General features: G+C 43.9%; 1 protein-coding gene and 1 long non-coding RNA gene across 2 annotated transcripts; one reads left to right on the forward strand and one right to left on the reverse strand.

Moving 5' to 3' along the window:
• Positions 1-353: 353 nt before the first annotated feature.
• Positions 354-48,257, reverse strand: ADRA1B (adrenoceptor alpha 1B). The gene is made up of 2 exons (XM_072824312.1): positions 47,186-48,257; positions 354-949 (listed from the first exon to the last, which is right to left on the reverse strand). The coding sequence occupies exons 1-2, from the start codon at positions 48,132-48,134 to the stop codon at positions 354-356; spliced, it is 1,545 nt and encodes a 514-aa protein (XP_072680413.1). The 5' UTR covers positions 48,135-48,257.
• Positions 26,127-32,722, forward strand: LOC140632372 (uncharacterized). Its single transcript, XR_012029926.1, has 2 exons — positions 26,127-26,254; positions 26,500-32,722. It is a non-coding gene; the product is annotated as an uncharacterized lncRNA (long non-coding RNA).
• Positions 48,258-72,089: the final 23,832 nt, after the last annotated feature.

The raw sequence follows: 72,089 nt of genomic DNA on the forward strand, positions 1-72,089 counted from the left end.
CGAGGTCCCGGGCCGACGGCGCCCCCGCTGCCCCCCCCCCCGGTGGCCGCACCCACGCGCGCACGCAGACCACACGGACACCGCACAGACACACGCACGTGTACCCACGGTTAAATACGTGCACACAGGGACTCGTTTGGATATGTACAGAGAGACAGACGGACATCCCGGCCGGCGTCGGGGCCCCAGGCTCTCGGCATGCTCGCCCAGCCCTCCGCTGTACCTGGCACCCATGCCCCTGCCAGCAAAGCAGCTGCCCCCCGCCCCCCCGCCTCCCCCGGGCGCCGCCGCCCTCCCCCCTCGCCCGCCCTCCCCCCACGGTGGTTTCGCCCCCCTCCCCCCCGCAGGCCCCCCTAAAACTGCCCGGGCGCCAGGGGCATGTTGGTCTTGAAGCCTGGCTGCCCGTTGGCCGCGTCGGGCTCGGGCCGGCAGGCGCCGTCTCCGGCCGCGGGGCTCCCGCGCTCCGCCAGGAGCCTGAAGGTGAAGAGCGGGCCCGAGTCCCGGCGGCCGCGGCGGCCGGGGGGCTGGGGCGCGGGCAGGCTCAGCAGCGCGCCCGGCGCCTTCCACTCGGGGACGGCGCACAGCTCGACGGGCGGCGGCGCGGCGCGGCCCAGGTAGCCGGGGCTCGGCGAGGCCGACGGGAGGGTCCGCTGGCTGCCGCTCAGGCAGCTGCCGCTGTCGTCCAGCGAGTCCTTGCGCGACTGCGAGCGCTCCAGCGAGCCGCCGCGCGTCCACGGCCGGTAGGTGTAGGCGCAGCCGCCCAGGCGACGGCGGCGGCGGCGGCGGCGGCGGCCGCGACACTGGCAGCCGAGGATGCGCACGAAGGCGCGCTTGAACTCCTTGCTGGAGCACGGGTAGATGATGGGGTTGAGGCAGCTGTTGAAGTAGCCCAGCCAGAACACCACCTTGAACACGGCGTCGGGGGGCTTCAGGGTGGAGAACAGGGAGCCTGCAGGGGGGGGGGCACGGGCAGAAAGAGACAGCAGGTGGTGAGTAGTGAGGCCCGCCCCGCCCCGCCGCGCCCCGCCGGGCGCCTTCTCCGCCGCGCGGCCGCCTCTCCGTCTCCCCGGGAGCGAATCCGACGTTCGTCTCCGGGGCCAGCCTCCGCAACGCCCCCGTCACCCCTATAAGACCGTTCCTGGTCTGGCTCACCGGCCTCCGAGCTCAGCCGTAGCTATCACCACCTGCATTTGCACAGCCCGTGGGTCGCGGGCATTGTGCCAGGTAGGCGCTGTAGCTGCGTCATTTTGTCCTACAAAAGGCCTCGGAGCGGACGCCGGCTTTATTCCCGCAGCAAATAGGAGAGGTCTTAAGGACCTAGATGTGAAACGGGACACTTGAAAAGTTAGAGAAGGCAAGGTAAAGGACGATGTTTTTGATCTAGGGGGTGAAAGAAAAACGACTCAACACTTCAGACACATGAACTATGAGGCAAGGATGAGAGAAGGTATTTCCAATGTTTAAGCTGGTCGAGGGATGGGTACTTAAGAATATGTAAGGAACTCCTGCAAGTCGACAAGAAAAAGGAGCATTCCCGATGTGGGCAAAGAAAATGAATAGGCAATTTACAAAACAGGAAACCTTAGGGCCAAGATGCTCGAAATATTAGGGAGTCAAATAAATTACAACGAAAACCACACAGAGATACAACGTGTCTGTTGGGCTGGCAAAAATCAGGAAGTTGGAGAGCGCTAAGTGTAGGCAGGGTTGTGGGGACATGGGGAGCCTTCTTAAGGGCTAGTGGAGGCACAGGCTGTGAAGCAGTGCTGAAGACTCTGGCCCCACTTGGTCTCATTAAGTATATTTACAGACCTCTTGACCCAAAAGTTCTGCACTAAGGCATAGATCTCAAAGAATTTTCACACAGGTCCATAAGGGGACATGCATGAGTATGCTCAGAGCAGTGTTGCTTATGATGATGGAGAGTTAGAGAGAACCTAGGTGTCCCTCACTGGGAATTATGGAAAGGGTGAGTGGGCTAGATGCCTAGTGCAGCGATTGTGCCACACTTGGAGCCCTGGATGGCATGTCCATGTAGCAATATGGAAAGATCCTAAAAACATCATTCTTTATGAACAAATAGGAAACAGAATGGAGATTTACAACATAATACTATTTAAGTAACACACCAAACAACCACACACATTTTGCAAAAAACACTTTCAAATAATGTCAAACACAAAACGGTTGCCTGAGGGGGTAGGCAGAGGGAAATGGGAATACAAGGAAATAAATCAATAAAGTAAGAGAGAGGCCTTCCAGTGAGATGCTATGATGGAAAAACATGATTAACTCATCCCTCTAATTTCAGAGCCAGAAACATTTTATGGCAATATTAAATTAAAAACAATTTTCATTTTAAATGCAAGGCAACTAAGACTTGGAGAGGGTAAATGACTTGCCCCAGGTTACACAGCCTGTTGGCAGTATAGCTGGGATTTAAACTAAGTTCTGTTTGAATACAAAATATGGTTTTCAAATGGTATTTATAAGACCCTTTGTGGAAAAATCAGAAAATACAAAAAAGCAAACAAAAATTATTTTGAATGCACACATAACCCTGCAAAGCAGAGTAATCACATTTGGTGTACATACCTTCAGATTTTTTCCCCCTGTTGTATAACGCGTTTTTAAATGATTTGATAAATGCGATCATACGTTATAGGACCTTCCTTCCTCCCTCAGTCCCTCCTTTCCTTTCTTTCTTTTTTGTTATTTCAAACCATGTCTCTGGGCTCCTGGTGAAGGGCTAAGCCCTGCAAGAGTTTAAACTTAGAAAGAGGGTTTATCCAGGGGCACCTGAGTGGCTCAGTCAGTTAAGCATCCAGCTTTTGATTTCAGCTCAGGTCATGATCTTAGGGTCGTGAGATCAAGTGCCGTGTTGGGCTTATTGCTCAGCATGGAGTCTGCTCCAAATTCTCTCTCCCTCTATCTCTCCCCCCTCTAAATAAATGAATAAAGTCTTAAAAAAAGGAAGGGGGCTACCCATACCTGGATATAAGTGCCAATTATAAATGTACTTTTTTTTAAAAGTTTGTTTAAGTAATCTCTACACCCAACGTGGGGCTCAAACTCACGACTCTGAGATCAAGAAGCTCATGCTGTAGCAACTGAGCCAGCCAGGCAACTCACTACACTGATTCTTATCCCAACTCAGGGGGAAATGTGGGAGTGGGCTATACATTCTTGGTTTGCTTTAGAGGAGACAGATAAGGGCACCACTTTGTGGTCTGATTTGTGACAAGGTCAGCACCATTATGTTTTCATCCCACCATCCCAGATCCTTCGCTGTATGGAAGGCCCCCACTGAAATACACACATGGCATGTGAACACCTAATATCCATGACTGGATGAGTTGTCTCTGACCATGGGGATGTCCTTGTTTCTGTCACTGAGTCTGAAGGGCATAGGCACTGGTCTTGACAAATGCAAAGCTGGAGAATACATTTTGGGAGAAGTGGAGAGAGGGCAGAAACGTCGGAAGCCTTGTACATTACCCTGGAGGGTAAGTGCTGATGAGCGTGTGTACAGGTAGGCACACTGTCTTAATGAGGACCCTCAGGCCCCAGGTGTGGGGATGCATAGGCAGTAGTGGCAAAAGCAAGGACATTAAGATTAGGAGAGCATGCTTGCTGAAAACAGACTCGTAGCTTTGCTTGCCAACCCCATTGAAGATGATAGTAAAATGTGAATGGCTTGATGGGGATACATCCTTAGGGATTGGCTCTTTTAAAGGATACACAACCATAATGCTAACTGCTAATATTCATCAGAACCACTGTTTATATTGTATGTGTGCTCTGTACAGGTCCTGTGCTAAACCCTTTATACCATTAGCCGATTTAATTGTTGAAATAATCCTTTGATGAAGGTATTATTGTTGGTCTCGTTTTACAGATCAGGGCACCAACATATGATAGTAATAGCTCTTTACATTTTTATACATTTATTCATTCGCTCATTCATTCATTCCACAAATACTGAGTTCCTGCTAAGTGCCAGGCATGAAGCCAAGCTACGGGGATACAGAGATGACTTGGGGTGTGGTCTCTGCCCCATGGCGGCCCACAGGCAAGTGGGGAGACAGACATAGTAACAGGTCATTGCAACAGAGCACACATGGCATTATGAGAGTGGCATAAATGTTACTGTGTCCCCCCCTATGCCCAGGTGGCATTTCTTTCTGGTTCTTCATTGCCATCATATTGGAAGCCCCTTGTAAGGACAAAGATGGGCTGGATCTTTGCCTTGATTTTCTTACAAAGTATTTTCAAGGACTATGGCTCTGAGAAGTATTCAGCTAAAAGTAAGGGAATTATGCTGACTTTTTTTTCATAGCATTTATTTATAGCCACATTGTGAGTTTGGACTCCCTGAGCTACTTGTTCCTCTGAGAAGAAGGTCATTCTTTGCCTTCCATTCTTTGCCTGCCTTTGTCACCCTTCCGCCAATTTAGGCAGTGTGATCCTGTGGCTTGAACACAGGGTGTGGGATCTCAGACCTACTTTTGAATCCCTTTTTTTGTGTACTAATGGTTTGGCTTTAGAAAAGTTAATTGGCCCTCTCAGACTCAATTTTCTCATCCATAAATCGGGGACAGTATCTGTTCCATAGGGTTATTTTGAACACATGAAAATATCCATGTAAAATATTTGACATAGGTATAATAAATAATAAATAGAGGCTGTTTTTCCAAAAATACTTTATATCCTGGCCCAATCAGGAGCCTTCTCCAGGAACTCTGCTCTGATGGACCCCACCCAACTCACACTGACTTCTTTATTCTGTACCCCGCAGAAGGTATACAGTCACATCTTATTCTATTATTTTACTGTTTGCCTGTTTATGTTGTTAAGCCATCCCAGGGATGGTTGAGTCCTTCTCACCACCCAGACTTTAAATTCCTTCTGGGCAAGAACTACCTCTTCATTTCTATTCTTTTCCTCTCCAGATTTGTATATTTTTATTACAAAAATAACAGATGGAGGGATGAATAGAGGGAGACCAGAGGATTTTTAGGGCACTGGAACTACTTTGTATGATGTTATAATGGTGGATACATGTCATTATACATTTGTCTAAATCCACAGAATATACAACGCCAAGAGTGAACCCTAATGTAAACTGTGGACTTTGGGTGAAAATGCCATGCCAGTGAGGTTCATCCACTATAACAGGTGTACCACTCTGGTAGGGGATGTTGATAATGGCAGAGGCTGTGCATATGTGGGGGCAGCAGGAGTATGGGAAATCTCAGAACCTCCCTGACAATTTGGGTGTGAGTCTAAAACTGCTTTGAAAAATAGTCTGTTAAAAAAACCTCACTTGGGACACCCGGCTGGCTCAGTTGGTACAGCATGTGGTTGTAAGTTTGAGCCCCACATTGCATTAGAGATTACTTAAAAATAAAATCTTAAATAAAAAACAGCAACCACTTCACTTACTTAAAAAAAGTGATCCCCAAATTTCTTTCTTCACTTAGAATATATCTAAGACAGGTGTCGGTACCAGTAGTTAAGCATCTGACTATTGGTTTCAGCTCACGTCATGATCTCAGGGTTGTGAGATCAAGTCCCACATTGGACTGTGCATTCAGTTCAGAGTCTGCTTGGGATTGTCTCTCCCTCTCCCTCTGCCCTTCCTTCCCATATGCTTATGCACACACTCTCTCTAAAGTAAATAAATAAATCTTAAAAAATATATATATTTATATCTATAAAACCTTTCCCCATATCAGGACATTACATCCTACTGTCTGGATATACACTAGTTTAACTTTCTCCAAACTTAACTCTTTTCTAATGATAGTCAAGTAGTGATTTCCAATTTTGACTGTTACAAACTATAGTAATAAAAAGCCTTATGCATTTTGCTTTTTGCATGTTTGAGTGTTTCTGTAGGATAAATTCCTACTTGAAGAATCACTGAGTCAGTGCCACATTTAAGTGCTGACAGCTAGCCAGATTGCCTTCTGAATTAGTTATATCAATTTACCTTCTGTTGGGTGTGTATGATTGTGATATTTTCTCTACAACTCTGGGTTTGGTCAGTTTTTAATCCTTACTTGTCTAAAAGCTAAGTAATGACTTTGCCCTCTTGTTCCCCTTGCATTTTGTTTTATTTTGTCCTCCGGAAGACCCTACTATTGCATACCCACCCTGAGCAAACTTTTAGTGACTTCTGATAAAAAGTCTCTTTCCTTATTAGAATTGGACTCCTTAATGGAAGGGGAGGTGGGTGGGGGGATGGGATGACTGGGTGACAGGCACTGAGGGGGGCATGTGACGGGATGAGCACTGGGTGTTATACTGTATGTTGGCAAATCAAACTCCAATAAAAAAAATACACACACACACACACACACACACACACACAAAGAACTAGACTCCTTAAGATAGAATACAAGCTCTCTCACCAGCAGCCAAGTGACCTTGAACAGGTTTCACACTGTGCCTAAACCTCAGTTTTCTCATCAGCAAAATGGGCCTACTACTGATACCATGCCTCTAGGTTATTTTGAGAATTAAGAAGATAACGGGCACTGAGGGGGGCACTTGACGGAATGAGCACTGGGTGTTATACTATGTTGGCAAATCAAACTCCAATAAAAAATATACAAAAAAATGAAAAGAGAATTAAGAAGATAAAACATGTAAAGTCCTTATTAGCACTCAGGGTATCTGGAGCCTGATACCCAATCAACTTTGCATTAATGCTATTAACCAAATAATTATTTTTTTTAGAAAAATTATTTATTTATTAGAGAGAGAGAGAGAGAGAGAGCATGCACAAGCAGGAGTGGCAGAGGGAGAGGGAGAGAGAATCTGATGGGGACTCTGTACTTAGGACAGACCTGGACTGAGGGCTTGATCTCATGAGCCTGAAATCATGACCTGAACCAAAACCAAGAGTTAGAATGCTTAGCGGACTGTGCCACCCAAGTGCCCCAACCAAATAATTTTTATTCTTGTCAATCACTCATTGGGCTAGAAATCTAATTACAGGAAATCTATATGCAGGACCTATGTTTGATAACTTGATGTGTCATTCAGAGTAAGTTGCTTTCCCTTTCTGGGCTTCACTTTCCTTCCTTTAGTTGACTGGTTTTATCTGGGTTCTCTCCAGCATTTAAATACAGTCTCCACGAAGCTGAAGATGCAAGCCCTGCCCATCCTTGCTGGGAAGTGCCCTCTTCTCTAGACCTACCGCAGAGGGGCAGTGTGTGTCAAGGGCTGGACCAGCGGCTTCTCGATTGCCAGCATAGTTTTGCTTCTCTCTTCCCCTCCCCTCAGCCTCACAAAGCTACTGGGCTGAGGTGTCTTGTGTGCTACACCGGCTGGCCCTGATGCAGCCAGGAAGCCTTGATGAATTAGGGGAGGTGCTGGGCCTCTTGAGCATGAAAGAGGATCAGTGAAAAGAATCTTTTCTCCTGGGCATCCAAACAGACCTTTGGCAGGGGGGAAAAAGGCTGTGTGGAGAGGGAAGCAAATATCAAGAGAAAATGTGGGTTCCTGGAAGCCTGCTGTCTCTGCTTTAGGTCAGGGCTGAGGCAGCCTTTTTGACACAGGCACCAACTCATGGTGCATGTCCTGAGCCTGGCCCTACTTCTCTTGCTCATGAAATGCTGTGATGCTCCTTGCCCCTGTATCTTAGAATCCTGGCTTGACAGAGCTGGGAAACTTTCCTTAATGGAAGTTCAGTGAGAGTGAGTGACTTGCTCAAGGTCACCCAGCTGGTGACTAGCAGAAACTGCTAGAACATATTCAGGCATCATTCATTGGATCCAACAAACATTTATTGGTCAGTGGTTAAGGACCTGTTCAGATGTCAAAGGTAGGTAGATCTGGGTTCAGATGCTGACTCTGGCTTCCCAACTGTGTGACCTTGGAGAAGCTACTTGAGCTCAGTGAGGCTCAGTTTCCTGGCAAATGGGGACAGTGATAATTCTTTCCTGCGTGGAGGAGATGAACCTAGGCTTGATGAGTGCCGGGCATGTTGAAAGCGCCCAGTAAGTACAGCTATTCCGACTGCTTCAAACAAGCTGCTATTAGTACTACCAACACTGCTGTTAACGCCAGTATTGCTGCTACAAAGATGAGGAATGTGGCAAAAAGGACAGGATCTACTGTGGTGACCTGGTGCTGGCACTTCCACTCTATTGCTCTTTCTGACACAGGCCCAAGGATGGGCACGATATGATTCTCAAATATGCTGAAATTGTATGCAGTGTTCATGTGTCTTTCTGGGGAAGAATCCATCTCAAGTCTAGGGCTCCCTAAGCATTAGTTACTCGATTGCCTGGACCACCAGTTTCTTAATGCTTTTCTTTAGATCAACTTGCTTTGGTATCTAAACTAAACATTCTTTAGGAAGCTTTTTGGCACTATTTTTAAATTGGCTCCACTTGTTATAAATAGAATATCACAGCAGAGAAAAATTAGATGAAAAAAATGGTAGTAGTATCCCTGGATTGCTCCAGACAGTGGAAGACCTGAAGCCTGCTCTCTCTCTCTCTCTCTTTTAAAGATTTTATTTATTTATTCATAAGAGACATGCAGAGAGAGGCAGAGACAGGCAGAAGAAGCAGGCTCCGTGCAGGGAACCCGATGTGGGACTGGATCCTGGGACTCCAGGATCATGCCCTGAGCTGAAGGCAGACATTCAACTGCTCAGCCACTCAGGCATCCCAACCTGCTCCTTTTTTTTTTTTTCTTTAAAGGAGATTAGCTGGGATTGTGGGGATATTAACTACTTGCTAAACTAAGAGGAATTCCACTTTGAGGAACCTAAGGGATTGAAAGAAAAATGAACAGGGAAAAATATTCTCATAGAACCCAGCCTTGGGGTACATGCTGAATAGATATTTGCTCAATGACCAACTGATTGAATTTGAGACTCAGAGTTTCTTGTGCCATCTCTAGCTGTCATTTCCAGCTATCTTGCACACCAATTCAAATCCGTAGTGAATTTGAGCAGCCATCTAGGAGCAGCCCTGGGAAATTCTGTGGCTCTACTGTGATGCTTCCTGGTGGTCTCCTACTGAGGCCTTTTTTTTTTTTAAGATAGATTTATTTATTTATTCATAAGAGACAGAGAGAGAGAGAGAGAGAGAGAGAGAGAGAGAGAGAAAGAGAGGCAGGTAGAGACACAGGCAGAGGGAGAAGCAGGCTCCATGCAGGGAGCCTGACGTGGGATCCCGGGTCTCCAGGATCATGCCCCTGGCAGAAGGTGGCGCTAAACCGCTGAGACACCTGAGCTGCCCCTACTGAGGCCTTTTAAGCAGATCCAATGGGACAACACTTAGGAACACTTCTATCTGGGTAAGCAGTGTAGGAGGGGGAGCACAAGCTCCCCCTAGGGGTAGACAGGCTAGCAGATGGTGCATTGAGCCCACCCACGCCACTTGGGTTTTGCCTGCCTGAGGGCAAGGGTGATTTAGAGGGATTGGGAAGTGTAAGAATCAAAAGCCAAGGCTGAGCAGGATCAGCTCAGGGAGAAGCATTTCTTGGCTGGATGTGGTCCCAGTGGGTCATCCTTAAAGTGCCACTCAACAAATCAGAACAGTGAATACAAGGTCTCAAACCCCTGTGAACCTCCAGTCTTCAAAACCAGAGGGAGTGTTTGTGGAATAGCAGCTACCATTTGACAAGCTCTGACTCTGTGCCAATCACTGGGTAAATACTTAACCTTAGTTTGCTTTCAACTGCCAGCGTTTCTAAGGCAGCCCAGCACGGCTGTGCCAGGTGCAGCGCTAGGCAGTGTCATTCCACACAGTTCTCTACAGCACTTCTAGATGACTGTGGCCAACCTGCATGAGCCCCCTGAAGGCCATGACCATTACACGCAGGGGAATGGAAGGTAAGTGGTTGGATGTCACAGAGTTAGTGGGTGATCCAGTTAGAATTTGAATCCAGGCCGCCTTTGACAGAAGCTGGCAATCACTACTAGTATAGTACGCAGGGAAACAAAATATGCATGCGGATGTGGACAAAGGACTGAAGGATACACGTTGAGGAGACATCAACAGAATTTATCATCTACGTGCTTTTCTGTGTTTTCCAAAATTGGAAACATGAATTATTTTTGTAATTGGGAAAAAGTCCAATGAATATTATTTAAAAAATAAGAGGTAAACCAAAGATACTGTGTTTATTGGGTCCTTGTTATGTGCCAGCCAACTTCCTATACTGTATTTTATTTAATTCCCATATAGCCTATGAGCAAAGTGGGATGATCCCTACTTCTGGGACTTTAGGATTATAGATTTGATTTGACTTATTTCACAGCATCAGACAAGCTGATGACCTCAGGGGAACCAGTGGGTGGTAAAACTATTTTGATCAGCTTGTAAATCAAATCAAACTCCTTTTCAACATGGCTCTTAGTAGGAGCCTTTAACTACACCTACAGCCAAGCCAAGTCTCCCTAGCTGAAACAGTTTGGCTCAATAAAAACTCAAAAAATTTGAAATGGTTGCTAATTCTTTCAGCACCAGTTTTATGAAGGAGTTTCCTTGGATCTGGAAATTCCCTTTGAGGTTTTCCATTTTCATTTGCCACTTAACCCTAAAATGAGATCATAAAGTTGTCCAACAAATACAATATCTTTGGGTCCAACAGACCGCGCTAAGCTTTAAAGTAAACAAGAACAATAATACTCACCAGAGCCACCATTTGCAGTGAATGAGGAACCAGTTAGTAGGTACTACGTTTACATTCATTTGCTCATACAATCCTTCCAGCACCTCTGCTATTACTGTATCTCATTTTACAGATGAAGCAACTGAGGTTTAAGAGATTAACAAAGTCACATGTCTAAAAAGGCTGAAAATCCAACTTTGAAGTCTGGGTTCTTACTCATTGTTTAATAATAAGAAAAAGAAGCTTCTATTCACTTCCTTAAGCGCCAGGCAAATTTCTCCCTCAACTGGGAACAATCTCTCTCTTTGCTGAATTGTCAAAGCACTTTATCAGAATGCCAAAATATAGCATTCCTCACTTTCTACCTTGAATCACAGTTGCTGAGGGCTCATCTCTTCTGGTTAGACTGTGAGCTTCTACAAAGGAGGGTTCATGTCTGACTTTTCCCTTTCCCCAGGGCCTAGTACAGTGCCTGACACGTGACGGGCACTCAGCCAACATGTGTTGCAGGAATGATAATAGTAATATAAATAATAAAACTGAAATATGTTAGCCCCTGGCTACTCAAAGTAAGGTTCATAGATAAACAGCATCCATATCACCTGGGTGCGTATTAGAAATGCAGAACCTCAGTGATCCAGTGAATCAGAATATGCTTTTTAACAAGATCCTGAGGTGAAAGGCACTGCTTTAGCTCATGTTACAATTTTATTTTTAAAATTGTTTTCCTGAGTATCTCGAGATTCATGGATGAGCAGAGGCTGGGCTGAAAGCCACCTCACCAAGGGGTTGACACCCTTGCCCCAAACCCTCCAGTGGCTCCCATAGTTTATAGGATAAAGTTCAAACTGCTGAGCCTGGAATTTAAGACCTTCTCAACTTGGCTGCAATGGACTGAATCTTCACAACATGAGTTGACTTTTCTGGCTCCTTTCCCTTTATTCACACTGTCCACTGGTCTGAGATGCATTTACTTTCCCCTCCTCCTCTCCATCCTTTCCAGGCCTGACTCAGAGTCCTCGTACACACAACTACAGCCCATGCTGCATGGTTTCCTTGGAAGTGTAAAAGCAAGAGGAGGGAATGAGCAGTCCATAAAGACCTGCTAAGATCCAGGTGACTCGTACATCTTACCTAATTTCACCATTGCAATAGGCAGGAGGAGGAGGGGGTGTCTCTAATTCTCAATTCTTAATTACAGATGTGGAAATCGAGTATCTAAGGGCATGGAACTCACTCAAGGTCACACTGTCATTAAATGGCAGAGCTGGGATTCCAACCCAAATCTGCCTGGTCCTAAAGCTGGGCAGTTTCTCTAAGACAGTATTGGCTCTGAGCTCTTAGAACACTTCTGTGATGGGAGGCGTCTAGAGTTTTTTACTTGTTATTTGTAATGGTATAATGGTTTACATATATTTTCTCTGGACATGAAGATGCCAAGATCTAGAAACCAAGAGTTTTACGTCACTCTACTCCAGTGATTCTTAACCTGCCAATGCTGGTTATGCAGGTAACTTGGCACCACAAATTTGAGGGGCTCACAGACCCACTGAATCCAATCCATGGGTACTCAGGAGGTGCACAGTCACCAGATTAAGAGTCTTTGCTATTCACTCCACAGATTTCTATCATAACACTTGTTGGACTTAGGCGAAAGTCTGCATCCCTTACTTACAAGATTCTCCAGGCCAGGGTCTATCTTACTTGTCTTGGTTTCCCTAGCATTTAACACTAAGCCTGCTTTATAGTGAATGTATAAAAACAACTGTTGGGCATATAATGTCCTCTTCATGTGCCTAGGCCAGTTTCAGATTCATAGGAGGTGCTGAATAAATGGTTGTGAGCGATTCCCTTGCTTATACCTCGCTTCCTTCCTTTTCTTTCTTTAAGTGGTAACCACATGACAACAGCCAGTTCAGTTTCCCCCTCCTTCCTGGAGCCTTCCCCAATTGCTCCAGGCCTCTTCTTTTCTTTATTTCCCATCAGAATAGAGCTGCAACTCATAGGTTAATATGGGATGCCATTCTTAAAGGTTGTGCCACTTGTCTTCTTGGGCAGCATCAGCACTCCTTGAAGATGAGGTCTGTGTCCTGTACTCTAGCACTGGGCATACGGTTAGTGCCACCATTTACCGATTAACTGGTGCATTTCATCTTTCAGGAAGGAAGTTACCTCCTGGTTTAGGCCCAGAGTAGAGAGCAGATGGGATAGAGAGATTTCCACAGTACTGAAGGCTCCACTTTTGGTGCTGAACTGAATGTGTTCCATGCTTCGACCTTACTGCAAACAGCAATTTCTCCAAAGAACACTTTTAGAAACTGAGTATTAGTGGGACCTATGTGAAGGAAGCTATAAAACTTTATAAAGGGGCATAAAAGGGAGACATATTTAAATGGAGAGACATAGCTTGCTTTAGTATAGGAAATCTCTATTCAAGAGAACTTCAGTTCTCCCCAAGTGAATCTGTACATTCAAGACAACCTCATTAAAATGCCAACACAAGAGGTTTTTTGTTTGTTTTTTTTTTTTTTGGGGGGGGGGTGGACACTAAATGATCCAAATATATAGAAGAATATGGAATGTGGAAGAATAACTATGAAAGAAATAGCCAGGTCAATTGAAATAAAGCATGGTGGTGTGGGGAAGATGGGTAAACCCATTCCTACAGATATTAAAATCTATCATAAAAATCACAGTAATTAAAAAAATACCGGGGTGGCTCATTTGGTTAAGTGTCTGCCTATGGCTCAGGTCATGATCCTGGGGTCCTGGGATCGAGCCCTGAGATAGAGTCTGACACAGGTTTGGTGGGGAATCTGCTTCTCCCTTTCTCTCTCCTGCTTACGGTCTCTCTCTCTCTCTCTCTCAAATAAATAAATAAAAGCTTTTAGAAAAATACCAGAGCAGGAAGTGCAGGACAAGGCAGATAGATCAATGAAATTATATAGTTTAGAAAGAGAGCCAAATATCCATGAGAATTTTATATGCCATTTCAATGTTTATGGGAAAGAAGAGATGATTCTCTAGGCAGTGTTAGGACACTAGGCTCACTAGTTGGAAACAATAGAACCAGATCTTTACTTTATTTCCTAATCAGAATAAACCCACATGCATCCAAGATTTTAAGTATAAAAATTATTAAAGCATTAGAAGATATAAGTGAATATTTTTATAATTTTGAAATAGGAAAGAACTTTTAAAGCATGATAGAAGTTCAGGATCTGTAGAGAAAAGCACTGATGAGTTTGCCTAGACATTCTGATAAGGTTGCAAACTTTGAAAAAACACAGAGGCTTCCTCTAACTTGAGAGAAATATAATTCAAAGCAGTAGTAAAAGTAATAATATTTCCCAAACACAAAGCTATCTTTCAAATCAATCACAGAAAAAACAATTCAATAGAAAACAAAGCAAATCATTATGGATAAGCAAATAACAAGAATTAGACAGCCAGTGAATAAGTGAAAACATAGTTAAATTCCTTTACAAAATTGGGGATCCCTGGGTGGCTCAGTGGTTTAGCGCCTGCCTTCAGCCCAGGGTGTGATCCTGGAGTCCCGGGATTGGGTCCCACGTCCGGCTCCCTGCGTGGAGCCAGGCTTCACAGAGGTCTGTGTCTCTGCTTCTCTCTCTCTCTCTCTCTCTCTCTCTCTCTGTGTCTCTCATGAATAAATAAAATAAAATCTTTAAAAAAAATTCCTTTACAAAATAAATAATGCTATAAATTAATTAAATGTTATAAATAAATAGCAAAATATTTCAGGTCTATTAGTTTGGAATCTATTGAAATATTGCTTACGCTCAATTTGGCAAGGGTCTGAGAAAAAGGGACATTTTTGTATATTCTGGTTGGAAGTGTAGATTTTGAGTGGAAAATTGCCATTATCTAATAAAACTAGAATAAGCATAGCTTTTGATCTACGTACTCCATGTCCAGGAATTTATCTTATAGAAGAACTCTTAAAAGAGAGAGAAAGATAAAAGTACAAGGAACTGCAGTTATGTTACCCCACATAGGAAATTACCTAAATTTCTAACAATAGAAGATTGTGAAATGAGCCTTGTATTATCACACAATAAAAAAATCACACATTATTAAAATTGTGAGCTAAGTCTACAAGGAATGATACCCATGACAGAATTAACTAGAAAGAAGAAAGTTTCAGGAAACAATGCCTTCTGTGATCTGATTTTTATAAAGAAACACTGTGTGTATCTGTGTGTCTGTGTGCTGTGTGTATTAGCATGTTCACAGAAAAAACAATCTGGGTGAGTATATACCAAATTGTTCTGGGTGGTTATTTCTGAAGGATGAATTTACAGGAAGACTTTCACTTTGTATTTAGAATTATTTTTGCAATGAAAACACATTGATTTTGTCTTGAAAGAGAGAGCAAGAGAGAAATTGAGAGAGGAGTAGGGAAAGGGAGGGGGAGAGAGAGAGAATGGTTGAGCATACAGTAGGGGGAATAGCTGGCAGACCTTTAGGACAGATCATCATCTTTCTGGGGTCCCATTCCTTCACGTATGCAATGAGGGGGTTGCATTAGCTACCAGGCCCTCTCCTTCTCAGAGTCTAAGCTTTGTGTTCATCTGGTTTTAGAGGCAGAATGAAAATTAGGGGAAAATGTACAAACATATACCTGCAGCCAGAATGCCTCTGAGCCCAGAACAAACAGGCTGTGTGCACTTGCTCCTTCCTTCCAAGATGCATGTGAACCTGCCACTTGGCAGAGAGGCTTGGTGTGTTTGGATGAAAGGCTCCACGAGAGAACAGGGACAATTACTGGCCTTAAGGAATCAGATGGTAAAATGGCGAGATTGGGCCACTTAGGCCATTAGGCTCTGTGCAAGGCCTTTCATCCCTTCCTTCAGTAGCTGTTTACCTACTTCCCTGCCTTCCTGTCTCTGACTCATCCCTCTGTTCTGTCCTGTGGCTGGTGGTAATCAAAGTTTTTCCCTATTTCCAAACTGGTCTGCAGGCTCAGACCTGGGACCCACAGACAGCGCTGTGTCTCTTTTCCACCTGCATGGTCTGGTCTGGGACACACTTTTCCCAGCTGGGGGGCCTGCAGCCTTCAGAACTTCTCAACTACAGAGCGAGTGGCGATGCTACTCCGCTGTCTCTAGGCTGTCCTGTCTTCTCACCAGAGCCCTCTCTAGCCTTTGTGCATCATGAGAGCTTGGCACATTGCTGGCCTCCTGAATATTGTATAATAAAATGATTAGTCTTTGCTGCTGAATGCATGCCACTCTCCAGATTTTAGCAAAATGGGACTTTATCTTGCTTCTCAATCTAGGTTCACAAACATGCCACAAAATGACCCTGAAATTCCAGCCCTTTCTCAGAGTTCACAGTCTCCTCACTGTTAGGAAACTTTCCAGTTAGAAGTGCCTGAAGGACAGAGAACTGGCTGGGTTTGCTGAGGCCATATGAGAATGTTTTCTGAGCATTTCCATGAAAACAGGACTGAATGGGCTCAATATTTATGGCCTGTGCTGTTTATATATGTGTAGCCCAGATGTCCGCTGGGAGCCTTTCTGCCCCTTGAAAGCTAGGGAGGATTATCTTGAGTGTCACATTTCCTTAACCTTGGCAAGTCCAAAATCTTCCCTCAAAGTCTCTAGATTCCAAGAGTGGCATAGGGGAACTAACTTCATTCCTGCCTCTCCTGCTTCTTAGGCTCCATTTACCTTGACAGCCTGCTTTGCTTATACTACCTGGAGGCAATGATCCCACAGAGAAAAATCACCCACACCAAACATTTGAAGTACTACTTAATACTGGGCTCCCTGTGCCCCTCCTTGCCCTTCCCATCTCAGCTCCTCCCCAGATTGCTCCAAGAGGTCCAAATTCTTTTCTTTTTGTTTTCTTTTCTTTATTTCTTAAGGTGAGCAGTTCTCTTCTCTCTTCCAGTTGCTTCGTCATCAGCTTTATGGAGGGCAGCGGAGAGGGGACACTTGGGGACAGTGATTGAGGGAGATGGGTTTCACTTTCCACCCTCAGCTCTAATTATTTCCCTAAGACAGCTCCTTTCCTCACAGAAAAATCTGAATTTCCAGAAAATACAATTTTCTCCATCTCTTCCCCTGTAAATAAATGCTCCATTCCATTCGGTGTAGGTTTGTAGAATATTTCTCCTGCTTTGCTCCACTTCATAGCAAAGTCTTTACTGAGCTCTTCCTAGGTGCCTGGAACCAGCTGAGAATTTAATCCAGAAGATTAACATTGACTGAGGAAGCAAAGAGGTTTCAACGATTATTTTATTCAGTCCCCCCAAGCCACGAGGTGCCCATTCTATGGATGAAAAACTTGAGAATTTAGGAAATTGCTCAAGATTACAGAGTGGTGGAGACAGGATTCAATTATAGGCCTGACCCCAGAACAACTCATCTTTCTGCTACTTCAGTGCTGATTCTCACAGACTAGAGATTCATTCTTTCCCTGAAACATTGGGTGTGAGAATGCCTGGGAGAACACTGGGAGGGGCTGGTAATGTGTGGGCCTGGAGAGATGTATGTGGGTGATGGTTTGGGAAGGAGGTGTTATTTGATTTTGGTACTTTCAGGGAACTTTCCTGCAAAAAACAATTCCCTCCTCACACGTTTTAAGCAGCCAGAAACTGGAAGGGCAGGGAGTTGCATCCCCTTTTTGGTACGGGTTTGGTGAGGTTGCAAAGGCGATGAAGCAGGTGTGTTTTAGAGAGCTTGTAACTTAAGGTTATTTAGTCCTTGAGGGTAGGTTCGACTTCCTACACACTGTCCTGATTACAAGGAAGGTGGAGAATGCATGCTGACTCTCAAAATAGTTAGAAATGGACTCAATCTTTATGATGGTTCCAAAGAAAAGACAGAAGATGGTGGTGATCCAAATTTAAGCACAATGGTGACAACCTGCTAGCAGGTACCACCTGCTGAGAACTTATAGGTGGCAAAGGCTGTATCTAATTCTGATGTGCAGAATTTCATTTAGTACCCCAAACAATTCCATGTGGGAGGTACAGCTACTGTCCCCATTTTACAGGCAATGAAATTGAGGCTTGAAAGAGAAGTAAGTTGCTCAATCACAGAGCTATGAGATAGTAGAGTTTTATTGCAATCCACGGGTTCTTGCTCTCCCCTCATTCCACTGTTTTGACTATGAGGCAAGCCACCAAGAAACCGAGAGCTAAAAGAACATTTTAAAAAGTGGATCAGATTCCACAGGGTAGTTTGGGGTGCAGAGGGAAACAGAAGAGCCATGTTTGGGTGTGAATATACTAGTTTTCAGATGACTCATCTTCCCAGCCAAGTCCAGGAGGCACTATAATTATTCAGAATTGAAAAGTTGTCCTTTTGCCACCTCTGAGCCTTAAGTCCTAGGGGCACAAGAAGATGGGGGGAGAAGAGATGTTTAAACACAGATTCTTCCATCATCTGCAGAGGGGCAATGCCAAGAGCAAAAGCGAGAGACTAGGGCAAAGTTTTTGTAGGCTGGAAAAAAATAAATAGAGTTCAAAAGATGGAATGAAACCATAAGGGCAGAACAGCCGCTTTTCCCATCATGACTCTGACCATATTTCTGACAAGAATGGGGCTGTCTTGTGCAAAATGAGACCCCAAAACTGGCCGTGGCTGGGCGGCAAGTCCAAAGCAGCTCAGGTTCTAGCCTGAGGAGCTGCCTGCACTCTCTGTGTATGTCTCATGGTGGTCTGGCAGCCCCAACCTGTATATCCAGATGGAGCTAAATTTTCCACTAGGTCACCCAAAAGGGCAATTCACTTAAGGGTGCTAATTCCTCTGTCCACCTCCTTCCCTCCAGGCTGGGACCAGATGTTCCCTCCCAATTCTCAAGATGTCACTGAACCTCAATGGATCGTTATGAAAAATGGTCCCATTACTTCCAGAAACCTGTGCTCAGGCCAAGGAGGGCTCCCAGAAAAACCTGCCTGGCAAAGCAGCATTCATGGTGGATGGACTGGCTAGGCTCTGGCTGGCATGTTCCCTCCCGTCTTGTCCTAATCTACTGCTTGTGACAGGAACGGGTGGGTAGGGTTGGTGTAGGTTTGACTGGTTTGGGACGAGGCTTTCCAAACCATAAAGGAGCAGGATGTGGGGAGAGATCATGAAAAACACCAGCGTGTGAAGAAGCAGCATTTGGCAGTAGGATCCCGCACTTGTTCTCTGGAGGCTGGTGGAAGTGCATGGTGGAGGCAGGCCGGGGCTGGCCTGCCCATCTGCTCTGAGCTCTTGCTGCTTTGCTGGAGGACAGCATGACCTCAGGAGAGAGTCTTGACCTGGATACCTGCCTCCACCCCAACGTGGCAAATTGTCGTGCCTGGGCATCTTACTGCAGCCTCTTCCGATCTGGTTCTGTATGCTGCAGGATTGTTAAAAAGAACAATCTGGTCAACCTGCATTTGACTTGGTCCTGTTGTTAGTTTTAGTTCCAATGCTGTTGATGTATCAATCCTTTAGCAAGCACAGCAGTTCTTAGTGGTGTCCATGAATTCCTTTAAAATAAGTGGTTATTTGATGGGCACATGTGTGTTTTCTGTGTGGCTGCTTTATAGATTCCGTCAGAATCTTAAAGGGTTCCATGTACCAAAAAAAAAAAAAAAATAAAAAGGATAAGAATCATTGATTTAAAGAAAATCGATGTTTCAGTCTGGAACTGGGTTGTGTGCATGCTCTAAAGGGCACAGATTAAACTATGGGGAGTCTGGGCTTCGTGTCTCTAATGAACAGTAAAAGTTAATGGCGCCCTGTGTTGGTGACGATGCAAGTGGATGGGCATTCAGACTCTGATGGTGGGAGCATTAATTGGGATATGCCTGCTGGAGGGCAACTGGGTGATATGATGCAGAGACTTTATAATTTTATGTATTCAATTACCCTGAGATTACAATTCTAGAAATTGATCTTAATGATTAAGGGTGGTGGCTCTGGAATCATCATCTATGTCACTGTAGGCAAGGTACTGAAACTTTCTGGGCCTCAGTTTCCTCACCTATAAAATGGAGGTAATGTTACTTGTCCATCTAGATAATAATACACATAAAACATATAGTATGATGCCCAAGACACAATAAATATCAGTGATTATTATGCAGACACAAGGATTTTATTGTTACATTATTTATCATAACTGGAAATTAGAAACAACTCCAAATATCCAACATAAGTGACTGGTTTCATGATCCATACAACTCGACTAGTAAAGATTAAATTAGCATCATGGAAAAAAATGTTCATAATATACCAGAAGACAAAGCAGTTTACAAAATAGTATGTATTATACCATCCCACAGAAAAGTAGCTGAATAAAAAGCAGTAAATATTTCAATGATTACGTTGAAAGGGTGGCTTTTTATTTTCTTCTTTCCGGTTTTCTATGTCTTCGAAATTTTCTACAATGAGCATTTATAACTTCTTGCAATAAAGACAAAACTAACCTCGGTAAAAGTTACTTTTTGAAAAAAAGGATGCCGAATCGGAGTTGAGAAACCCTGTGACCTTGAGTAGTCATTCCTGTGAGGGTTCCTTTCTGCAGGTCTGAAATGAAAGTTGCACCTTCTTGAGAGAGAGACGACTCAAAGGACAGAGCGAGGGAGAGTGTGCTTTGGAAGGGTGACACCTGGCGTGGCGTGCGGGAAAGCGGGCGCTCCTAACCAGCGCAGCTCTCACCAAACAATCTGCCTTGTCATGCAGGACCCCGTAGGCCCAGCTGTCTGGGCTTGGAAAACCTGTTTCTGGCTCTGGGCTACAGTCCTGTTATGATCAACTCTGGGGAACTTGGTATGGATCGAGGATGAAAGGTACAGTGACTCTCAGCTGCGAAAATTAGTCTGCAGTCAGGATCGCAAGTTTAATCTCTGTGAAACCGATGGGCAAGTGTGGCCATGCTTACTAATTAGGTAGCAGCAATGTAAATTGATCAAATCAATTCCCTTCGTGACGCAAAGCCTAAGAACTCAGGGACAGCTTGAGCTTGGAAGAGCTTCCAGAAAGGCAGAGAACGTGAATCGCTCTCCCGAGATGTTAACATGGTTAATCGAGATTGCTTTGTTAATTGTCGGCTCCCTTTTCAATAATGGATGATATGGTGACGCAATGTGGCTCCCATGTCGTGGCCAGGCTCTGGGTTGGGCGATTTGAATTGTGCTCATTCATTTCTTTCCTGGATTTACAGCAAGCATTAAAGTTGATCAGGCTTAAAGAGCCCTTGCTTTCTGGAAAGAAGCAAAGTAATAGCCAGGGTTCCCATTTCATTTACGAATAGCTTCACTGTTAATTTGAAAGTCAATGTATTAAAAAGGAATGTAAAAAGGAAACCATTAGAAGAAATGAGGCTTATTGCAGCAACCTAATGTTGAGACCAGCATTTTCAATTTATTTAGTACAGATCAAGGAAGAAAAGCGAGAGATAGGCTGCTGGGGTGGAGTGAAATGAGTGTGGAATACAGGAACAGACAGAGGAGGCTCCAAGCTCAGCTTTTGTCACTTTTTAGCCCTGAGAACCTGGGCCAGTTATTTTACATTTCCAAGCCTTGATTTCCTTAGTTATACAATAAAGACAATGATGCCATCTTCAAAGGGTTGGGCAGGTTAAATAAGATAACATATGGAAACCCCTTGCCTGGTGCTAGAGACGTAATGAGTGCTCAGTAACTGCTGGTTCTCTGTCAGTGTTCTGTCCCCTGAACCAAGCCCTGAAATCACTTCTTCATTCTATAAGACAAACTCGTGCATCTGAGGTCTGCTGTCTGTGCTACTGGACTTCAAACTGTTCTTTTTTGACAAGGCTATTGGCAATCTTTTTGGAATTCGAACCAGGTGATTCTTAAGAGGGGGCTTGACAGAATGTGCATTGGGAATTTGTGTCAAGTTTTAAAAGAGCATATTCCATATCATACTCTAATTTTTTAACGTGAAAACCTGTTGTTTTTCATAATACACAACACAAAATACAAAGCATGAATCTTGTCTGGTGGTATATGAATCTCTAATTGCAGAGGGCATGCGACTTTTGGTTTAGGTAAAGGGGTCATGGGTTAAACAAGACTGAGAAAATTGATTCACAGAATCTCATCCTGGCAAAATGCACTTGGAATGCTAGTGAGTGACTGGAAGGGAGCATGTGGGGAGCCCCCCCTGCAGGGGGGTATAACCTTTTCTTGTTCTGGCTGCAGAAGATGTGGTCACTTTGTGAAAGCAGATAAGGTGTTATCCTTATGACTGGTGGGTTTTTCTGTGTGTACGTAAACTTTGCTAAAAAGTCTAAAGAAAAGTAAGTGGCAAGCCATTGGCACACATTCAGTACTAGATGGGGAGGGCCTAAAAATGTCTCAAGTCAGTGTATTGAGAAAGGTGGGAGATTCTCTGTAAATCCTAGATGATACTTCCTCGGTGGTTTAGGTTTTTCTTTAATTTTTTAAAATTAAAAAGGGAGAAGAAAGAGAGGGAGAGAGAGAATCCTGAAGCAGACTCCTTGCTGAGCGTGGAGCCTGATGCAGGGCTTGATCCCAGGACCCTGAAATTTTGACCTAAGCCAAAATCAAGAGTCGGCCACTTAACAGACCGTGCCACCTCAGCACTCCTGATCTGGGTATACATAAAAAAACAGAGGACAATCCCAAGCTGCCTTCGACTCTCTCTGGGACCACTGCTATGCCCTCTTGAGTGGCCTCCCTGCTTCCACTCTTGACCCTCTATAATCCACAGTAGTCTTTAAAAAACATAAACCTGGTTATATTACTTCCCTTTTGAAAGCCCTTTAGTGACTTACTATTGCATGTAGTGAAAACCCTATGCTCTTTATCATGACCTACAAGACCTTACAAAATGTCCATGCTATCCTTCTATCAGGCATCACCTGTCACCTCTTTCCTTTCTCTCTTCACCCCAGCATTCTGGCTGCCATTGTTCCTGCTCAACCATGCCAAACACATCTTTACATCAGGGCCTCTGTTTCTTATCCTTGCTGCCTACAGGGCTTCCCCCCAGATCCCTGCAGGGCTGGTTCCTTCCAGTCTCACTCAGCTTCCCATCCATGGCCTTCACCAGCCCTCCCTCCCTCCCTTCTCATGTTCTTGGGCTTTCTCATGATCTTCACCCTCCTGTCCCTCTTTAGCATACCACCTCATTTTATTCCCTCCATGGTACTTGCAATGATTTGATATCATATGGTTCATTTGTATATGTACTATTTGTCCATGTATTCCACCCCCCGCCAAAGCTGGGAGCCTCATGAAGGTGGGGACTTTGTTGTCTTGTTCACTTTGTATCTACACTGCTTACAAGTGCCTGACACAGAGTAGGTACTTAATAGAATCTGTATGATCATTATAAGCTTCTCAGTCTCTGACCTTCAATTTTCACATCTGTAACATTAGGCTACTAATAAGCCTCTCCTCCTACTCCTAGGGTTGTTGTAAAGGTGATAGGAGATAAAGTATGTGAAGCACTTAGCACCATACTTGGCACATTGTATAAATGGTGGCTGTGTTCCCTGGGTGCTAATTGCAGGGCTTTGTTAGCCTTATAACCACCAGAGGCCTCTGATTTGTTTATCATGAGAAAAGAAACCCATGTTTTTTAGGGGTACTTTGATGAAATTGTAATATGGCATGTTGATAGGCCAGCTTTCCCAACATTATTCTGATGTTTCTTTGGCTGTTAGTGATTCTCTGTGTGCTGAGCAATTATTGACTGATTAATAGAGACCTTGTGCTACTTTGCTCATCCTTTATAAGACAGGGTAGATGGGATTTGTATCTAGAAGAATGAGCAGCATTCAGGACCCTGGCTATGACCAGATACATAAGAAATGAAAACACAGGAGCAGGACACTCGGGCCAGGAGACGGCTGGCTGGTGAGAAAGCATATTGCCAGGGCTCTTGACTGGAGTAAACTGGTATCTTTAGAAGTGTTTTGTAAAAACAAACAAACAAAAAACCACCAAAAATATGTTCAAAAGTTCAGAGGGGACAGGACCTGTGTGCTTTAAGAAGTTCACAGAGGTAAGAGTGGTCACTGTGAGATGCTGATGTAAATTAATGGGCAGATCTTGGGTGAAGAATATCATTGAATGATAAAAGCTACTGATTTGCAAGCAAGAGAGAACCCAGAAAAATAAAATCGTGAAGCAAGAGTCAGAGACAGAGAGAGAGAGAGAGAGAGAGAATGAAAATGAGCCAATTGTGGTAGGATAGGAAGTCAGCCACCCAGGTAATAATATACTGATTGGAAGAAAATCATCACAAAATTTTAGCTGCAAAACGAGAAAGTGTTCATTGTGTTCTTTTTCATTTTATCTTTTCTCCCCCTTATGATCTAGTGAAGAAAAGATTGAAAAAAAAAAAAAAGGGAAAAAGTCAAATGAAAAGCAAATCTCTTCTTTTCCCCAACCCCTAGGAAAAAAAAATCCCCTAACTAGGTCACATGCAGCATCCTCAATCATCTCTGTGGGGGCCCAGGCTACAGGAAGCATGAAAGAATTTCAAGGCATTACCTAGATAGATCTGGTTCTTGAGAGATGATGACAGGTGACACAGAGAGGAAGTCATCCAACTAACAGCTTTTAATCAGTTTGGAGCTAGGGAGTCAGGGACCTTTAGGTCTGGGGCTCTTTCGTCAGGGAAACCAGAGGAAGTGGCCCTGTGTGGGTATTTTCAGAGCAAGGCAATGTTTAAAAGCCGTTTGTTCTCCCTGGGGGAATAGAAGAGTTCGATTAACAAAATATTTGATTATACTTAGGTAGAATTTCTTTGAAACTTGCTCTTTATTATATTTCTCTTTCTTCCCCACAGAGATCTAATTTATGCTTTTATTTAAATAGAGAGGGCTTTAAAACTGTTAGTTGCACACATAATGTTTTTCTTTCTAAAAATTAACAACATATCTTTTGACCACTACCTATAATTCTGAACTCTTCCTTCAGAGGAAATGCTTGTTATCTTTTTGTGCATAATCTTCCAGGTTTTTTTTCTATGCATTTTCATACATATATACTCATAGAAAATAGAATATTTGCAATTTTTGTGTTTTTTTTTTTTGTAACATTTCATACTATATGCAACACTGAAATTTTCTTCCCTCTTCCCCCAAGCAATTTGTTTGGAAGATATTTATTAATTAGTATACACATTTAATTCATTCTTTCTAACTATTGCACAAAGTCCACTGTTCAGCTATGTCGGGATTAATTTCCTCACTTGCTATACATGGCCATTTAGCTTGTTTTCCAATATGAAGAATATTTTATTTTAAATAACTTTTTTCTTTTCTATTTTTTATTTTTTTAGAGAGAGAGGGAGAGCATGAGCAGGGAAGGGGCAGAGAGACAAAGGGAGAGAGATTCTTAAGTAGGCTTTACACACAGGGCTCGATCTCATGACTCTGAGATAATGACAGGAGCCAAAATCAGGAGTCAGGTGCTTAACCAACTGCACCACTCAAGTGCCCTGTTTTCAAATAACAGTTTTATTGAGACATATCACATATCAAAGAATTCACCATCTTAAAGTGTACAATTAGTGGTTTTTAGTGTGTTTAGGAGTTGTACAAGCATCACCACTATCTATCCAGAACATTTTCATCACTCTCAAAAGAAACCCAGTGCCCATTAGCAAATCCTACCATCCCTCTTCTCCTCCGCCTCTGGCAACCACTAATTTACTTTTTTCCCCTCTGTGGATTTGCCTGTTCTGGACATTTCATATAGTGGAATCATACAACAGAGGACATTTTTGCTTGGCTTCTTTCCTTCAGGTATCCTTTTCAAGCTACATCCATGTGGTGGCATGAATCAGTGCTTTTCTTTTTTGCACTAAGTAACATTCCATTGTGTGTATATATGGAATTTGTTTATCCATTTTTCATCTGATGGACATTTGGTTTATTTCCACTTTGGGGCAATTACGAACAAACCTTCTGTAAACAGTTGTGTACAAGTTTTTGGGTGAGTATATGTTTTTGGTTCTCTTGGGTATATATCAGGAGTAGGATTGCTGGATCCTTAAGGCAGCTCTGTGTTTAACTTGTTGAGGAACTGCCAAACTGTTTCCCAACGTTGCTGCATCATTTTACATTGCCATGAATATAATATATATATATATATATATATATATATATATATATATATATATATATTTAAACAAGAAAGAATATATTCATGGGACAAATGGATGTGTTGATTAACTTGAGACATCAACCATGTGTGGAATAAGCTGAGAAACATACTAACTTAGTGCTGTTGGTAGAACTTTCTGTAACGATGAAGATGTTCCAAATCTTCGCTGTCTCATGTGGCAGCCACCAGGCACATGCAACTACTGAATTTTTGAAATGTGACTAGTCTGACTGGGGAACTGAATTTTTAATTTTATTTAATTTTAACAAATTTAAATTTGATTCGCCCCATGTGGCTAGTGGCTACTGTGTTGGTCTGCAGAGTCCTTAATCTTTCCTGTCTGTATAGTTCCCAAAATAGTTGCCTTAATTTACTGGGAGAGTGATATGCCTCTTGGTCTGTATCTCACAGCTCCAAACTAGCTCCTGTCACAGACATTACAGAGAATAGATTTGGAGACTATGATGCCTTAAATTAGAACTGCACCACATTGACATTCAGGTAACTCTCAACTTTTTCAGGGACTATTTGGGAAATTGGCACTTTGTATATCTCCTTAAGCTCACTTGGTTTAAAGAACTGGTTTTATTGTTTTGTTTCTTATTACAAGAGGAATACATATTCACTGTAGAGAAGCATGAGAAGAACATAAAAATGACCGAGGCAACTACTGTTAATATCTTGGTGTGTGTGTGTGTGTGTGTGTGTGTGTGTGTGTTTCTACACAGAATCTGTTTTTATTTCAGCTTTGGGGACAGGAATAGAAGTGCCACTGGAACCAGTCTTCCTCCTCACAGTTCCTGTGAGAAGATTTCATTCACTTACTGCGTTCTCACTGTGTGCCAGGCCCGTGCTTGGTGAGTTGAAGTCTCTTGAGGGGAGCTAGATATCAAAAATCCATTCCATCCCAGCATGATTAGGTGCTCATAGGGGGTAGGGAGGAGTGAGAGCAGAGAAAGCCCAGGAGAGGAGTAGCTTCTGCCTGGGGAGTTGTGGAAGTCTGCAAAGGGGAAGTGACATTTGAGCCAGACATTTGAATTGGAAGAATTTATGACAAAGAGAAGAAGGAGAAGGCTGTTGCAGGCAGAGGGAATAGCATGTGAAAAGGCATAAGATAACGATAAGCTGGACATGTTCAGGGAAGAGACTGCTCCTGTTAGTCGGAGGGGTTAATAGTATGGGTCACGTGTGGTTTATCTGCGTTAGTGTCATTGAGTTCTCCTATTCTCCTGATGAGATAAATAAAATGTTGTCATTCTCATTTTTTTATAGGCAGAGAGTGGGAACTAAGGGAGACTAAGTAATTTGCCCAAGGTTGCACAGCTTGTGAGGGGCAGAGCTGGAATTCTGATTTGTTGAGCACAAAGCTCAGTCTTGAGAAAGGAGGTAGGCTGAAGCCCAGTTGTGAAGAGACTTTTCTGCCGTGTGCAAGGAATTGAGAAGTTACCTCGCGGCTAGGTCAGCAGGATCCTGGCGTGATTGGGTCTGCGTTTTAGAGAGATTCTTTGTGGCTGCAATGCACAGACAGCTCTACCCATACTGTAAGCAGGTCAGCAATTTACCTGGGATTGAAACACACACACACACACACACACACACACACACACACCACAGCTTCAATGATAGGAGCCTCTGAGAATCCAGCACTTTTTGTTGCCTTCTCCCTTCTGCAGTGAAGCTCTGTACCAGCAGCCTGAGTTCTGTGTCTATTCCAGACCACAGTGGAAGAAGGCTGAGGGGCACAAGACATAGCTCCTTGCCGGGAGACCTTGAACAAATCACTTCCCAGTTTCCTCTTCTGCAAAATGAAATTGTTGGAATTTCTGTGTTCAAACACCCTTTCCATCTTTAAAATTCTCCTAAAAGCAGTGGGACCTATTAAGGGATTCCGCTGTGGCTGCACACCATGATTTTTGGAGGAACTGAGATAGTTGGAGACTGGCTGCCCCCAGATTTTAGAGCCTCTTGGCCTTTCCTGCACGAGGCCAGAGATCTGGCTTTCTAGGCATCATTGAAAATTTAACAGAATCTTCTTTTGTTTGCAGACTAGGCCAATAGAAGCAAATAACCTAATTAGGACCTCACAAGCAGCTTGCCCAGTTAAAGCTAATTTAATTAAGGTCTTATTAGCTGTTATAACTACTTTTTAATGAAGCTTTATTACATTCAACTACGCAGATCCCAAGCAATTGTATTAAATGTTGGCAAATGACCCATTAGTCTTTGATTTCACTACTTTTTTTGCATGGTTCCCCTCCCCCTCCTGATATGCAGATGCCTGTGGTTGATTTGTTTTTTTCTTCAAAGCCAGGTGCAACCTTGAAGGCATATTTCCCTTTTTAATCTAATTTCCTATTTCTCTGGGATTCCTTGTACACTGGAGTTGTATTGGAATGATATGAAGGATAGAGAAAGGCTATCCCATTGGCCTCCCATATTCCCTAATATTTTTACCTTAAATCACTCCCAAATGGCATAATTTTGAGGACTAAGGGCCCCTGGTTGAAATGCCAATGGTGTTGTGGAAATAAACACCATTATTATGAATTAACATCTTACTGAAGATTAGCTCATAATATTAGCTAATTGGCCAATAAATGAGACTCAAGAAAATAAATCCTGGGAGTGAGTAGTTTTGATAGTTGTTGGTGTGTAGAGCAGGATGGGGAAAAACCAAGAGTTAGTTTCTACTATGTATCAGGCACTGGGCTAGATACTTCCGCATTTATTATCCCCCATTTAATCCTCTTAAAACCTTGATATGCGTGCATTATTATAACTGATCTATAGATGAGAAACAGAGCACAAAGAGGCTGAGTCAGTGTCAAAGGTGCACAGCTAGCAAGAAGGAAAATGGGGATTTGAAGTCCTAGGACATCAGGGAAAAGCTCAGAGAGGGTGGAAGATACTTGGCCTCTAGGGGTCAGTATCAGGACACTGGGGGTTGAATTAAGTACTTGGGACTGGGAGGGGAGGGAATTACCTATGGGAGGTAAAACCCAGGACAAGTGATTGAGGGGCACTAAAAACAAACCTGACTGGGCTCCAGGTTTGCCCTGGTGGAGCTGATGTGTTTGTGTTGTCTCTCTTTGTCATCAACCGGCAGTATGCTGGCATCATTAAGAGCATGGGATTGGCCTCAGGCTGACACACACTCAGAGGCCAGTTCCAGCTCTTTTCTGTAGATATGAACCTGGGCAAGCTGTTTAAGTCTCTCAGCTGTGATTTTCTCATCTGGAAAAAGAGATACAGGTGTCTTCCTCATATTCCTGTTGTGAAAGTTACAGGCTGTATATCAAGCATCCAGTCCAAAGAAAGTGCCAGCAAGTAGCACCTCCTCCACTTCTAAACTGATGAGCAGTGTGGCTACAGTGGGAGGGCCATGGGCAACAGGAAATGTACCCGCAGGAAAGAGGAGGATCATGTCTTATTAGGCTGGTGGTTCTTAAACTTGAGTGCACACCTGACTCACCTGCAGGGCTCAGGAGACACCTCACCAACCCCGGGGTGCAACCTCAGTCTCTGATTCAGTAGGTCTGGGGCAGGAGTCAAGAGTGTCATCTCTTTCAAGTTCCTGGGCAGTGCTGGTGCTGCTTGACCCTGCAGCACACTTGGAAACTCATTGGATAAGGTCACTCATAGGGCATGGTCTCTAACCAACATAGATGGTCGCTCCAACCCTGGAGATGGCCATGGGCATAATATTCTGAGTCCTTCAGAGCCTGGGATGAAGGAGAGAAGCAGAGCTCTTCCCCATGTTTTTACTCTGCTTCTGTGCTTTTTTGAGCCACTGGGAGCCCGTTCTTGCAAACAGGGGCCAAAAATGTTCACTTAGTTATGACAGCCTTACTTATTTTTTGCCATACCAGTCTTTGGGCCTGCTAAGGTGGAAGGGGTATTTGTGGTTTAAATGAACCAATTTTGTAGCAGAATGTGCTGATACAATTTGTTCTTCACAGAGAGCAGGGAGGGTCTAGGCTCTAAGTAACAATTTGTAATTGATCTATTAGCCTGAAAATTTACATTATCACTGGCTTAACAGGAGAAGATACTCTCAGATATGGAGAAACAACAGTGCTTGCCTTCTATCATTCTTTTTATCAAGAAGGGACATCTTACTAGATACCAGTGAAATGAAATAAAAGTAGATGTGAGAATGATAGTGAAATAAAAAAATGATTTGCTATGTTTATTAGACAAATGTTTTTTGAGCCTTTATAAAATATGACAGCATGCTTTACATTAAGATTTGTCTACTTTGGCACTATTGACATCCTGGGCCAGATAGTTTTCTGTCCTTTGCAGTGTCCGATGTTTAGCTGTATCCCTGGCCTCTCCCACTAGAAGCCAGTAGCACACTCTAGTTGTGACAAGCAAAAATGCCTCTTGACCTTGCCAAATGTCCTATTAGGGGTTAGGGGCGGTCATCCTTGGTAAAGAACAGTTGCTTTACATGAGTAATCTTATTTCATCCTCACAAGGACCCAATGGAGGATGTGTTATTTGTCTCAGTTTAGAGTGGAAAGGAGGAACAGAGAGGTCAAGCAATTTGCCAACGGCCACACAGCTAGTAAAGGAGCAGGAACAGAATCTGAACTCGGGACTGAAATCCACAGCCTCAGTCTTGGTTATTCTTCTTGCTTCTAAGAGTATACATTTAAGAAATTGTAGGGAGGAGAGTCTATTTAATCGCATACATATATCCTGGTGGTTGCTTCCGAGAAGGAGAGAGGTGAACTGGAAGCCCAGTAGGGGCTTTTAGATGTATTTGTAACATTTTATTTCTTAAAAGAAAAAACAGCTAATTCAGCAACATGTTAACATTTGTTAAATCTGGGTGGAGGAGTCATGGGTGTCTCTCTCAAATTATTTTTTGTACTTTTTTGGAATGACTGAGATATCTCATAATTAAATATCAAAATAATTTTAAAAAGAGTGAAACACAAGTAGAAATGTAAATATCTTCTGATGTTTTCTGAGCATGTGATCATCACACTTGGCACGCTGTTTACCTAGTTTTCTTTTTTTTTTTATTCTTTTCCTTTTTCTTAACAGAGGGATCCCCCAGCCTTCTTGTGTGAAGGAATCAATCATATTTTTGTTTCCCCAAAAGGCATAGCTCCTTTGCAGAAGTCATAATCATGACAATATCGACAGGAACTTAATATCTCCTCCAAAGTGGATAGTGTGTTAGAGCCTTCACATATATTAGTAGCTGATATTTATGAAATATTTACTAGTGTTTGGTGCCCAGCTGAGTCATTTTCATCCTTCCTTATTTATTCCTCACTTACAATGCTATGAGCAGATGATTTGGGTCACATTTTACAGATAAATTAATTGAGACTTAGACGAGCTGCAGAACCAGCACTCCAGACCTGGATTTGTCTGATTCCGATGTCCCTGTTCTTTCTAGTACTGTAAGTGACCACTCAAACAGGAGTCACCAAGGGCTGTGAGGCTGTCCCAGAGAAGGGAAGGTGCCAGCTCCTTCCACTGGCTGAGATGGCAGTGGCAGAAGACAGGTGGCAGGAGAGGTTTTCCTGGTCAGGTTCTGAGAATCACTGGCTGGTCGCAGGCACCTGGCTTAGCTTCTTCTTCATCTCTGGTCCTGTGGCAGTGGGTCAAAGTTCGTCTTGTCCCTGCCCTGTCCTAGATGCTGGTTCCAACACCTCTAGATTTAGTACAGTCTGAAAATAACCCTGCTTCTCCTTCCAGATCAGCAGTTCAAGGTCAGTATTAAATTTCACCCCTGGCTGACCAGGACCCATTGACTGCCTCTAGAAAAGCCTCCTTTCACAGCAGAATGTGCTCAACAGGCCATCTCCTTGCTTCTTGAGCAGTGCTCAATTCAATTTTTAGTTCATGAGGCTGGCATCTTCCAGAGCCAATTTGAATTTTGCAAGTAAAATGTGGTGCATTTACTATGCTCTCATCTAAATATAGACCGTCCACTGCATTCCCTGGATCTGCAACAGGCCCCCATGGTGGGGTGGGGCAAGTTTGGATGCCCAGAGGAATCCTTTCTTGTTAACTCATCCTCCAAATGCCTCAAACTCAAGTGTTTTCCTGGAGGGTGGGGGGGGGGCAGCATTTTGTTTTATATTGTTATAGATTTACATCAGGAGCCCTGGAGCCTTGAACCACTGATGCGGACAATGGTGGGCCTGGCAGCCTTGCAAAAGATCAAATCCGTTTACACACCGTGGGTGACTGCTTTTTGTTCTTACATCCTGGGTAAAATAACACACATTCCAAAGCCGCTGCCTGCTCTGGCTCCCCTGATGGATGGGGTGTTGCATTCCAAGAGGGCAGCTTGCTAGCCCTGAATTTGGGAAGCTGACACCAAATTAGTTGGAAGGATTTGAACCTTTCAAGCCATCTTATCCCCTCTGAGGAGAAGCTGACTTGTCATGCAGATGCCTGAAATTTCTCCAGTGGCAATATCAGTATAAAAAGTAGTTTCCTCAGCTATGCTGAAACACACTTAGTGGGAGTGGAAATTGCTATCCCTTCCTACAGGAAGGTGTATGGTGATGATGTATGTCTGATGCCTTTCACCTCAATCTACCTTTTGATCTAGCCATTCAAAGTGGACTTTATCCCAAGGAAAACCTAAAAGGCAGGTACAAAAAGATCCTAAAGGAAAAATGGGTATAGAAGAATATTTGTCACAGCTGAAAACTCAAAATAAAGGTACATCAAGAGAGGATGGATTATTCTAAACATACAAAAAGATGCTTAGACTCATTTCCCCTGTCAAGGTGGCAAAGATCAGAATGCTTGGCGAATGTGTGGACACTCTCAAATATCAGTTATGGAAATGCAAATTGGTACAATCCCTATGGAGGATGATTTGGCAATATTTATAAAAATGTAAAAATTTACTCAGAATAGTCCACTTTCAGGATTTTTGTCTTATAGATGATGTAGAAAATAATGAATTGAGTACAAGAATACTTACTATAGTGTTGCTTGTGATAACAAAAATTTTGAAACAACTTAAATATCCTTCCATAGAGGCCTACTAGAAAAAAAAAGCACCATGGAATACTATGTAGCTATTAAAAAAGGACGTTGCTGTATTTATACTGAAGTGGGAAGATCTCCAAGGTAATCATGTAGTGAAAAAAAAACTGAAGTGCCAAAAAGTGTTTTTTAGTATGTGATTTCCATTAAAAAGAACATATAATTATATTTTTATATGCATAGAATATCCCTGAGTGTCTATGCAGAAAATTGACAACAACTGCCTCCAGGGAGAGGAAGCAGATGGCTGGGGGCCAGTGAAGTGAGAGGGACATACTTCTCATTCTACACTTCGTGAATGTGATACCTCGTGTATCTCACCTCCTTACCTAAATGGGTTGTCATAAGTGGATTGGTTAAATACATTAGGGCACCTTCCATTATGGAAAGCGATGCAGCATTAAAAATGTGAAAAATAAATAAGAAAATGAAAAGATTCAGATTTATTAAAATGGAAAGAAGTCAGATGCTTGATGCTTAGTGATAAAAGCACTAGGTGATGGAATTTGTTTACACACACACACACTCATATAGAAAATTCTGGAAAGTTCCATAGGAAAAAATATTAAAACATGATTATATAGAGGATTATAGGTGACTTTTCCTTTCTTTTTTATTTCTCACTGTAGCAAATTATTTTTTGCTACCAAAAGTGACAATATTCTTCCCATTTTGGAAAACATATACAAAACCAAAAATCAACAAACAACTTGACAACTGGGGCAGTGGGCAGGGCTGTATCCAACAGAGAGGGGACAAAGTAATTTTTAAGTGTTCTAGAGCTGGTGATCACATAACAGCATATATACATATATACACACATATATGTATATGTTTATCAAGAAAAATATATAAAATGTAAGCAAAGTGAAATTATATTAAAAATCACAAAGTGCAATTTTTTCTTTTTGGCCATTGGTATTATTTTTTTAAAATCATAAAAAATGAAGAGCCCCATCATAACTCTATCGAAACTCAATTTATATTCTATCACATTTCTTAATCACAAGCAGAATATGTGCTCATGGTAACATGTGAAATCATACAGAAGTATATAAAAAAAGTTAATAATCAACTCTTTTTCCCTTCATTCTAACCCTGCCGGTGATTGAATTAATGGCTTTGAAAAATGGTATTACATGTTACTCTATGAGTTACTTTTTTAAACTAAGTATCCTGAGCCACCCTCCTAAATAACAGATTGGTAGACATAGATCTAACCTATTACGGCTATTTTTTTAAAAAATTTATTTGTTTATTTTAGAAAGAGAGAGAAAGAGAGCGTGAGTGGGGTGAGGGACAGAAGGAGAGAGAGAAGGAGAGAAGCCGACTTCTCACTGAGGGTGGAGCCGAGGGGCTTGATCTCACCACCCAGAGATCATGACCTCAGCTGAAATGAAGAGAGTAAACACTTAACCGACTGAGCCACCCAGTGGCCCCTAACTTATTTATTTTAATGATACCCTTATTTTACTATATTTTAAATTTCTTATTTACATAAAATCGAACATAATCAGGCTAAACCTAAAATACTGAACATTCCTTGCACCAGTGATTCATTCCTAGAAATTTATGCTGCATATGTGCACACAGACATGTATGCAAAAATATTCATTGCAATAGTGTTTGTAGCAGTAAAAGGGCAAAAACAACCTAAATGTCAATCAATGGGGAAACTGGTAAGTACAATAGGATGCTCCATAAAATGAATTTCTATATAGTCATGAAAAAGAAAGCAGTAACTATACATTGACATAGAATTGTGTCCAAGACACCTTGTTGAGTGTAAAACATAACCTTCATTATCTGATAGCTTTTGCAAAATGATACCATTAGTAAAGGTAAACAGGGTAGAAACACAGATTCCATACACATATACATTCAAGTATATGGACATACAGTTATGTATATGTATGCTTACAAATAAATAGAATATTTCTGGAAGCATACACAATCTGGGATAATAGTGTTGCTTCTGGGAAAAAGACTTAGGGTGCACAATATAGGCAGACCTGGGTCTCCTGAGGGCAGAAGAATTTTATTCATTGCTTTTTTTTCTTCTTTCCGATTTAAAAATTTATGCATTATTTTTAAATAAAAAAGTTAGATGATAAAAAGTTGCTACAACTATTATGAAAAATAGTTACAAAGCATGATGACATAGTCCAAGTTCCCTGTGTCCTAAGAATGCACCATCTGAAAGAAAAATGTATTAGAGAACTTCACATCCTGAAGTACATCTTTACAATGTTGTGTGGCAGGGCTCTTATTCTGGGGCTGCGGGGTGGGGTCTGTGAACTTGGATGGGAAAATCACTTAAAAATTTTTTTAAACTAACCTTTTGGCTGAAAGTTAGCATTTCCTTCAGTAGGAATGTGGGCAGCAAACCATAGTAGAATTACTAGCAGGATTTGTCACCAATAGAAATCAGATTTATGATATCACATTACATTTGTTGCAGATATCTTGAAATATTTGCACTTGTCACTACTTCAAAATTATAGTAGTTATTTATTTGACTTGCTGCTAGATCTTGTTTATTTAATATGTTAATAAAGAAGAACATTCTTTACTCAATCATAAATTTGTTTTTTTTTCAACATCAGAATAACTATTTCAACATAATTGGTTTTCTTTGCAATCCTCTTATTTTATGTATTGTTGGTGAGAAGGGGCTTCACCAGATTGCTGAAGGGGCCCAGGGAGCAAGAAGGCCCAGGAGCCCTTGTGTTAAGATACCTTCTGAAGGGTTGGAGACAAGAAGTCACAAAGGGATGCTGTGAGGGTATACCTGCAAGCAGGGAGAGGGGCCCTACCACATTCTTTTGATGCCAGGGGGCGATTTATGGCCTGAATATATAAATTGGAGATGTAATTTTGTTGTTGTTGTTCCAGTTGGTGGACCTTCCTTCCCCCCACCAGCTGCCTCCCTGGACCTCTGCCCGGCTGTGCTGGTGGTGTGAGCCCTGGGGCCCGTGCCGGCGAATGACAGTAAGCCCGGCTTGCCCTTGGTCCCATTTTAACCTTCTTCTGGGGCACAGCCAGGGTGCTGAGCTCAGCCTCTGAGCAGTGCACGTCAGCCTGGCAAGAAACTCTATCTTAAAGAAGAACTTCAAAAATCGTGAAGCCAGAGCCCCAAATGCATCCCAGCTTTAGGGGAGCAAGATGCTGTGAGCAGATACCCCTGGAAAAAGTTAAATGGGGCTCTGTGAGGAATGGTCCCTTGTGTGTGCTAGAACATTCTGTTCTGAACTTTTTGGCCTGAACTGCTCTTTGATGCACACAGTTTGTGTGCTCACACCAGAGGGATGCTTGAGTGTTCAAACGGGGCTCAGATGTGCTGCTGGTGGTGGGTGTGGTTAGATGTAATCTTGACAGAGTCCTAGGAACACAGGCCTGCCAGTGAGGACTATATCCTGGGCTGACTCATGCTGTCATGCCATGCTCCGTCATGCCATCCATGGGGGTGATGGATGGAGTGAAGATGGCCCACACATATTCCAGCCTTTGGAGTCCTTTAGACACAGCTTATTCTCCCTTCTGCTCCCCAGATCGTATCATTTCGCCCTACCCCTTGTCTTTATTCTGCATTCTGGAGACATGTGTCCTTTAGATCACACCACTTCTCTTGGGTGAGATGGATCCATTCCTTCATTTACTAAGTATCTAAGGCCAGCCAGCCATGGTTTCAGACCCCACCTACATCACTTGTGTAACCAGGGTAAGTCAGCTAAATGAATATCTAAAAATTTCAAATCAACATTTTTAGTAACTCCTCTTTCCCACAAAAAATAGACAAATGAAGTTGCATCTTTCCCCTTGAAATTGCTCTTCACTTCATTCTCATGATTCGTCATTCTTCAGATGGTTGAGGCTGTGGGTACCAGATTCTCTTTTCTCCCCACTTCAGGTGCTCAGTGACCTGAGGCACTGTTATATGCTTCTCTGTAAATGCTCTTACTCTAGGGTTTCAGGTAGGGAGGTATGTTTAGCACTCAAATTTTGAGTGATAAATTCACTCTGAGAATAAGAGGGGGTTATCATCGTCATGATCATGATCATGTGTTGGTAACATAATAATGGAGGCTGGGACATCTGGTCACTTCATTATAAAGCAATACTGTATTACCCAACAATCAGACCCAGTGATCTTTAGTGCATTAGCAAACCTGTGACATGTCCACATTTTTGGGAAGTAGTTTGATATTAAAGAAATCAAATAGTTTTCATGAATTAATCAGAATGTTGTGGACCTAACATTTATTTTGGGCATGCGTGTGTGTGCATGTATGTATTTTAATTTAAAATTATAGTTGGAGGTGGGAGCAGCATTCACTTCTCATTACCTTGGGCCTCACTAAAGGTCTTAATCTGGCCCTGCCATAAAGTCACCAGAATTGTCTCCTCCCCTTCTTCTTTGGGGACCATGTTTGGCCATATCCTTCCAAGAGGTGAGAGGCACTTGACAGGGGCCAGTAAGGTGAGTGGAAATGGGGTCAATTGGTACCGGACAAAGTCTCCCTCTAAGGTGGGTGGAATAATAACCTTCTAATAAAGAATGAAGATGCTGTCCAATTTGCAAGCTCATGCCTGTGTCCCCTCAGGTCTTTACATATCCCATCTTTCTTCATTGGCCCTATGACCAGGCCCATATTGGCATTGGTTTTACTAGAAGCATTCATGATAGTCTCCTTTCAATGTGCTTGTGATCATTTCTGGGAATGAGATAAGTCATTTAATGCCTCTAAGCCCATTTCTTTATTTATAAAACGGGTAAGACCCTAATACCTATCTGATGGGAAAGTGGTAGATAAAGTCTGGAATGCACTATATGAGTCATAGCTGCAATTGATATTTTTACCAAGAATCTACTAGGTACATGTCTTTAGGCATGGAGGATGAGATGAGTCAAACCTGGACCCTGTCCTCCAGAGGTCTGAGCTGATAGCACTGCCAACAATGTGCACATCGTCCTGGTCCCCATAGACAGATGTAGCCAGCATCAGAAACCCGGAGGGGGGGGGTCACTGCCAGGAAAGGCATGGGAACCAAGGAAACTTCCATGAGAGAGGTGTCCACAGAACCGGGGTTTTACACATAGGCAGGATTGGGATATTCAGAGAGTACAGGTAGAGCATTTCTAGTAAAGAGGAAACAATCTGAGCAAATGCACTGGGAAAGAAGATGCAAGGTGTATTTGGGAAACTACAACTAATTCTGAGTTATAGTACACTCCTAATTCTTCTGCTAAACCCACACTGCTGCTCATTTACTCATTTGCTTAGCTTTTGTGAACACTCATGTTAGGCAGAGAGGAAAGATGAAGTCACTGCTTACACGACAAGACAGTCACAGTTTGTAGAGGAGAGAGGTAAGTGATCAGTTAGTTACCAGGTTGCTAGGGAGAGCATCCCTGCAGTGCTGGGGTGTGAATGAAGGGCATCTGCCTAGCCTTGGTGTTCTTTTCTCTCTCTCTTTTAAAGATTTATTTATTTATTTGGGGGGGCAGAGAGAAAAGGAGAGAAAAAAAAGAGAAAGAGAGAGAGGCAGACTCTCTGCTGAGCACAGAGCCCCATGTGGGGCTCTATCCCCCGACACTGAGATGATGACCTGAGTCAAAATCAAGAGTTGGTCGCTTATCCAACTAAGCCACTCAGGCACCCCAGGGTTCCTCTCTTTATGAGAACTCCAAGGTCTTGGGAGGGACCCTCAGGAATTTTCCTCATAGTTGTATGATTTTGTAAAGTTTTCGAAAGTAAGATCTATTAGGTGCAATTGATTAGGGCCACTGTCTGTTTCCACTTTGACTTCTGTCATATTTCCCCTCACATCGGCGTTAGGATAGGGGCCACAAGCATTTTTTGGGAGCTATTAAGAGTTGAGATGTATTTCATTTGAGTTCTACTATATACATATATATATATATATATTTATAATTTGCAGACTTTTCATTCTATATAGCTTGGTCATCACTAGTCACTAACTTGTAAGGTGGAAAGATAGCTTCTCGAAATACTCTCTTGTTCATGATGCTGACTCACCTGGACTCGTAGCATCAAGAGGTCGTAGCATCAAGAGGGGTAGGAGGCTGAGTCATGATATGATAAGTCCTATGGTGCTACAACCACATGTATGTGGGTAGCAGAGGTGAATCATGGTCTGAAATATATCTAGACAGAAACTAAACTAAATTGTGCAAAAGTCTTCCAAGTTCTGTATTTTCCCAAATTTGATAAAAATCTTTTAATAAAAATTTTATTTATTTGAGAGAGAGTGAGAACGAGCAAGAGAGAGAGGGAGAGAGCAGTGGGAGGAGCATAGGGAGAGGGATAAGCAGATTCCATGTTGAGCGTGGAGCTTGATGTAGTGCTTGATCTCATGACCCCAAGATCATGACCTGAGCCAAAATCAAGAGTCAGACACTTAACCAGGGAGCCACCTAGGTGCCCTCAAATTTTATAAAAATCCTTAAAAAAGTATGTGAAATTACCAATCATAAGGTTGCAAAATGTCTAAGTATCCATAATAAAAGGTAAATTTTGAGTTATCTTGCTAGAGGAAAGACCTAATCATTTTTATATTTATGTTCTCACCGGGACATGATGCCTCTCAGTTGCCAAATGATAGGCAGTCACTTGCCCTTCCTTTCCTCCTCTCTGAATAAACTCTGGTTTCCCCCAACTCCTTTTTTGGGGTTTCATAAATTGAAGCTCAGAGCTCCACACTTTGGGTACCCCCAGTGATGACCCTTTAGTATTATCTGATTGCCTATATGTGAATCTAGGTTCTATCCCTAATCAGCTGAGTGGCCTGAGGCAAATCACTCAACCTCTCTGAGCTTCAGTTTCCTTATTTGTAAAATGAGGACAGTAACAGTGCCTGCTTCGTAAACCTTTGGAGAGAGGAGTTCATGAGAGAACGCAGAGAAGCACCCCTCAGCCCTGTGTAGCACAATGGGTGCAGAACATAGCAAGACCTAATAAATGGGATCTATTAGTATTATTATTATCAGATGTGGTCTGGGAGCACAGTGACTGCGGAAACATCTTGCAGATATCGGAGAAAGCAATTTCCCAGTGTGGCCCAGCGGCCATCAGTTATTTTTATGAGCCACGCACACACTCAGGTAAAGGCATTTCCTGCATTAGAGATCCGAACGGGCCCATCTGTGATGGCACTGCAGCTACACACACACCCGTTGGCATTTCTGTGGCCTGTTTTGCCCCAGCAGGATTCGGTACCTCCGCAAATGGCCCCCCATCCTGTCGTATCCTTCACATATTGTCCCTCCCCCTCCTGCCCTTCTGCCCCAGTCCTTTGAATGTCACTACAAAAGGGAGGCTAACTCATTATCCATCCCCTCCCTCCCTTCTGCCCTCCTTCCCTCCTTTTTTGTCTTGCTTTCTTCCACAAACATGTATTGCATCTAACTACCATGGTATCTTCTACGATTCCAGGACTTTATGAGACTCACAGTAAAATTTCAATACATTTTTGGTGTGGATAGGCATAGGGCTACCAACTTGTTATTTTGCCAAGTAGGACATTTAACACACACGTACACACATGACTATCATCACTACTTATTACCATCATTCCATCAAAGAAATGCTATTTCAGCGTCCCAAAATAGAAAGGACATAATCTTTAGAATAAAAGGACAGTCATTTATATTGAATACATTTGGAAAAACACAGAATTTTTCTAATTTTTTTCTCATTTTGTCATGAGCCAGTGAAAATGTTACATCCATCGGCACCAGACCCCAGACAAATGTTCAGAAAGTACTGCAGTAACGACAAGAATAATATAACAAATGCTTATTGAGTGTCAAATGTGGAGTCTGATAGACTTGACCACTTACTAGCTGTGTGGCCTTGGGCAAGTTACCAAACCTCTCTGAGCTCTTGTTCCCTCACCTTTAAACACAAGGATGATGATACTTGCTCTCCAGAGGGGGGTTGTGAGAATTATGAGCAATACATCACATTCAGTGTTGAGCAGTGTACCCAGTACATTGAAGAGCTGCTTCTATTCTTCTGCTCTTCTCTTCTCCAGGGAAGCTCTAGTTTAAAGAATTCACCTTCCTTCCTGCCAACCTTCTGCCTTTCTCCATGTGGACTAACCCAAGGGACTAGGCAGGATTGGAAGTACTTCTGGCCTCACTGGGGGAAGCATAAGCAAGTTCTCTTGGCTCCCCATGGGGTGTTCATTCCAGGGTTTCCCAGGCATGGGGAGGACTGGCGCTATTCTGGCTGCATTGGAATCACCTGGGAACTTGTTAAAAATGGCAGTTCTCCACCCCCTCATGAGAAATTCTGAAACAGTTGGTCTGTGATGGAGCCCAAGAATCTATGCTTTTGGGAAGAGCTAGATGTTTCTGATGAATAGCTGGTCAGTAATTGGTCACGGCTCCAAGCTTTTGAGTTGGGACATTTTATCTACTCGGAAGAATGTCTGGCAGGTCACTCCTAGCATGCTGTCCTATGAACCCTGATGAATAGGGTCTGAGGAAGGTCCCGGGAGGAATCCTCTTGGCTGTGTCTTGCTGGCATTTCAACGAATGATACCTGCATTGCTCAGAAACTTCAGAGTTATTCCAGACACATTTCTTGTTCTCACTAACCCTCCTAAATCATAGAACCAACTAATTCCAAGTCCTTGTATCTGTCCATTTCTCTCCACCTTCATTGCCCCCAGCTGAGTCTAAGTTACCATCAGCTCTCACTGGGATGGTGGACATCTAATTGCCGTGCCTTTGGCATGTGTTCCATATAGTGAGGCCTGATTCATCTTCTCAAGATATAATTCAGATGGTATCTCTTGTCTGTTTCAAATGCTTCAGTCGTGGCCAGTGTAGCTTAAGATAAAATCCTAAGTCCTAGAAGTGGCCTAAAATCCCTGCCTGGCCTGGCCTCTTCCCACACCTGCAGCCCTGACTTGCCCCTGGCTCCCCATATTGTCCAGGCTTGCTACTTTCCCACCAGCTTCTGCCTCAGGACTCTTGGGCATGCCCTTCCTTCTGCTTGGACCCTCTTCTTCTACCTGCCGCCTTCACTCACTGAGCCCCTCCACACCATGTCACTCAGGGACCCCTGTGATATGCTGACTCTTGTTATTTACTTTTTTTTTAAAGATTTTATTTATTTATTCATGAGAGACACAGAGAGAGGCAGAGACACAGGCAGAGGGAGAAGCAGGCTCCATGCAGGGAGCCTGATGTGGGAGTCGATCCTGGGTCTCCAGGATCAGGCCCTGGGCTGAAGGTGGCACTAAACTGCTGAGCCACCCAGGCTGCCCTTGTTATTTACTTCTAATAGCATCTCACCCCTTTACTTTCAGGTTGCCTGTTACAATTTGTGTTCATGTTTAATTGTGTGCATGTGTTTTTCCAATGATCTGTTTCCCACTAGAACTAAATTCTATGAGGACATGGAGCATAGATGTTTTGCTCACCATTGTATCTCTAGCATAACACCTGGACCCAGTAGGCATCCAATAAATATATACTTATTCAATGAATGAATGAATGAATGAATGAATGATTAAAGATGTAGATCTAGATTCTTAGATGAAGGGCAAGGTCTCACTGTTTCCTCTGGCTGGGGTGATGAAAGGCCAAGCACTGGGAGACCCACATCCTATGCAGTACTGGAGGTGTGGAGCAAATCTAGCCCTGAGCTAGAATGTAGATGACTTTGCTGACATATTCTGGGTGAGTCTTTTTGCAGGGATGAGCAGAGAGTGGAAGAAAGGCAGGGTCTTGTAAGAGAAGCGCAATACCCAGCTTTCGATACGGTGGCTCTGGAGTTTTGGAGCATATTTGCCATGGGAGCAGATTGGGACTAGGGACCAAGAAGGCCAGACATCTCCCAGCTGCAGTGGAATAGGTCTGTGCCTGTCCTGACAGACTGGGATTCAACCCTTGGCTCTATCACTTACTTACTGTGCGACCTGGGACAAGAAGACTAACCTCTCTGAGCTCCTGCATATTCATCGTTAGAGAGGGAGCAATTACTCTCTCCTGTCAGGGTAGCTGTGAGGATTAATGAGATAATGTCTGTGGAGAGCCTAGAAGAATGTCTGGCACATAGTACATGCTTCATAAAAATACGATCTCATGAGTCTGTAAACATCCTGCAGGAGGAGGCCACATAGCACTTAGTAGGTGTGTTAGGAAGTCTTTGTTAATGATTTCATAAATGCTTGAATGTATTTTCCTTCAGAAGGATTTCCTTTTCCAGGAAGGATTCCCTGTGTCTAAAAATTTCTCCCTCATTCAAACCGACTGCTTTGTGAGCAACTCAAATTCCTGTGTTTTGAAACCTCAGAGCCAAAGGGTTAGTGTGTATATTTGTGGCGGTGGCCCTGTCCTGAGTCATCTCTGAGACCCTTGCCCTCCCTTGTGCTCTTGTGGGAGGCAGGGATTCGTCAGCCTCATCAGCCTCGATTTGAATGAGAGGAGCAGAGAAACAAATCAACGGAGAGAGGGATTCCTATTTGGTCCCAGCACTATGAGAACACAACTGTTTCTTTGAAATTGACCTTCATTTATTTGGAGGGGAAAGCAGTTAGTTCAATAATGGCTTCCTGGTGCCTTTCAGCATTTTAAAAGACGGAAGAAAGATTTGGAGCAAGGCAAGGTTCCAGTGTTTTCTAAACAACGCACTAAACTCAGCTACCAGTTGGCTGCCCAGCACTTCCTGCCCCCACACCCCCCACCCGCCAATCTATCCCCACAATGCAGTGTACATCCCTCAGTAGCCCAGCTGCTCCTTGAGACCCTGACCAGCCCAGGTCTTCCCCAGGTGGGTGGGAGCTAGACTTCATTCTTAGGCCTGGCAGCTGAAGATTCCTTGGACATCTTGCACATGGCCCATTGAGTAGAAATGCTGCTGTATTATATTCCAATTATTTCCTGTCCCTCCATGGCCCAGTTCCAGGGGCCGCATAAAGAGGTCCTTGTTTGGTGGAGTCCATCCCTGCTCCTGAGTGAGAGTTGGTCCCTGGCCCAACTTGGTCTAAGGCCACAGGGGAAGGGTGGGGAGGAGGTAGGGAGGGTGTTACAGGTGGGGAGAGCACCACAGGAGATGAGAAGCCCAGCCCTGCATGCAACCCAACCCTGCTCCCAAAAATAAAAATAAGGGAGGAAGGAAAACAATTGGGGCCCCCTGACCAGTACCCCATAGAGGGCACGGATATTTTCTCTCCTTCCCAGGAGGGATCCCAACCCTTCTCTCCCACAGAGAAGACAAACACAGCTATGGAAATCTCATGCCATCCAGGCACCTGGAAGTCTGTCACTAATTGGAAGGTACTCCTACCTGCACTTCTCTGCTTGCCAATGACCAGCTCCCCCTAGATCCGCTTTCTCTCCTTGTGAGTGAGAAGCATTTCATGGAAAATTTTGAATTTGCAACCTTGTTCAGATTCCAAAGAGTTATTGTTCTACATCATGCTCCTTTTGTTTGGGTGTTATTTGAACTCAGGGGAAGTAGAAACCCATATCTCCCTTTTGCTGGGATACTCTCCCTAAGTTATTAAGAACACGTTAATTAAGCACCTTCTCTGTTTGAAGCTCTTGAGTACCTTTCAGAGTCCATCTCCAACCCAAGGCCTGAAGTCCATATTTTGTACCTGTCAAGACTTGGGAAGCCAAGGGAGAAGAGGTGGGTAGAGTAGCTTAGGGATAGCATACCAAGAGATCTCCAGGAGGCAGTGTCAGGGGTGTTCAGAAAGGTTTCATGGCAAGGAGAGGAGAAACAAATTCTGAGAGCATGCCACGGAGGCCAGGGACCTGAGACGTCAGGGGGTTAAAGTCTCAGAAAGTCATGAACAGAAAGGGAGGAAAAGTGGAGGAACTAGCATTGGTGAGAAGAAACTGAGAGAGAAACTGAGTTTGAAGAGCAGGACCCACAGAGAAACCACATCATCCTGTACCACCACGTGCCTGGGGAAGGGTTAAGCTTTGCAGCATTTAAAACCTTGGTGTCCAGGAGGCTGGAGCCTGAAGGTTGCTGAGAGGTCCTCTGGCTAGTGATTCTCAAAGCCTTGATTTGTGGACCACTTCTTCAGAATCACCTGGTGTGCTGGTTAAACATGAGGATTCCTGGGACCCATCCGATTTACTGAATCAGATTGTCTGTGGATTATGTCTAAGACGGTGAATGTTTATCAAGTTCCACAGATGACTCTGATCTTTATTAAAATCTGAGAGCCCTTGATTAAGTCCAACTCTCTTGTTCCCTGGAAGTGAGATCTGAAGTCCAGAGAGGTTAAGCAACAAACCTAGGGTAACAGAGCTGACTGATGGCAAACCTCACAGGAAGACTCCATTGCGCTTGGCCCCCAGGGCAGTGCTCTTTCCCTTTCAGCATGCAGGCAGCCTCTGCGCCTATTTGGACCTGTTTCCATTGCCCCCTAAAGTGAAAGCTTGCACCTTTGATCCATTCCCTGCATCCTGCTGTGGCCTTCTCCTTCCTGAGGATGCTCTGGTCATAGCCTCTGCAGGCTGGAGGGCAGAGGCAGAAGGAAGAAAGGAGAAAGACTCAATTCTCTTCTGAGCCTTTAATAGCGGTGTGGGATTGGCAACTGAGTAGAGAAGGAGAAACACAATTATAGCTGAGGGGCGATTGGGATTTGGTTTGTAGTACAAAGCTAACTTTCATTAAGCTTTTGCTGTGCACCAGACACTGCATTAAGTCCTCTCCATGCATTAGTGCAAACCCCATGGAGCAAACAATAATTAGCCCTATTTTGCAGATGGAGAAACTGAGGCTCACAGACCATCAGTCATTTGCCCAAGGTCTATAGCTAGTATATGACCAAATCACTTCCATGTACAACCATGATCTTTACATAGCCCAAACCAGTGTGAACTGTTACCCACTTTAACCCAACAAGCCTGCAAGAGGACCCCAAGACTTTGGAAAAAAAAAAAAAGAAAGCTTCTCTGCAGTGAGATGTGACCACTCCTGGGGGTGGGGTACAGCTTCAAATGCTTTCCACGTAACACACTAAAAATATTTCCCAAAGGCATTAACTTAACTTGCAAGCCTGCCTTAGAAATGACAACATGGAGAGTAGGTTAAACACCTTTTTTTCCCTTTATCTTTTTAAAATGGAAACTCGTGATGTCAGTTTGCTTTCTTTCCATTTGCCCTTTTTCTCGTGAAAGCAGTGTGTCTCCAGAATTTTAGTTATTTGAGGGATTTGGTTATGTTCAGTGCTAATGGAGCCCCGGGTGTGATCACAGGCATATATGGTGCATGGCATGTAGCAGCCGTTACCTCTTCTGATATCATGGCACATGACTTTGCAATGATCACCTCCCTCCATTCATTTTCTGGAGTGTCCCCCAGGGATGGGAGAGGAAACGAAAGCAGATCCGTGCCTTAGAGAAGGGACGAGTGTTTCCCAAGCCTTGTGGACAGCATGTCACGGTGCCCTCCTGTAGGTTTACCTCCTAACCAGACCTTGTCTTCTTAGGAAAAATCAGGAAGCTTTTTGAATAACTTAGTAAGACCACTAAACAAAAGAAGATGGACATATTTGTATAGGAGAGGAAGAACTCCGTTTCATCCCAGCAGGGTTTGGTGTCTGGCAGCCTAAGGTGAGGGGCCGCCGTACTTTAAACCCGGGTATTCCATGAGTCACCAGAGTTAGGAACATTTTTGGGTAAAAACTGAAAACATGTGGCCCTCTGGCTGTCCTCCTTCTCTTTCAAATCTCAAGCTTTGGATAACTCAAAGGCTGATTGGGGCAGTGCGGGTGTTAAAATGTTCTTATTAACTCATAGTGAAGGGAAGTGCATTGAGGTGAGAGCAGGCAGTGAAGGGAGGAGGGGAGAACGCAGCCTCTGCAAAGCTCACGGGGAGCGTGGGTCTCTGCAAGAGCCCTGGAAATGCTGAATGAAAACTGCCTCTCTGCGTACACGAGCTGCCTGCCTGCTTCCCAAATGCCGCGTCTGCGGTAACTACAAACTATTTTGTATGCTGCATTAGTGACGCTGCCTTAGCCGGCACATCATTACTACTGAGATAACGCTGGTGTGATGTTCAAGTCCAGTGTCCTTTTTAATTATTAAACTGACGCTGTTGAATGAGTCATGCTACGTACCAGATTTTCCTCCTGTGGTTCTATTTCGAGTGACTAGCACCTTACTTACTGTGTTCCCCTAACACCTGAGTCGGTTCTTAGCCAGCTGCCCAATCTGCAAAGCCTTTGCAGAACAAACAGTATTCTTCAATCTCCAAACACACACAGACTGCATAAAAAACAACCCCCCACACACACCCACACCCACACCCACACACACCCACACCCACAAAACTTTACGGTAAGCTCATCGGTGAGCCCAAGATCTGAAAACACCCGGTTCCCCTCCAGCGGTCCCCAACTTACCAAGTGGTAGAGCGATGAAGAAGGGTAGCCAGCACAAGATGAACATACCGACCACAATGCCCAAGGTCTTGGCTGCTTTCTTCTCCCTGGAGAACTTAAAAAGTTTGACGGCTATGGAACTCCTGGGGTTGTGGCCCTTGGCCTTGGTACTGCTGAGGGTGTCCTCGTGGAAGTTCTTGGAGTGGATCCTCAGAGTCAGCTCCTTGGAGTTAGACATCTCTTTCATGACTCCGGCTTCCAGGTTCTTGGTGGTCCTCTTGGCGACGATGTACACGCGACAGTACATGACCAGAATGACCGCCAGCGGGATGTAGAAGGAGCCCAGGGAAGAGAAGAGGGCGTAGAAGGGTTCCTCGGTGACCCCGCATTCCTTGTCATCGTTGGGCGCGGGCTCCTTCCACCCAAGGAGAGGCCCGATGGAGATGACCGTAGACAAGACCCAGACGCCGAGGAGCGCCAGGATGGCCTTCCTGCGGGTGACCAGCGTGGGGTACTGCAGCGAGTAGCGCACCCCGATGTAGCGGTCGATGGAGATGGCGCACAGGCTCAGGATGGAGGCCGTGCAGCACAGGACGTCCACGGCGGCCCAGATGTCACAGAAGATCCGTCCCAGCACCCAGTAGCCGAGCACCTCCAGGGCCGCCGAGAAGGGCAGCACGGTGAAGCTCAGCAGCAGGTCGGCGATGGCCAGGTTGACGATGAAGTAGTTGGTGGGCGTCCGCAGGTGACGGTTGCAGGCCACCGACAGGATGACGACGATGTTGCCCACGATGGCGAAGAGGATGAAGGCGCCCAGCACCAGGCCCACGGAGATGGCCCTGGTGATGTCCAGCTGGGGCAGTGTGGAGTTGCTCGCGGTCTGGTTGGGGCCAGTGAAGTTGGCATTCTTCAACTCTCCCCAGTGGGCAGGTGCGGATGTGTTGTGGCCGGCGTCCAGGTCGGGATTCATCTTAGAGTCGGCGCTCCATAGCGCGGGCGAGCGGGCTGGAAGGGCTGCGGCCGCGCGGCTCAGCTGCCCCGCGCCTCGGCGTGGCCCGCGCTCGGCTTCCCCGCGGCGCCCTCGCGGCCAGGACGCATCTCCCCGGCGGCGCGGCTCCTGCGCGCACCGAGCCGCCCGCCGCCCGCCGCCCGCCGCCCGCCGCCCGCCGGCTGTCAGGGGAGGCGGCCGACGCACGGGCCGCGGCCGGCTCCAAGTTTAATGGTGCGCGTCAGGCGCGCGGGGGCCGGCCGGGGGCGCGGGCGGGGGGCGCCCCGCGGGCTGGGGCGGGGGCGGGGGCGGGGGCGGCGGCGCCCGGCCCGGCCCAGCCTGCGCCGAGGAGGGTCTGCTCGCACCCAGCCGCCTCTGGGCTGACTGCTCGGCGGTGACATCAGGCGGGGGAGCCCGGCGCCCTGACTCCGCGCGGCACTAGGGGGCAATGCGGGCCCAGCCAAGGCGCCCGCAGCCCCGACGCCGCCGCCACCCCGGGCGGCCGCCGGCCCCGCGCCCCCCGCCCCGCCCCCGCCCCAACCCCCAACCGACGCGAGCCCCGGGCAGAGGAGGGGGGAGGAGCGACCCGAGAGTGGGGACCCGTGTCCCCCCACCCCGAGGTGGCCTGGCGGGATTCTTGCCCCTTCTAGTCCCCCTGCTGCAGTCCCAAGAGTGGAATGGGGCGCTTGCTGCTAATGGGGGCGCGCCTGCAGGCGGCACCCAGATTTAGGGGGGATGCGCAACTTGCGTGGCGCCTGGAAAGAAAAGGATCGCGAGGCAAGGCAGGTGAGAGGGACTTGAGTGGCATCTGAGACCCCCCACCCCCCGCCTTTACCTCCCCTGGGAAGCCTCTCTGGTCTCATAATAAAGCCCAGACGCTTCTCTTCGTTCATTCGTTTACTTGCTCTCTCTCTCTCCCTCCCTCATTCATCCATTCAACGAATTTTTAACCCAGGACCCGCTGCCCGCACTGGGGGACATAGCAATTGAACCAAGTCGGCAAAGACCCCTGCCCTCCAGGAGCTTGCACTCTACTGGGAGGAGACAGACAATGAGCGCATAAGTGGTCCAATTACGAGGTGCGTCCTCCACTGACAGGTGTGACAGAAAATAAAGCCAGGAAGGAGAAGTGGCGTGGTGATGTATGTTGCGGGGAAGGGTATTGGAGGTTTTAAATGGGTTCTCCCCATGTCACTGAAGTGATGCTTGAGTCAAGACCTGAAAGTAGGGAGGAACAAACCAGTGGACTATCTGCGGGTGAGGGGGGCGGTGGTGGTGACAGCATAAGAGATCTCCAGGCATTTGGGGAAGGGACTTGTGAAATCTGGGTTATTTATTGATTATTTTTCCTTTTCTGTCTGATATTCATGTTGGACATGCAGTTGTAGGGACACACTCCCAGAGGTGGGTGTATGGTACTTAGGAGAGAAGATACGGGTTGAGGGACAGCCTTAGGTTAGTTAACATTTATTCAACACTTGTTATGTGCCAAACAGCACGCTAGGTACATTTTGCATTTTCTCACAATCCTAAGAAAGAAGGGCTCTTCTCATCATTATTTCCATTTCGTGGATGGGACAAGATAGTGAAGTTTGTCTTTGCCCAGGTCCACACAACCATCATGGAGAGAAACTAGGAATTGAACCCAACTGCAGGTCTACCTAGAGTTGAGCACCAAGCAGCTGTGTCACATTTCCCCCCTAGAAGCCACTGAGGGGCTGGATTTCCGCACCCCACCCCCAGATCTATTGAGATATAACTGACATATAACGTTGTGTGAGTTTAAGGTATACAGTGTGTTGATCTGATATATTTGCAAAATATTTACCATCATAGTGTTAGCAAACATCCTTGTCATGTCACATAAATATTATTTCTTCGGTGGTGAAAATATTTAAGATCTACTCTTTTAGCAAGTTTCAAGTATATAATAAGTATTATTAACTATAATTACTATGCTGGACATTAGATCCTCAGAACTTATTTATCTTGTAACTGGAAGTTTGTACCCTTTGATCAACATCTTCCCATTTCACGGTCTCCAGCTCTTGGCAACCACCACTCAATTCTGTTGCTATGAGTTTGGCTTTTAGATTCCACATATAAGTGATATCATCTAGTGTTTATCTCTGTCTTACTTCACTTAGCATAATGCCTTCAAGTTTCATCCATGGTGTCGCAAGTGGCAGGACTGCCTTCTTTTTCTCGGCTGAATAATATTCCGTTACATATGTGTACCATATCTTTTCAATCTGCCCACCAGTTGATGGACACTTAGGTTGTTTCCCTATCTTGGCTCTTGTGAATAATGCTGCAATGAACATGGAAGTACGGATACCTCTCTGAGATCATGTTTTCATTAGCTGTGGCTATATATCCAAAGTGGAATTGCTAGGTCATAGTTCTATTTTTAATTTTGGGGGGACCTCTATACTATTTTTGGAAGTGACTCTACCAATTTACATTTGAAGAGGGGGAGTAGAGGGAGTTGTCCTCCAAGTAGTAAACTTTGGGACCTGAGTGACTAGTGCTATAAGGGAATTCACATTTATTGAGCTCCTACTGAGAGCCAAGCATTTACTCATTTTCTTTTATTCTTCATGACAATGCTTTGAGAGGGGCATAACCATTGCCCATTGACAGATGAGAAAACTGTGGTTCTAAGAGAATTAGTACATTTTTGAGGTCATGTGGCAGAGCAACAGAGTGACAGATGCAGACTGAAAGGTAAAGCTTGATGCCTTCTTTTCCTGTTGTCCAGAAGCCCACATCTAGGGCTTCCCACTGTCTGCCCTTGATAATCACTATAACCTGATATGCAGGGGTGAGGAATGAGGAAAGTCACTCAGGGTGATTTACATTTAAACTCCTCAACCTAGAGGTAGGTTCTTAACCTCTTTTAAAAATTATATAAACATATAATAAAAATAGAAACACCTTTATATATGTATTTGGGGAGTAGGTAGTTATTGCACATCTATAGAAGGTTTTAATCTAAGGCTTTAATCTTCTCCACCAAAATGCAGAGATTCCCAAATGCACAAAATATACAGTTTCAAGGGGTTCCCTAAGATTAAGAAATATGTGGTAGCCCTGAAAACAGATTTTTTTTCCTATTTCAATTAAAGTTGCTTAAATTGTATCTGAAGATTCTAAAATAAGAGATTCACAGGTTTATAGTGATTTAGCTCTTCAAGAGCTAACAGAGCTTTCACTTGCCCATCTTCCCATTTTGGAGGTGGTCTAGGAGGCAGAGGGAATTGGTAAACTCTCATAGATAGCCAAGTATAGAATTGGTTATCAAACTCCATTTCCCCTAGACCACAGAGTAGTGCTCCTTCCTCTGCCCCAGAGGGAAGTCACACATGATAGCCACTCACGACTTGGTTCAGGTATCAGAATGTGGAAGAGATTATTGAGCCAGATCAAAAAGTTCAAAATCCGTGTAGATTTTAGACATATTAGCATTTACCCGTGTCTTTTATGAAAGCAAAACAAACATCCTACCATAAGGCAAACAGGTATTAGCTTTAATAGTGGTCAGGTACCAGGACCCCACTAAGCAACCTTTGCTGCTCCTCCCCTCCCTTTGCTGGAGATGCCTCTTAACCCCTCTGGCTGATATCTGACCCATGGAATTGACCATTTGTTTAGGTGTCATGAGGATACAGACGATATTTCATTTTCTCGGTACTCCCTGGGGCAGAGCCAAGCATAGAGCTCTGACTCACTCGAGGCTTGGGGAAGAAGAACCTTTTCATTATCCATCTGATTACATTAGAAACCTCTGATGTTGCAGACTCCCATTTCTGTGAGCCCTCTAGGAGAAGCTGTCACTGAGTTTGACCTGTGGGAAGACCAAAGCTATGGGAGGTCCCGAGATCACCTTATACGCTTGATGGGAGGAGATCTCTCACCTGTGACCAAGCAGTTTTTCATGGCATTTCCTCTCTAACTCTCTCAACCAGCTGCAAACAGCGACATCTGCTCTGTGTAAGGTATCATGTTAGGTACTGTGGGCAAATCAAAGATAAGTTAAATCAAGCAAGCGATGACCTATCCCTGAGCTAGGTGCTGTGGGAGAGGATGATGATGGTAAAGCGCCCCTCAGAAAGTACCTGCTATGTGCCAGGCACTGTACTATGTACCCCATGTGTGTTTACTCAAATCTTCACAATGGTGCAAGGTAAGAATTGTTCCCGTTTTACAAATGATGAAACTTAAGTCCAGAGAGGTTCATTCACTGAGTAAGCAGCATTGGTATTCGAAGCATTGTTGTCTGGCTCCAAAGCTTGCATCCTTCTCTCTGCACCAGACTGAGATTAAAAAAAAAAAAAAAAAAAAAAAAAAAAAAGTGGCGGAAGGTTCATTGTTAGCCCTGAAGGAAATTACAGCAGAAAACAGAATGTGATCAGGGTCCTGAGCAAAGCAGAGGTCAGGGAGGGGACGGCAAGGCAGAGCTGTCCAGAAGAGAGGGCTCTGCAGAGGGACTCTTGAGGTCAGTCTTCCTTGCCTAGGACAGCACTCGGTCTGCCGACTTGGATTCTAATCCTGCTTCCCTCATTTAATAACTATCAATGTGACCTTGGGCAAGATAATAAAGTGAACTCTAGCATCAAACAAACCTCGGTTATAGCCCAGTCCTGCTAATTTATTAGCTGTGTGTCCTTGGGCAAGTTGCTTAATCACTCTGAGCCCCAGTTTCCTCATCTGTGAAATGAAGATCAGGATAGTCCCTAACTCAGATTGGGCTGAGGTGAAGATTGAATGTGACAATGTGTGTAAAGTGCTTAGGACAGAGTAATAGTAACAGTATCAGTCAAGAGTTATGAAGGGCTTACTAGGTGCTAGGCATTGTGCCCCAAATGCCATATATACATTACCTGATTTAGTCCTGATAATAATATTATGAGGTGGGTGCTTTTGCTATTATGAATGACATTTTATAGATGAGTCTCAGAGTGGTTGCCCAAGGCTGCAGGGCTAGCAGGTGGCAGAGCTGGAATACAATGCACCCAGCGAATGAGGGTAAAAATGAAAAAAGAATTGGAGGTGTGTGAGGCGTCTGCTTCATGAGGTAGATTGAGGTCTTAGGGACTTGAAGGAGAATTTTTGCCTTTGATGTAGCACAGATGGGAGAGATGAGAAGCACCCCTTCTCCTGGACAGGGGACACTGGCTACAGCAGAGGCATTTCCTTTGCCTCCAAAGGCAGCAGGTCAGAGGATCCCAGAACTGAGAGATTCCAGCTCCCTCTGGGCAAACCTGTCCTCTCTGGTAATTACAATTTGTCAGTTTTGGTGTGGGTTCCCCAGCCCTGAACTTCCGGTAGCACAGCATTGCCCGCTAAGGTAGAGCTCTGTAGCAGTCCTTTGTGCAGTAGGCTGGTGAAGATTAATTGCCAAGTCATCCAGGGGCTGAATTCATATCACGTGCTCAGGGAAAGTCTGGAAACCCTGAACTGGGGGCTGGAGTGTGAGGGCACAGGGTGCCAGAACACAGAGTGTGAAAACCTGCGTACTCTGGAACCAGGGAACCGGTCCCTTCTTCCTTATGCCCCAGCAGCTCCTCTGGTAGGACAAGGTAAACAGGTTGCCAACGCCAACCCGCGTGCTGCAGCCTGGAGGGCAAAGCGGAGTGTGTGCAGTTTTCTCAAATGACTCTGGCTGTGCTTTTATGGCTGTGGGCTTCGCCCATCATTTTGCCCAGGAATCTATGGTGGTTCCAAAATTTCTCCAGAAAGAGCCTTTAAGTTGTGATCTGGTTGGAAGGCGGGTGGCGGCTGTGTTTGCGCTGTGCTCTCCACAAGCCCGATGCCCTTGTCCATAACAAAGACCGAGGGTGGGGAGCTGTTGGGAGTTTCCCAAGATGCCTGTGTATTGCCACTGCCAGGATTTACTTTCCAACCAGATTTGTTAAAACCATCAAAGTTAATGGAAAACATCACAAAGCAAAATTTACGGCAATAGGCTCCTTACAGCTGACTTTCAAGTCACTGGCCCCTCTGAGCTCTTCTGGTATAGTCAGGATCACCAACTTCTGAGATGTCAGAATCAGAAGGACCCTAGAGATCATCTAGTTCAGGGCTCAGCAAACTATAGCTGGTGAAACAGACCCAGCCCATGCCTGTTTTTGTAAATAAAGTTTTATTGGAAAACAGTCATACTCATTCACATATGTTTTGTCTGTGGGTACTTTCATGGTACCAAGACAGAGTTGAGTAGCTGCAGTAGAATGATCTGTCCTACAGAACCTAAACTATTTACTCTCTGATCTTTTATAGAAAATGTTTGTTGACCCTTGATCTAGTTTTTTTTTTTTTTTTTTTCCCTTGATCTAGTTTAACACTGTTATTTTACATGTGGGAACAAAAGGCACAGAAAGGGGAAGGGATTTGCCTAAAACAGAGCCAGTGTTAGTAGCCTAGATGTTTGACCCCATCCCCATGACTGTTTTTTGCCACTGGTTTTTTGTTTTGTTTTTTACCTCTGTTTCTGCAGCCTGGTGCGGGTTCTGAGTTTGAATCCCAGTGATAGTTGATGAGATGTGAGACCTTGGCAAGCTATGTAATCTCTTGCAGCTTCCATTTTTTTCACCCGAGACCTGGGGATAATGCATCCTTGAGATAAGGCACATACTAGGTGGTTGTGAGAATTAAAGGAGCTATAGTATATAACACTTTAGGATGGGAACTGGCTCATAAGAAAGCACAATAAAAAAAGTGTGCTACTATTATTGGTGTCCTCTGTGATTTTATATGTATTAATCTTATCCCCTACCCCTGCCACATTTCATGAAGGAAAGGGCTACCCCTTACCACTGGTTCTTTAACTTTTTCGGTCCTAGACTTTGTTGGGGGTCTACTGAGAGCTGTGGACACATTGCTTTATTCCACACTTTGCCTGAATTTTTTATAGGAGCTTTCTCAGTGCCAGGTTCCTGTCAGGTCCCCTTGATCAATTGATCTCCACTCTGTTACTTCTTATTTTTGTTTGCTAGGCTTCTCTCTCTCTAATTCTATCTTGGTGTGACATCTTTCACTCTTGGGCAACAGAATGAATCCAGTGTTTTACCTTTCATCGTGGAGCAACACTTGAACTGAATAAAGTGAGTGGATGCTGACTTACTCTGTCTTTCCAGACCTCATGGTCTAAGATGAATAACGGGAATGTGCATCTGAGGGTGCATAGAGAATTGTGTCTGACATTGAACATGTATGTGAGTTAAATAAAGAAACAAATACATGGCATAGGTCTTGAATTTCTCCATCCTTCTTCTTCCTCTTTTGTACTGTCTGAACCAAATCATCCAACCTTTTTTGGGGGATTTTCACTTGCGTTGGCCACCAAGTTCAGAAAGGTCTAAAGGAAGTGGTGGGAAGCTTTTTCCTTGGGGCATCTAAAAATTGTATCGGCTATTAGAGACCAGCTTTGGAGAGGGCAGACCCGGCCTCTGGGGAGCAAAGCGAGGAAGTGATGTCAGAGGATGATTTCTGTCTTCTTATTCCATTCTCTGACAGAGATGACAGCGTAGGGCCCTGGGGTGAGGATGGGCATGTTTGGGAAAAGAGTGTGCCATCCCTGTGGGTCCTGTGGGCATGGCAAAGGAGGGAGGAGTGTGAGAAAGAGGCAGTTTTCTTTGCCTATCTCTGCCATAGACTGAAGAATGCTGGGACAGGAAATGTCCAGCGTTTCTCAGCTATTTACTGGACGCCAACCCGACAAATTTGGAAGGTTGCCTCAGGAGTCCTGAAAAGATGAAGGAAGAAGGAACAAGAAGAGGAGCCTTGTTTGTTTATTTATTTATTTTTCTTGCCTTTTGTGGGACTTCCCTGGTAAGTGCTTTTAGGTAGGTGGTATGGGGAAGATGTTGTGGAAACTTCTAGACAGAGCACCTAGTATAATGGCTATTAGCCACATGGTATGAATTGCAAGTTTCTGGAGGGACTTCCAAATGTCTCCCAGCCCTTTGGAGTGCTCTCCATTTAAAGGTAAGTATTGCCTTCTTCCCATGGCCCTATTTTAATTAACTATAAGTACAGTTCTGCACCAAGCATATGCAAAGCTAATTCACAGGCTTCATCTTATTTGATTCTCCAAACAGCACTTTGGAGGAAGATATTGTTGGCTCCAATTTACTGATGAGAAAACTGAGGATAAGAGACATCAATAAACTTGCTTAAGGTTACTCAGAGATGAGATTAGTGCAGAGGCAGTTTGACTCAAAGTTGATGCTTTTCACCTCCCAGATAATCCAAATTTGGCTGCAGGCTGACCTCACTGCTAAACAAAACTACAGGAATTTCTGGGCAAACCTCAGTGGGCTGGGCACAGAGATCTAGAGAGGCAGAAGTCACTTTGGGCCATGTGCTACCACACAATACAAACATGAATCTTTTTCTGGAGTTGGATCTAAGGGCTACATCTCTCTTGCTAACTCATCCTTGTGAGCTCAGGCTTGAATCTGAATTCTTCCAAGTGGAAGGGTGGGAGACCTGATCCAATAATTGTCTTTAAGGACTGCAAAGTTTATGTTACTGGTCCCATCATGGTAACCAACTATTGAAGGGAAAGATTGAGAGAGAGAGAGAGAGAGAGTATAAGCACATATATAAACTCCAAAGAGCATGAGAGATGCCAGATGGACCTCAGGAAGTAGCTTATCAAATATCAGATCAAATTCTAGTTCCTGCCACTTCCTAGTTTTGTGACTTTGGGCAAAGTTACTTCATTTATTTAAGCTCCCAGTTGTTTATCTGTAAAATGGGGATTTTAATAATATTTACCCCGTATCAAGTTGTTATAAGGATTAAATGAGGCTTTGGCACCTAGAAAGCTCCCAGTAAATATTAGTTATCATCGATATTTTCTATCATCCTAAAAATACAGACTAAGTTTCTCAGTATCTGGAGTATTTAGGCACAAATTTTCCTAGCTAATTTCTCAGTGATACTTTCAACCCTTCACTTGCTAGTTCATGCAACTGATTCCTTTGTTTTTTTTTTCTGATACAAATAGCTCTGAAAAAACAGTGGCTAGAAAAATAGCAATAATATAAACAACAATAGCTATCATTTTTTTGAGAAATTACTTCATGCTAGGCTTGTGTTATGGGCTTTGCACACCCCATCTCATCTTAACACTAGAATCCTATCAGGTAGGAGGAAATATCTATCTGACCTTTGAGATGCAACTTATGAAAATAACTCTATTACACTCAGAGCCCAGGGCTTGATGGAAATATTTCTTCATGCAGAGAACTCCTAGTGATAATGGAGACTGAGCCAGGGTAGGTACCGTTGGGCTCGGGAAGTGGGGAGTAGTAGGCCATTAGCCCCAGAAGCTTGCTGTGTGCAGAGGTAAAGGGAACCAGCTTGGTCTGGCAGGCAGGGCGACAGGCTCTTGGCCTATAATTCTTGGCCACTGGTATAATTAGTGTCAACAGGAATTTTCATCGCGTATCAGACTGAAGAGGGTCACAAACCATAAACCATCATATCAGAGGCCAACCATTTGTGCCCTAGATAGGGAAGAAAGGGGGACTCATGAACCTCCACCTGCCCTGGACACTGCAGAAAGGACTAGATCCCTGAGAAGGGGAAGAAGAGAAGGTGGGAAAAGGCAGGGAACAAACTCCAGTGAATACACATTTTAAATTAAATTCTGAGGTTTGAGTAGAGCAGTGAAAAGAAAATGAGGTATTCAGTCTAGAGCTATTTTCTCTCAAGTTAAGCTGGAGAACTTGTCCCTAAAACAGCTGGACCAGCTCCAGGTATAAAAGTTCAGTCGTTCATTGTCACCTTAAAACATTAGAATGTTCTTTTGCTCAGTCTGGGGTATTGCCCACTTTAGTCCTTCTGGGTGCTGCTCTGTTGGAAGCCTAGAAATTTAGAAAGGAAGAAATATGGAGCCACTGAGCCGGCAAAGGTTTGCTTAGAGAGCCAGTGATGCTCAAGCTTTACTGGGCCTGAGTTACCTAGAGTGAGCCTTAAGATGCAGCCCCAGAGATTTTGATCCAGTAGGTCTGAAGTGAGGTCCAGGATGAATAAAGAATATTTCTTCCCCACAAGGATCTTTATGGGAAGGTGGGTCATAAACTAGCATTTAATAACAGTGTGGCATTAAATAACACTTCTAAAATCTTCAGTATCTCATCATTTGTCACACAAATGATGGCAATCGCAAATGCTATGAGTTTGAATTAGACTGTGTGTGTAATGTGCTTTGTGTTGGATCTGACACATAGTAGGTCCACTCAATAATGTCAATTCTTCTTCCTTCTAAGGGAGGAAGAGATTTCCCACGGCTGACTAGGTTAGCTGGTCTCTGCAGAGGAGGGGTGCTCTCTTTGGGGCTCTGGGGGAGTATATTCTACTCTCAAAGTAATTTTTTTCAACTCCATAAATGCACCCATTTTCATTCAGAATGAATATCTATCTAGAAACAATTATTCTCTTTGTGTTCAATCTGGTCCCCTTGAACCCAACTGATCCACTTGCTCGATGTAACTGGAAGAAGAGAGGCATTCAGAACCAAAGCTGGAAGGGCTTGGAGAGGTTGTGTGGCCCTTCCCTCATGTCACAGATGGGGAAACCAAGGCAAGACAAATGATGTGACTAGGGTCACTCCGAGCCAGAACCAGGACTGAGTCCTCTAAGGTCTAGCCCAAGACTCTTAAAAATAAATATACTTAATATAACTTTTATTTGCATTATTTAATCACTAAACCGAAGGAAATAGATTTTAAAAAATTATTGAAGTAAATTGTTCCTATGGTAAAAGCTATGGAAAGGTACAGAGAACCAAAGAGAAATTGCCCTTTATTCCACTGACCAGAGAGAACATCACTGTAAATATTTTGGCAAATGGTTTCTAGACTTTCCACTCATATATGCACATGCATGTGCAGGTATGCCCACATATGCATGCACACACATATAAGCGCATCTTGTTTGGGTGCCTAGCCCCTGTTCCCCTTGTACCCACAACTGTCTCCCGAGTTCCCCACAGCCAGACCCAGGCTGATGGTCCCCTATGGCTCTAGAGGGGGAGACACTGACCCCATCAGAGCCAGAGAGAGCTCAAGGACCCTTTTGGTAAGGGATTAGAAGATGTGGGGATGAAGGTTTGGAGTAAGGTATGGCCGGGTATTCCATTCATCATGTGACCACAGTGTGGGCTGTGGACATGAATGGAACTGAGTGATGTCGTCTGTCCTCACACACTCCCACAGGAGTCACCAGAATAATTCCTGTGCGTTAAAGTGGCTAGTTGACTGTTACAAGTGCATCCAATTCTTAGTAGAACTTTTGAATGAGTGACTTAATCTCTCTGAGCCCAGTTTCTGCCTCTGTAAAATGGGATAATACTTGGGAGACTACGGTGAAGATAATATACTACTGCTAGTACTACCAATAGCAATAATAATGATTAAATTTATAGCTGCCTCTATTAATTGTTTGCTGTGGTCAGGACTTATGCCAAGCAGTTTAATATATTGTTTCACTTAATCTTCACACCCACAGAGAGTGGAAGGGGGATCTGTTGTGTGTGATTGCTTGCGTAACAGTGAAGGACTGAGATGCGGGACCAGATTCCAGCTGCCCTGATTCCTGTCAGTCATTTTGCTAACTGATCCCTCCTGCTTCTTTGAACATTAGGTAGGGGGATCTTGGTGCTTTTCTGGGCCTCTTGGCTGGGAGCCACCTCTGCCCTCTGCAGGGGACAGGACATTGGTTCCAGACTAGAGACTGGGAAGTGCCCGCTGGGCTGTCGCTGAGAGGGCTGGGACACTGGCCAGAGCCCTCTCTGTCTGCAGCATCCTTCTTCCTGGCTGTGCCCCAGTGTTCCCTAGGTAACCACGGGGGACGCGGCACAGATTTATGGCCCTGCCGTTCCTGAGCAAGTATCTGACATGTTCTGTCCGAAAGCAATGGTGTCTGGCTCCCAGATGACTCATTGGGCAGGGAACAGACACATGTGGGTGGCACAAAAGGAAGGAAAACCCCCACTTTCACCTCCCACAAACAGAGACACCGAGAGGAGTTACCGAGAGGAACGGATCCATCATGCAGACTGTTTAAAAGTCAGATGCTCAAGGCTCCCATTTTATAGATGGGGACATTGAGGCCCTATTCCATCTGCTCCTTTATTTCGCAAACATTGGTTGAACTTGGTGCCAGGCTATGTTAGATGGCCTGGGAATCACAAATACGGAAAAAGCACAGACTGCCATCAACGATGCTATTGACTAAGCAAAGGGAATAACGCTGTGCAACAGGGAATTGTCACCAGGGTGGGATGTGAAAAGTGTGGAAAGGCCTCAAGAGTTAGCATGCCAATCATTTTTATTTAAATAGGTTCACGTTTTTGGGCTGGGGGGCAAGGAATTCTTTACAGGCGGGCTGAGATTGCCTCTCCACCCCCTATCAGAGCCAAGGCACCTGCTGCAACTCTCCACCTGGCTGCATATAGGTCCCAAAGAGAATTCAACGTGTCTCTCTTACCACCAGCTTCCCCCATACTTCTCAAGGGAGACTCCGGCAACATACATTCTTGATCCGATGCAGTCCCAGCTGCAGCACTGGAAGAACAGAATGCATATTGGATGTTATTATAAGAACCAAGTGTCAATACAAAAATCATTTTGCCAGTAACAAAAAATAGGTTCAATTTCATTTCATTATTTTGATATCTACTAGGTCCTAAGGAAAGCTGAGATGAACATGAAATCCCTCAAGAAGCTTCTAGAAAGGTTTTGGGATTTTTTTTTTTTTACAAGGTAACATCTGGATGATTTTAAGATAGTTGGATGTTACAGAACTGAAATTACATTTTACAGCAGGTTCATTGTTCATGCTGGTAGTTAGCACGTCTTTATTTATTTTTAAAGTATTGTTCCTATTGGGATTCTATTTGGCCTATTTGGCTGGTGCTGGAGGCAGGAGGGGATGCACCTGCTGAGAAGTCTCCTCACTTTTCCCTCTGAGGAAGGTGAACATGCTGCTCTAAGACAGAGGGAGAAAAAGAAGATTTGACTGGGTTGCTGTAGAGAGTGAACCATCTTTGGTCTCCACTCCTTAGGAGCTTGTTGGAATAGCACACATAGTTTACATAGTAAATAAGTCTACATTAATGTACTTACTTAAAAGTAATTTCAATGCATCCAAATGTAGGGGACGCCTGGGTGGCTTAGTGGTTGAGCGCCTGCCTTTGGCTTAGGATGTGATCCCAGAGTCCTGGGATCAAGTCCCACATCAGGCTCCCTCTGAGGAGCCTGCTTCTCCCTCTGCCTATGTCTCTGCCTTCTCTCTGTGTCTCTCATGAATAAATAAATAAAATCTTTAAAAAAATACACCCAAATGTAGATTTTCTCTTTCAGAATAGTAACCTCAGCAGGCAATAAGCTTGTTTCAATAATTCAATTAAAACTATGTTTTCCTCCTCTTCCAATATTGTTCTCAAACCAATGCACATTCTTGCATCCATCATGGTGGAGTCAAATATCCATTATCTGAGAGCAGATGTGATTTTTAGAATTGATAGTCCTAGGTACCTAGCTCTGGTCTGTCTCAGATCCATCCATGACTTCCCCTGTGCTGTTTTATAAGGCTGAGGGCTGACCCCACCCATCCTCCAGGCTCCCTTGCCACCTCCCTTGCTTCCAGCTGGGTTTGGTCAGAGGGGAGCATGGCAGCAGGACGAGAAACAGAAGTTATTCTTTAACAAGAAATGTATGGGACCTCTACGGAGAAAATGACAAAACTTCAGTGAGCAGCACTAAAGCGGACCTGAATAAATAGAAAGATATGTTACACTTCTGGAAGTATTGTAATGATGTCAATGCCCCACAGTTTAATCTATTAATTGAAGACAATTACATAAAAAAGATATCAATGAGATTTGGAGGGAAGTTAACAAATGATTCCAAAGTGCTTTTGGAAGAATACATGCTTAAGAATAGCCAAGAAAATTTGGAGAAAGGAAGGTTATGTGCAGGGAATTGCCCTACCAGATTAAAATGCTTGACCATGTGACTGGCAGAGGTTAGGCAGGCAGATCCCCAGAATAGAACAGATCATCTAAAACTAGATTCAACAATGCATGAAAATTAGTATGTAAAAAGATGACATTTCCGTTTTTCACAAATGGTGAAAATTTTAAATATTTGGAAAAAAATAGTTAGAGCCTTACTTCTCACTTTACATGAATTATATACTCCAGATAAATTAGAGATTTAAATGTAAAATATCTAAATCATAGAAATATTAGAAGAAAGTCTAGGTACATAGTTTTAGTTCTTTAGGGTTAGTGAAATTCTTTTTAACAATCAACATTAGAAATCATGACATAAACAACTACAAATATAAATAAAAATGTGAAGCATATAACAAAATTTCCTACATTATGAAGTTAAAACACAAAGGAAGTATTAAAAAGATTTTCAACTTACATGAATAAGGATAATTAATATTCTAGATATTCAAAAATCCTTATAGATCAACAAGGAAAAGATGAATAGCATCCAAATAAAAATGTGAAAAGAACGTGAATGGATAAATCTTAAATAAAATATATTGATGATCAATAGTCATATACAAATTTGTGTAGTGATAAATATCTAGTTTTTACCTACTGGACAGATAGAAAGGAATAAAATTAAGTCTGAAAAGTCTGGAAAGAGTGAGAGAAAATTGATCATCCCATACAGTGTCTATAGGTGTGTAAATCGGCACATTTGTCAAGGGAGTTTGACAAGAGGTGTTATAAGACTTGCAAATGTGTATTCTTTAACATAACAATTCCACTTCTTCGAATTTACCTTAAAGAAACTAGCAAACAAATGCACAAAGATCTGTTTATCACAGTTTTGATATAAAAACAAATCGACACAAACACACTCACACCTAGTTGGAAGCATCCTAAAAGTCTGCTAGTAGGGAATTGCTTAAAGCATTCGGAGAAGGCAATGCAGCCATTTAGAGGACAGAGATGGAAAATTGTGATGTAGTATATACTAAATGAATAGCCTTTCCAGAAAATATTGGAAGTGAAAAAAACTAGGATGACAAACTTTACGAATAAAGTCTGCTGTTACAATACATATAGAAATGTGTAGGTGATTTTAAAAGAGGTGATAAACATATAACAAATACATTAGCTGGGATTATATTGGAGTAGGTAGAGGGATTATAGAAGGTTTCATAATTTCCCCTGTTTTCTAAAGGCTTCCCCTCCCCTTTTAAAACAGACATGTAATCAATTGTCCTCCTCTTCTAAAAAAAATAATAATAATTTTGGAAAGACAAAATCAATTGTATCCAAATCTGGAATCAAGATGGGAGGCTTTTTTTAATTTACAGCTTCACTAAAATGGTACTTAACCATTTTTCCACAAACTTTTTGGCCCATTTTGTTCCTTTAGCTAGAAATATTCTTTCCAAGATGACTTCCCCCTAACAATCCCAATCTTTTCCACTTATTAAAATCCCACTCAGCCTTTGAGGGTTGGCTAAATCCCAGCAGGAACTCCCCTCTCCCAAACACCGTCCCCAGCCTTGCAGCCAGATTTGCTTTGTCCTTCTTCAGTGCTCCCAGCACACGTCAGACACTGCTATAGCACAGTCCACACCTGCAGCTGGGTGCAGTAGTTTCTTGGGAATTTCTTGTCTTAATACCCCCGACCCTGCATTTGCAGGAGCATCAAAGTGGAGTTTTATGGGCTGAGATACAGGTGGGGAAGCCCTACCTGGGATATTGGAAGGCATCATGTTGGAGGGGGATGCAATGCTTACAACCACAAAAGTCCAAAAGCAGGAATTAGGGAGAGAACCAAATCTGGCTGGCTGACAGACTTATGCTGGGACTAGACATCAGATCTATCAGGCCCACATTTTTGTAAGGACTCTTTGCTCTAGTTGATGGAATATCAGCTGCAACTAGCTTAAGCAAAACCAATAATTTATTATAAGTCAGTTGAATATAATAAGCAATTCAAAACCTGGCATGTATCTGGGCTTCAGTAGCAAATGGAACCAGGGCTTCAAGACCCTTTGGATAAATCCTCATATACTGTATCTCAGCTTTGTTTCCCTTCACAGGATGAAACCTCTTTTCCTCTGATCCACATGATGAGAAACACAACCACAAAACAACTCCCATTTTTACATCTTAGAATGTAGGCAGCCACAAAAAGCCTGGCTTCTTTCCATCTTGTTCCCAAACTTCCACAGAAGGGCTCAGACAAGTCTGCTTGGGTCAGAGGTTCTGCCTCTGGGCCAGTTGGCTATTTCTGGGAAATGGGTCTTATGATTGGCTCAGGTTGGGTAAGTAACCAGCCCCGGGCCATCCACCTTTGTCAGGGGAAAGGGGGGTGTCACATTATTCTGAGATGACTTCTATGGTGACCATAGAAAGAGGTGCCTCACAGCTATTCACTAGAGCACATAAGGATCCAAAATGGGATGGAGGAGAGAAAAGCAGGAAGGGTTTGCCTACAAAACCACTCAGTACTTGAAAACTATTAAGAGCCAGCAGGAGTACACTGTTTGGATGGATTGGGCAGCTGCCTTATTTTTTCCTTCTAAATTATAAATGTTCTGAGGCCGTGGATGTTTTTGTTGTTGTTTCTCATTTCCTAGTGCTTGTCCTAACCCCTTACACCTAATGGGTGGTCAGTGAAGGTTTGTTGTAATTTTGATCTACAGCATTCTCATTGGGGTTTTTGCAAACTCTATCTGTACTACTTCAAAAAAGAGTACTAGAAGCATTTTTGACATTAAGAAATAAATCCACAGCCTCCCTCCCCGGTTAGCTGCTTTGATAAGAGCACTCACTTAGAAGGGGAAGTCTTGGTAAGCATGGCAATAACTTGTTTCATTTCCCCAGTCCCTTTGTATGTGAGTGATATGTGTGGGAGAAGCACATAGATGGAATTTGGGATGCATATTGAGCATCTCACAGCGACATGCAGACTTCCCATTTCTCTTGGGCTCTTGTCAGTTATACCAAGGCCAGTTTTAGCCAGAGGTCAAGGGTGCAAATTTCACTCTATAGATTCACGAATTCAGATATATTCAGTGAGGATTCTTTTAGTGGAAAGTCTGTGCCAGCCTACTTAAGCACAAAGAATTTATTGGTTCATGTCAAAGAATCTCTGTCTTCAGGTGAAGCTTGATACAGGGCTCAAACAGTACCAGAATACAGATTCTCTATTTTTTAAAAAAATTTGCTTCTTTCATAAGAGGTCTATTTTTTAAATTTTTATTTATTTATTTTTAAAATATTTTCTTTATTTATTCATGAGAGACACACAGAGAGATAGGTAGAGGGAGAAGCAGGCTCTTCCCAGGGAGCCGATATGAGACTCGATCCCAGGACCCCAGGATCATGCCCTGAGCTGAAGGCAGATGCTCAACCACTGAGCAACCCAGGTGTCCGAGGCCTATTTTTTTAAAAAAAGACTTATTTATCTATTTTGGAGAGAGAAAGTGGGAGGCAGGGCAGAGGGAGAGAGAGAACCTCAAGCAGACTCCCTGCTGAGCACATAGCCCGACTCGGGACTTGATCCCACAACTCTGAGATCATGACCTGAGCCGATATTAAGAGTCAGACGCTCAACTGACTGAGCCACCCAGGCACCCCAGGGATCTATTTTTAAACAAGGTTTCCCATCATGTTCCCACAAATTACTGCCAACACTTCTTGGGGCTACTACATCTTTCCAGGTTTATATCCAGTAGAAAAGATGAAAACCCCTTTCTGTGCTAGTTTTAAAAATTCTCTGGACTTCAGTTTCACAGCCCTATTTGAGTTATGGGTCCAACTCTGAACCAGTCACTGGCTGGGGGTTACGGGGTGCATGAGATGCACTGCTTGGTTTAGTTTAGTGATATGCTCACAACTGGAGTAAAGCTTAGAAGTTGAGAGTGGTGAGGTCAGCTCCCCCAAACAAAACTGGGCTATGATGTCACAAGAGGGGGAGATGTTGGGTGGCAAAATTAGCAGCAAAGGTCACAACATACATGTTTGGCAGGGATTTCAGGGACCTGTGGTCTAAACAGCTCATTTCATAAGCTAGAAATCTGAAATCTAGAAAAGGAAAAGAGCTCACCACAGGACACACCAAAATTAAGAGCAGAGCCAAGGGTTCTTAAATTCCCATTTAGAGCTCTTTGCACTAAAGCACCTACCCTTTAAGGACCCATCTCTACACCTGGGTCATCATCTCCTACCTCAAGTTTTATGTCCATGAGAGATAATAGGAGCAGGGCTGCCAGGTACAGTTGTACAGGCTATGGACTGCACAATTCTGGGGGTTCCATTTACATAAAAATCTATATAAATGGTGCTCTCTAGACAGGCATATTTTGGAGTCCTGCACAGGAGAATAGATCTGGAATTTGTTTTTTAGCAGGGATGGCAAATACTTGTCGCATGTAGTGACACTTCTCTCGCTAATATCCATGACATGCATTCCCTGTCAATCATGTCACTCTTTCCTACTAAACTCAGACTTAATCACAGAATCTTTTTCAAACCAACACTTTAGGTTCCCACTAGTTTTCAATTGTAGCTGGCACTTAAGCTAATATCTATTTGCCTTCCTGTTCTAAAATGGGTAGCTCAAATCTGTCTTCAGAATGATACTCCTCCCAAGCTTTTACCTTAGTTTCTATTCATTGATATTAGCACCAGATAGTGAGGAAACTTCCCCCCAAAATAAGCAATCAGTACTGCCATGATAATTTCAAGAAGTGTTTTAAGGATTAAATGAGATAATGTAAACGAAGTTCTTAGATAGTGATGGGTATCTTGCAAATAGTCAATAGTAATTTAAAACAATAAGAAAATATTTTAAAATCACCCTGTTGGAATCTATAAACATATATCTGATGTGCCAACAGTGCCTAATGTTTATATTCTTTTTTTAAAAAAATTATTTATTTATTCATGAGAGACACACAGAGAGAGGCAGAGACATAGGCAGAGTGAGAAGCAGGCTCCATGCAGGGAGCCCGACGTGGGACTCGATCCCAGGACCCTTGGATCATGACCTGAGCCAAAGCAGATGCTCAACCACTGAGCCACCCAGGTGTTCCTAATGTTTATATTCTTGATCTAACCCCTAGATTATGAGAATAAGTCAGAGGCAGAAATTATTGAGTATTATTGAGAACTAGAGCTTTATCAATGTTTCAGTTGCCACACGCAGACACGCAGACACACACATACCCCTCCTGGGAATCAGGTTCTGGGATCCAGTGGCTTTTAAAATCTATGCAGTAATTGTCTCTGTCCTTAGGTCTTATGGCTATCTCATGAGTCAGTCTTTCTTTTTTTCTCTTTCCCCAAACCTTCTATCTCTCTCAGTCTCTGTCTCTCTCATCTCTGTTTTTAGAGGACAGCAGCAAACTTGCAGGGTTGTGGTTATGGCAGAGGCCAGAAGGGGCCGTCCTTCAGTGGTTCTCTCTGGCAATCCAGAAGCAGCCAAACATATTTGGGCAGGGTCACAGATACTAAGACAACTGGTTTCTTTGAGTGGAGTCATAGATAGAGCCAGCAGAGACACTTTGCACAGGACTTCTCGGCCTGTGGTTTGCCAGCCTTGTCAGGCTGAGTGAGGAGAGGGGGAGGGAGCAGGAAGGGGCAGCGTGTGTTATTAGCTCGAGGGCATTGGAGGCAGGAGCTGTGCCAACCTCCGAGTGTCCAGGCATACCAGGCTCTGGCAGGGATATTTCTTTTCAGGTGCCAGTGTCCCTTATCCCTATCCTGATATTGGGCCTTTAATAAGTGGACCTAGAAGAGGTGGCCAAACTCCTAAGATGCCTGCTTACCTCAGAGTGACAGAAAATGTCTCTGTAGGAAGGGACTTTGAAGATTGTGTGATTCAGACTTTTCATATGAAAGATGAAGGGAGCCTGGAAGCCAAATCTTTTTTTTTTTTTTTTAGTTTATTCATGAGAGATGCACAGAGAGAGAGAGAGAGAGAGAGAAAGACAGAGAAACAGAGACACAGGCAGAGGGAGAAGCAGGCTCCATGCAGGGAGCCTGATGTGGGACTAGATCCCGGGTCTCCAGGATCATGCCCTGGGCTGAAGGCGGCACTAAACCTCTGAGCCACCCGGGCTGCCCTGGAAGCCAAATTTTGACTCAGATGTTCCACCAACAGAGATAGTCCTGGGCTGTTTTGAAGACTCAGATGGAACCATTCTGTGGAGGGTAATGCGTTGACTCTTGACCTTGGAGAGAGGTGGATAGGGATCTCAGGTGCCTTGGAAGGCCATTGAAAGAAACATGTTTTGGGGCAGAAAAGTTTTAAAAAATCTGCTTCAATGACAATCTGCTTTATCCATGCATGGGACTGGTCTGAGACATAGCCAAATAAGCCAGTGAGAGAGGCAGAGGCATCCAGGAAAATAGCCCCAAGTCCCAGAATCTGCATGTCCATCTCGGCTCTGCTACCTCCTTGCCGTGTGACTTTGGTTAGCGGCTTGCTGGGCTGAGCCTTGATTTCCTCTTCAGTTGCGTGGGGGGACAATTAAACCATTGCCAGTTGGCCTTAAAGGGTTGCTGGGGAGTAAAAAAAGGAAAGGAAAAAAAATGCAAGCAATTTCCAAATTGCTCCATATTATGTAAATAATTATTTGGGATCTGGACAGAATTCTTCCATGGAGCTCTTTCATTATCACAGAAGGGAATTTTTGGATTCTGATGTACGGGGCACTGAGATTCTGTTGTGGTGACTAGGAGGAATAGGTGCTTTTCCTGCCCTGTGCTGGGCGGTGCTCTCTGTCCTTGAGCATTTTGTCGAGGGGGTGGTTACACTTAAGATCCCAGTGGAGCGAGGCTGATGAGTATGTTACCCTGAGATGATCACATCGTAAAACAAGAATGGGTTTGACAGAGGACTTAATGTGCTCTTCAATATGCACTTGGTTTCACATAATATTATGTTTCCAAATCCTGCAAAATAAGGGACCTGTTGTGCCCCTACCTTTCCTCCCCACACTTCCACACCCACATTCCCTGAACAATAAATCATCAGATGTGTCCTCTCCTCCCAGAGCATGAACCTTCCATCTGAGTCAGAAGGAACACTTGAGAATTCCAGGAACACATTTAATCACTTAAAATTGGTCGATGCCATCCGTCTCTGGGGAATTGATGCACGCGGTGGGAATTATAGCGAGCGTTCTTGTGGCAACATGGTGCTGAAAAGATGACTCCTTTCAGGCTCAGGTCTGGTTTCAGATCCAAGGCTTTTAAGGTTTTAAGCTTGTCTACATTGATCTTGAGTAACTGAATTGGAAAGTGTTCTTTCTTCTTCCTTTGCCTGTCGGTGCTTGTTTGCTTATTTATTTACTTAAGCAGAAGAATGCCCCATTTAAACTGCATTCATTTCTAGGAAATAAAATTATAAAATCTTTGTTCTGCTTAATCTTCAAGTAACAGATGTCATTATGGATTCCACAAATCTTCCTGGAGATCCTTGTATGTGCCAAGCACTGCACTGGGTACCAGGATACCAGATTCATGGGGTGGACACTCAGCCATCCTTTTGCCCATTATCCATTCATTCATTCATTCAACAAATATTTACTGAGCATCTCCTATGGGTATCAGGCACTACATTCTATGAAGGGGACACAGAACAAGACAAAGGATCCCTGTTTTCATGGATCTTAGAGTCTTCTGGGACCATTAAAACATGAGTTGTGTCTTCTAGGAGCTCATAGTTTGATGGGTGAGGAAGACACATGCACAACCCCAGCAAACTGCTATGTTAGGATTTTAGTGCAGTTGCATAGAACAGGTCTCTGGAATGCCTAGGAGAGGATGGGGATGACATTAGGGAAGGCTGGGACTGTAAATGTCGAGTGCAAGCTTTGGAGGCCTAAGACCTGAATGCCAGCTTTGCTTCTGGTGACTTTGTGATCTGGACCTCCTCCAGTCTTGGTGTCCTCTTCTATGAAATGAAGGTAGCTGTGGCATCTACCAGGGTTGTTAAGCTTCAACAAAGTTCTGTTGGTAAAGCACTTAGCACAGTACCTGGTGGCATGTCTTCTTCTTCAGAGTCCATTCTGGACAGGTTCCTAAAAAGGTGAAGGTCCCATTGGTTCTGAGATGTAGTGGGCTGGTTTTGAAATGGATCCAGTTGGTCTTTCCTGCCATTCTGGTCTAGAAGGGCAATGCCAGGTGAGAGGAAGTGGATTGGGCTTAGGCCAGGTCCACTTGTTGGCCTAAGTCAGCATTTCCCAAAGCATGATGTGCATAGATAATGTTTAGGTGGTGCCGAGGCAAACACTGAACACTGTTAAGAGCTATGTATTTTACATGCACTACAAAGATACTATTTTTCCATTTTCAATGGTTCTATAATGCTTCCTTTAAAAATCAATTTATATAGTTTAAAAACAAGTGATATGATTAAAAGGAGAAGCTTAAGGATTAGCAGAGTGCGTGTGAGACCAGGCATGGTACTTGCTTGTGGAGTTTTGGGGAATGCTGGCCTAGAATGAGGCTCTTAATGGTACCAGTTCTCCCATTCCTGATTTGTCAAAGGGAAGTGACAACATTACCCCCGGGAGCAAAAAGATGACATGAGAGGCTGTGTGGCAAAGGCCGTGCAGGGGGCTTTGGATGAATGCCCACCTTACCTGAGCTGCTCTGTTCCTGCCTCCTTCTAGATCTCATTTCCCCCTTGGATTGTCTTCATTGCCTGTATCGCTATTTCAAATCATCTTGTTTACAATTCTCCTCCATAATTCTGAAAATCCAAATGCCCTGAAAATGGAACATAAGAACAAAATAGATTTGGAATTCATCTGTTTATTTTTGATATAAGCTTGCAGTTTTTGCAGCAAAATCTGAACTGACCTGAGGTAAAGCTATCTTTCTCTTTAATTTATCCTTAATTTCTGGGATAATTCATCCAAGCTCACACAATTAGTAGGTGGCAGAGCTGGGACTGAAATCCCAGGCCTGGCTGGTACTTCTGACATTTTTCCTACATGGATTGGGCCTCGTCGAGCTTCTCCATTTCCCTCCTTTGAGTGGTCTCTGCAGATCACCAAGATGGAAACTCCAACTCCACCTGCTGAGCCCTGCATCCTGAGATGAACCACTTGACACTTGGAACAAGCCCCCTTGGGTCATGGTGGACATAGAAGCATGGGGCTCTCTGGCTTTGCGCTTAACATGTCAGGCTCTAGAATCCCACGGGGCTATAGTTTTAGTTCTACCTCTAATAGCACATACCTTCCAGAATATAAGTTCCAAGAGGCCTTGGTACATATTAATACAAAAACATGTGTCAGATTAATCAATTTGGTTAAATCATTAAATCAAATGATATCTATAAAGGTCATAGTCAGTGACTGGCATAAACTAAGCATCTTCAAGGGATAGCTACTACTTTTATTTACCAGCTGGAGCCCGTTTTGAGTTTCAGTATCCATAACTCAAGCTTTTTGACAAGTGCAATTGACTCCTATTTTTGCAGGCATGGTAGAAACCTAAAGTGACCAAAATCAGGGCCTAGAACATCTGTGTTTTGAGCAGCCAGCATTGGTACCCAATTTCGACTTCCCTGACACCACTTTGCCCTTGGCTCACATGGAGTAAGGCCTGGACTGCAGCAGAAGAACTGAGGGAACAGGGCCGCAGGAGGGTGTGAGGAACATTCTCAGCAATGAATAACTGATGCTTTGCTGGAAGGCTAAAAGCACAGTCAATTCATTTGATGCCTTTCCACCTTCAAATGATCCGAACCCTACCAGCTTGGGCATATTAAGTCAAGTTCGTGATGGCCTCTTCTTCCTGTTGTGTGAGCCACCATCCTACCTGGTTTCCTCTCCCATCTACACAGGCTTGCTCACGTGGACCATATTTCATGCCAAGTGTTAGCTCCGGGTTGGGGAGGGGGTTGGGTCTTCATG

Source organism: Canis lupus, chromosome 4 (assembly GCF_048164855.1).
Source record: "Canis lupus baileyi chromosome 4, mCanLup2.hap1, whole genome shotgun sequence".
NCBI classification, from domain to species: Eukaryota; Metazoa; Chordata; class Mammalia; order Carnivora; family Canidae; genus Canis; species Canis lupus.

Excerpts from the sequence above, each read along its gene's own strand:
- ADRA1B (XM_072824312.1), bottom strand. The coding sequence starts at position 48,134 with ATGAATCCCGACCTGGACGCCGGCCACAACACATCCGCACCTGCCCAC. Across the intron at positions 950-47,185 it reads CTTCATCGCTCTACCACTTG|GCTCCCTGTTCTCCACCCTG; the intron begins GTAAGTTGGGGA and ends CCCCCCCTGCAG.